The following is a 66,296-nucleotide window of genomic DNA, read 5'->3' as shown; positions in this document are numbered from 1 at the left end:
TAACGTTCTCGCCAAGTAATTTGGCGTCATCGGCTCATTCTTATTTCTGGAACTGTGGTTGAAGAGTTGTCTGTTTTTGATCCGTAAGTATGCTAAAATTCTACGATAAATTTTTAATACCTTGTTTTCCAAATTTACACATTTTGCTTGATTAATTTGAAGTTGTTTGTTTTTAGATGTGCGCAGTGGCAAATTTCAGGTTATTCGTCAAATAACCAAGGTTTCTATTTCTCTGGTAAGTGTTTGCTTTATATCTTATATTTATTATTAAATATTAAAAGTAATTTTTGCATGCGTATATTTTTTCATGCTCATTTTCTGTTTTTTTATGTGCTGGTAGATTTCTGGCCGATTACCGTGTTTTTAGATAAATGCGCCATTTTCATTTAGGTCGTGTAGAGATTACTGTTTCCATTTTTTTTAAGTAACCACGAAAATTCTAACACACGTAAAAGCTTTACTAGTAAACTTCTGATTGAGGATATTTCAAGTAAATGTGCCATTTTTACTGAATTTGTGTAGAAGTTGCTCTTCGTTATGCCTTTTTTGAGCCAATATGTTAATTAGTTGTATTCTTTTAATGTGTTGTTTTGCAGATTAATGCAGTTTATTTGACAAATGTGTAATGCTGTTTGTTGAAAAATGCATTAGAACCAATGATTTTGGCCTAGCAAATTGGTAAAATATAACCTGCTCTTAATTACTGAGTCATATTGTAGGATAAAATCTGCTGTTTATGTATGAAAATTTGTACTTTATCTCTGATTATGTGGTATATGCCCAGAATTTCATTATTAATGATCGATTCATTAAAATTACTATTTTTAATTGTCTACTTTGTTTTGTGTTGCTGCTGCTCATTCTGCATTTTTTTTTTTTTTTTTTTTGAGTAGATATAAAAAATAATTCTTGTTTTTTATTTTTTTCCCTCAATGTCTCTTTTTATTGTGCTGGTAAATTTTTGAGAAAATTTCAAGTAAATGTGCCGTTTTTACTTAGTTTGCGTAAAAATTGTTCTTCTTTATGCCTCTTTTGAATAAATATGTCAATTCTTGTTTGTATTATTTAATATCTTGTTTTGCATATTAACACAGTTTATTTGACAGATTGAGATGCGATTTGTTGAGAATATTCATTAAAACTAATGCGGGTAAGTTCTTGGCCTAACAGATTGGTAAAAGATTTTCTGATCTTAATTACTGAATTTTTTGGTAAAAGATTTTCTGATCTTAATTACTGAATTTTTTATTATATTCTAGGATAAAATTCTGTCTTTTATGTGTGAAAATTTTTATTTTATCTGATTATGTGCCAAATTTAATGATTCAAGAAAAATGCCATTTCTGTGTGTAGCTAGTTCGTTGTTGCTGTTCGTCATGCAGTTCTTTTGAATATGTATCAGTTTGAAAATTTATTCTTACATGTGTATTTTTCTCATCCATTTTTGCTGTGCACTTTTCCTGTGAATATTATTTTTATTTAGTCTATATAGAATGCGCTCTTTCTACCTTTTTTGAATAAGTATGATAATTAGTTCTTGTTTGTGTTATTTTAATGCCCAACAATTCACTTTCGAATGTTTGTTAATTATAGAAGCTAATTTTACTTTTTGCTTGCAGTTTTTAACTCTGTACCTTTTATCCAGACATAAATAACATCTGCCTTTTCATTTCTAAACTTAAAATATCGCAGTCGGGAAAAGGTTTCAATTTGAAAGGTAGTGGCTTTTCTAATTGCAAGAATTTCTCTTCAGAATTATAATTAACATAGGCTGTGCATTCTCTGCTAAGTATTTCATTTCTCGAAAAGTCTGGTAGACCTTTTAAATCGCAATTTTAATCTTTAATTTTTTGGATATAATTAAGAACGAATTCATTTGGAAGCAATTTAAAAAATAAAGGCATTAAAATATTTCTGTATAAATCAGTATGGTACTTTTCTGTTTCGCCGGCGCAAATCTCGCCAAGCGCACTTAATACACACATAATACATATAAAAATTGTCAAAAAATGTTGGTTCTAAGATTTTTTTTATTTTAAAGGCATAAACATTTTAATATCGTTTAAAGTTTTGTAAAAAGACAATAAATAAAGAAAGGTAAAGTTCAATAGGAAAATTTTTTACAAATAACAGCAAGTTTAACGAATTAATCAAATGAAAGAAAATCCAAAATGACTTAAAATTTACACACATGCTCAGACATTCATACCCAGAATTAAAAATTTTTTTTTTTTTGTCAATACTGAAATTCTGAATTTAGTTTCAGTATTGCATGATAATCAAAACCAACACTTAAATGTCACTAACATATTTAATGAACTTTTGTCATTATGCAGAATGATACTACAACACAGCTACAACACACTGATTTTTACTTGAAAGAAATGCTCCAATTTTTTTAGTATGATTAGTCTTCATACTAAAAAAATGCTGGATAAATAGCTCAACCACCATACTCAAATAAAAACTGCTATTTATTGGAAACTTGCCTTTACTAGAAAATCCAAGAGCATAAGCCTTTATACTTTAATATCATAAATTACATGAAATAAATAAAACTATTAAAAACTAAATTCCATATTTATTCAAATTGGTAGGACCATCTGCTACTACTTTTTTTTTATACTAAAAACAAATAATTATTAAATGATACACATGGCTGGAAATTTATGAATACAGCAAATGACGTACTCTTTAATAAATTCATTTCACATTTTGTTCCAATTGATCGATTTACTAGGAAAAAATTTAAATTATGGACATATCCCATATAATTAGCAGGAATCAGTAGTTAAGGTCAAACATTTCACCAATCTGTTTAAGCCTTGAATTTACCAATAATGATACTATAATTAAGGCCTTTTTACGAAAAGTTAACTTCTATGCAATCAAATAAAGCATGTTAATCTGCAAAACAAGGCACAGAAGTCAAACTTGAAATCTGAAAAATAGCAAGACTTTTGGGAGAAAGTAGAGATGCTTCGCCAAAAATGGTACAACAAATGCCAAATGGAATATCTCCACTGGTAACCTTTTACGCTCATCTTCAAAACATATCGCAGCCATTTTTTTTATCAGATTGATTGTTTCTTTCCAGTGGCGTAGCTAGGATTCCAGCGGCCGGGGACAACTGAAGAATTTACGCCCTTTTCTATGTGTCAAGAATGCAAAACATTCATTAAAAAATTTCGTAGCATTAATTTGGCGCCCCCTGGGACAGATGTCCCCTCTTGCCCCACCCTAGCTACGCCACTGTTTCTTTCAATACTGGCATACAATTACATAGAATTTTTACCAGAAAGTTCAATTTTATGCCCTAATGCCATTCGCGGTATTTAAGTCAATTAGGATGCAATCACACAGCTCAGCGAAGGCGAAAATATAGAAAAGATGAAATCAAGGGTTAAATTCATCAATTCTAATGAGAATGCACTAGCGAAGTAAAGTACTGGGTTTTACATAATTCTTAAGTAAGCTTCGTACGAACTGAAATAATACTTGCATTTAAACTTGTATTCCATATTAAAATGTAACTTGAAATTATTGTAGTTAATTACTGAATCATTGAGAGAATTAGATTTTTGTAGCGTAGTTTGAGCAAAGAATTACGTGAAATGAGATCACTTGGGTTCACGTGATACGAACCTGCGAATCAAGATGTTGTACCATGAAAGCATAGTAAATTCTTAATGTTTTTAAAAAAAATTATTGTCTTTTTACTATTTTTTAAATTGCTTCCAAATGAATTCGTTCTTAATTATATCCAAAAAATTAAAGATTAAAATTGCGATTTAAAAGGTCTACCAGACTTTTCGAGAAATGAAATACTTAGCAGAGAATGCACAGCCTATGTTAATTATAATTCTGAAGAGAAATTCTTGCAATTAGAAAAGCCACTACCTTTCAAATTGAAACCTTTTCCCGACTGCGATATTTTAAGTTTAGAAATGAAAAGGCAGATGTTATTTATGTCTGGATAAAAGGTACAGAGTTAAAAACTGCAAGCAAAAAGTAAAATTAGCTTCTATAATTAACAAACATTCGAAAGTGAATTGTTCCATATTCTAATTTTCGTTTTAGTGGCAGAAGTGATAATAGATTTTTAACACCCCCCCCAAAAAAAAAATAAATAAAAATTTCCAAGTGTGGCTATAGAGAGTATACTCAAGTTCATAAAATAACTTAGTTTTTCTTTATCATCACCTTTCTGTTCGAGAAGCTTTTCTGCAGCATACAGTGACCATCCCTTTTCTATTATAAGAATACAGTCAAAAGTCTTTAATCTGGACGTCCATAATCCGAAATGATCTGGACCTCAAAGCTACAAACTTTCTGCGCATTCGCATATGCGTTTACGCATGCGCGTTTAATGTATAACGGACGGTATAAGCTAAGCTAAAATTATCTAATTATCTATTTCAGTTAATGTTGCAGATTGTGTTGTTCCTTAATCTTCTATATGGATCCGGCTTATTATTTTTTGTGGACTGTTAGAGCAATTTTATAAAAGTAAGCTTGAACTTTAGATTATGTCAAAAAGAATTTCTGATTCTGGAGCTGCCGAAGAATCTACAAAGTGAAAGCATGTTTTGATGTCCATCAAACAAAAAGTGGAATTGCTGCAAAAAAATGTAATTAATAAGGCATATCCTTTGTTTCTCTAACCATTCCAAAATCTGTTTATCAATTTTACATCTCTCTGCAGGGGGGGGGGACATCACAGTGCACAATGAACTGGAAGTTGATCTGTCAGCACTATCTTTATATTCAGGGCAGATGTTTTTATTTTATTTGGCTTATAATTCCTTACTAAATGTAGTATTTCATCTCAATGTACTCCGTTTTTGATTATGATTTAATCAAATTTCTCGTCATTATATTACGGATACACATCAAATAGTTTTCTGATTGCAATTTTCTAATTTTGACTATGCGTAATGTATTCTTTACGCATGCGCTTTGAAAGAAATGTTTAATAAAGTAAACAAATAAATAATTTTTTATTGTATATTTTAATACCCTTTAGATCATAATTGCTCTTTATTTCATAAATTAAGTTTTCATATTTTTAATTTTATGTTTTCTTCATGCCATCTTACCAGATTTAAATTGATGATCTGTAATCCGGAATCGCCGAAGTCCCGAAGAGTCCGGATTAAAGAATTTTGAGTGTAGTAATTTTAGAAATTTATCTGAATGTCTCCTGTGGACTTTCATTTAATAGATAACTAAAGCCAGTATGGAAATTAGGACATTTTGATATTGAAGAATAATTCATTGCTGCCTACTCTCCTTTTTTTAATTTTTAGTCTTAACAAAGAAAAATGTTTCTCAGAAATAAATGGAATGTATTTAATTAATTAAACTTAAATTAGGCAAATTCCATTCCCTCAATCTCTAATGATTTTCAGAATTTTTAAATTCTTTTTCTTTTGGTCAGAGTTGTCTTAATCTGTAGTCATTTTTAAATTTTTATATGAAGATTTAAAAAATGGAATTAGCCAAATAATATAAGAATTAAATGTTAATATATTTTACAACAGAATTGAATTTCAAATACTTCAAAAATCTAGTCCATGTAAATTTGAACTGAATTTTAATTTGATTTTTCTATTAATTCATTACATTTATTTAGGTGCCTAGAATGTGAACATGGTAAATAAAATGGCAAGTACCCATTCCTCAGTATATTTTGGTGGAAAAAAACTTCTGAATTTTATGTTCAATTTGTAGTAATATTATTCAGTTAACTTCATATTTATTTAGGAATTTCACAGGGTGGGTGATCTTCTGTGCAAGATACTGAGAAAATTTTTATATTCTTTATGCTAAGAATAATTTCAAGAATTCATAAATTTCAGTTTTTTTATATGATAGACTGATTATTCAAAGTAATATACACCAAGGTCACCTTGGATGATCAAGAGCTTGTATCATACATGCATATTAACTGTTATAGGATAGCTATGGACTGTGGTCCTTCAAGTTGTTTTATTAATATATATATACAGTATTCAAAGAACTACAAAAGGGTGGAATGTAGTAAATAAAACATTTTTGCTTCTGATAGAAGTGTACAACTGACTGAAAAAGTAACAGCCATCATTAAAATTCAACATCATTTGAGAGATCTTTCTTTAGTACATACTTTTAAAAAATGAAACTGTATATATGAATTTTTGAAATAATGTAACATATTAAAAGAAGATAAATTATGTATTGAAGCGAATTATGCATTCAGTATTCCAATAAATTTTCCATTTTATACATTCTTAAATCAATATAAGAATTATCAGTATTTTTAAAATCATTAGTGTATGTGTTTTAGGAAAACTTTGGTTTAAATTCAGGCTTAGATACTAAGAGTTCTGTTTTATGAAGCATAAGTATCTAATATTTGTTTTACAATTAAGTTGAACTCAAATCATTAAATGTGAATGACATAATAGAGAAAAAAATCAGAGTTGTTTTAATGACTGTAATGATGATATGTTATCTCTTATCACAGGAAAATACTTGGTATTTTATTTCAAGAAAAAAAAAAAAAAAAAACCAGCTGGGATGTTCTGTGGAGCAAGGTTTTTAAATTTTTAAATCCCGTTCCTACAGCAGACTTGCTAGTTCTTGGTTATAGGTAAAGTTCAAATCGTATTTTAAGAACCTGAGGTTTAAAAAAAGGAGGGAATAAATAAAGGTTTATTTTTGATAGAAAAATTCATTTATATTTCAGTAGTAGTTATTATATTTTGTGGCTATTCATTGAAAGAAATGTAAGCTTTTAAATATTAAGCTTTTTTTTTTCATAAATTTTGATATGGATTAGATCATAATTGCTCTTTATTCCATAAATTATGGTTTCATATTTTTAATTGTATATTTTCTGCATGCCATCATACCAGATTTAAACTGATGATCTATAATCCGGAATCGCCAAAGTCCCGACGAGTCCGGATTACGGACTTTGTACTGTATAACAGACTTATAAAGGGCCCCATATCTCAAATAGCTTAGGACCTTATTAAGTATAAATATGGTTCTGCATACTGTTAAGCACGAAGTTGGAAGCAAAATGGTTTGTATATTTCTCGCTGCTCCTGGAATAGGAAATTTACCTTTGTAGGGTTTTTTTTTTAATTTTAAACAGCTTTCCTGTATTTTTTTTTTTTTTTTTTTGTTTCCCACCTACAACTCCCTACCAAAATGAATTTTCAAAATCCCGTTTTATATAAGCGAGGTGGAACCAGTATTTAATAAGAATTCTCAGGGAAAAATAATGACCACGTCAATTTTTTTTCTTCTACGGAAGTTACTTCCGTGAAAGAGCTTAGTAATGCATGTCTTCCTTTCTGGCCATGTCATTGCTTTAAGCTAAATCTTACTACGTTCAGCCGTATTGTTATGTGGCTGTTAGTATTTGCCAGTGAGGTTTAATTAAGGGCCAACTCTGTTAGCTATTTCTGTACAGCTTTTTCTAGTTTTTAGTTAGTTAGCATTAGTTTCGTATTTTCTATCTTAAGTTAAAGCCCAAGTGGAGACTTCATGTAAGCCCAGGATTGGCCAACTATATTATAACTCTCAAGTTAAATAAAAGGATATTTAAACCCTACTTTTGACTTGTCGCTTTAGACTTTTAGAAGTCAATGAATAGTCGCTACACAATTCTCAAGTATTCTAGATACCAAAGGCAGCCAATTTTACTAGAATCTTGTATCATTTATAGTGGAAAATTATATAGATCAGTGTATAACTATTATGAAAATTTGAAAGCATCTGCAAGAAAATTGGAATGCAAAATACATTCATGTTTTATCAGGATAATGATTTTAAACATGCAGCCCTAAATGTTCACATGTGGTTTTCATACAACTGTCCGGAAGTTATCACAACTTCTTCCTTCATTTAGTCTTCAGACTTAAATGAAATTGAACATGTATGAATGGAACAACAGTTACTCACAAAATATAGATAAATGCATGTGAAAAGTGTAACTTTAGCTAAAAGATATCTAACCATTATGAGTATTGAATGTCTCGTTATTATATTAATTTATTTTTTTTATTGACTCTTTCTTCAAAGTATTCGAATACTTATATGAGTTCATTTTGAAAACATTTTGAATATCTTTTTTTAACCAAAAACGATTAGACTATTTTTTTTTTCAAAATAATGAACAATAGTACATGTGAAAGAAAAGTCATTCTACTGATTATTATTAACTGATATTTGGAAATAAAATCAAAGAATGCAAGTGTTACAAAATTAATTTCATAGGTTTTATAATTTCATGAGTTAAAACTGATATTTTAAATTTAAAAATACAAAAACATGAATATTTATCTTATTCAAAACATGTTTGTAAGTGCAAGTATATATGTTTAAATGGCTGGCAGTTACATAAGGCATAAGAACTTTTAAAGACATACGATATGTTAGACTTCATATCTTAAAATAATTTACATTAATGTCATAGCAGAAAGACAATTTGACTGCACTATATGTGATTTCTTTATGGTAATTAAAGAAAATTACACCACATGTGCACTTCCACCTTATTTTGCAAATAAATTGAGCAGAACGTAATTTTATTTTTGGCCATATGATACCTTCGGCTCTATCTAGTAATGCTGAAGTGGCACTTGTAGTAGTTCATTCAGGAGAAGGAAAATCTCGTAGAAGATTGAAGGGGGAAAATTGATCGCAATCAGGCATACTGGTGGTCCTGGTACGTACGATGAGACAACAGTTCAGTGATTCTTAACACAAGTTGATTTTTATGTTATAATGTAACCTGCTTGTAAACAAGATTTTTCTGGAGCACAAAATAAATATAACAGCACAGAAGGGCTATTAAATCCCAGAAGTATGTTTTTCATTCAATCTTAGCCATTTGGTTAGGTGAACAGATCAACAGATTATCATGGAGAGAGAGGAGGCCTTTCAGAAGGACCGAGGAATGTTGTTTAAATCATGCTATAGAATTACGTCCATCTAATCTTGTGCTTATTATGCAAAAACTAGAGGAAGAATATTACTCGCTTAGAGATGTTCCCAATCAGTCCGAGGAATAATTAGCTTATCTTAATGATCTCAGAAATCAAATCGCAGCACTAAGCCAGTACGTTATTGAACTCAAACTGAGGATGAACCCACTAATTACTCCCAGCTACTATGGAAACTAATGAATCTACTAATGCTAAAATTTAGCGTAAGAAAAACATAACGGATAAAGATGGTTTTACTACACCTCACATAACACATAAACGCACTCTTTCAAACGCAGAGGTTAATGAGCCAGCACAGAAAAACAAATTCTAGGAATTAAATCTCGAAGACAATATCGATTCTACTAACGAGCAGGGTGATTTTATCCCCCTCCCACTGTCCTAGCCGACTTTGCAGGCGACTGGGACAAATTAAAAGATGCTATTGAAGAAAAGTTACAAATCAAAAAATTCCGCGGAAATTCATCCGGTGGAACTCTTACCATCAGAGTTTACGACTCTGAACATTACAGAATGCTCACTGATTTTTTAGATAAACTTGAACTTCCCTACCATACTTTCAAAATGAACATCGAGAAACTGCCAAAGACTGCTGATATTGAACGTATCAAATCTGAAATAAAAGAAATGGAAATACCCATCCAAAAAAAAAACCGTTAAATCACTCATGTTATTGAGGGGAAAATTATCCATTTACCTGTATACTTAGCTGAATGCACCCGCAATAAAGAAGGTAAAGCTATATATGACATAAAGAAATTAAGAGGACTCGACGTGTTCGTGGAAACCTTACAAATCTCGCCCTGGCCCCATGCAATGCCATAAGTGCCAGCGGTACGGGCATACACGGGATCGCCGCAAATATAAAGCATGCTGTTTAAAATGTGCAAAACCTCACGAGACCTATACTTGCTCCCAAACAAAAAATGATAAAGATAGACCTCCAGTCTGTGCCCTCTGCGGAGCAGATCACATTTCTTCTTTTAAAGGTTGCCCTGAGCACCCATTTAATATACAGAAACAGATTGAAGAAATTAAAGCCAAAATAGAAGCGACAAAGAATCAATTCCATTACGACAAAAACGAATTCCAGGCGCTCAATCCGAAGGAGATCCCTAAACGTAGTCCTGCCTGGCAACAATCATCCAGAGATGAAAACCAACCGAAAGGATCAAAAACTAGCCAATTAGGATTTTATGAGAGGTTTAAGTTACAAATTAAAGATTTCTTCTAAAAATTTAAAAATGCTAAAGGAATATTTGAAAAATTAGAGATCGACATGGCCGTTTTTGATTATCTGTCAAATATTGATTATGAATTTTAAGCCGATTCATAATATTCCTAATCTTATTTTAGCTACCAAAAGCTTTATAAAAATTAATTTCTTCAATGCTAACGGTATCCGTAAGCAACAACCTCAGCTCATCTCTTACCTCCAAAAATAACTTTTACAGGTCCTTAGGGGATGGATAAACATGTAGTGGTAAAGGCCTTTGGGTTGAACACCACTTAACGAATGATGATCTCCGACCTCCAAAAACATGACACTGATGTCATGTTAGTCAATGAAACACATCTTCGAGTTTGTGACAGATTCAGAATTCATGGCTATCAGAGAGGATAGACCCCACAACAGAGGAGGCGAAAATGCTATCATAATTAAAAGCCATAATAAAGCCTCTAAATTATCAAAAAACGTAAAGCCAAGGCTTTGATAATATCTCAAATGAAGGGCTACAGGCACTGCCTAACAGATGTATAGTACTTATCACCAATATTTTCAACGCATGCATTCGTCACTGCTATTTTCCCTCTCAGTGGAAGCATTCAATAATTATTAACATCTTGAAACCTGGAAAAGACCTTAAATATGCCAAAAATTATAGACCCATCAGCCTGGTACCGGCTCTCTGCAAAGTTTTTGAACGTGTCATCAGTACAAGACTTACCAAATTGACATTCATAGGAACCAATTTGGTTTCCGAAAGGGACACTGTACTACTCATCAGATACTCCACCCGGTAGAATTTATCGCCCATGAATTTAGAAAAAAGAATGGTGTAGCAGCATGCTTTCTCGATTTTGAGAAGGCATTTGACCGAGTCTGGCATGCTTGGCTTACTCCACAAATTGTCAAATTTCCTTCTGCCTAATAGCTTCATTAAACTTACCTACTCTTATCTCTACTGTCGCACGTTTTAAGTAAAGATGTGGAGAAATTCTCTCATCAAGAAAGAGATTTTCCGAGGCGTCCCTCAAGGGTCTGTTTTAGGACCGAAATATTTTAATATTTTTATAAATGACATGCCTGTCCCACTACACTCAAGTATTTATAAATATGCGGACAGTACAGTTTTCTTAACCAGCTCTAGAAATCCACAAAATGGTCTTGACAAACTCCAAATGCAAGCTAATCTAATCAACAAATACTGTGAAATTTGGAAAATTAAACTTAACACAGATAAATGTTGGGTTGTTTTATATCGCAGATACAGAAAAAATTTTCCAGTTAATTCCAATATTAAAATAGATAATTCACCTTTTCCAGTAGCAAGCTCATATAAATACCTAGGAGTGTACGTCGACAAAGCTTTAAATTTCAAGGACCATATTCAGTATACCATCAATAAAGCTAATGCAGCATTTATGTCTCTTTACTCCCTGCTTGGAAGGAAATCTAAATTAAATCTGAATATTAAGAGAATACTTTATATCACTCTCATCAGACCAATTCTACTCTATGCAGTTCCTGCATGGGCAACTGCCGGATAAACTGAACGCTAGAAAAAAAAAAGTCTTACCTAATAAGATTCTCCGTAGCATAACAAATGCCCCTTGGTTTGTGCGGAACGCGCAAATCCATAAGAATTTAAATATTCTCCCGATTATGATCAAATACTAACTACAGTACACAACTTCTTTGAAAAACTGAAAAACTCACAATACCTAGCCATTAAAGAACCCACAGATAAAAGACCGCGAACTATACATCATAATGCATTATGGTGGTAGTGTACAGTGTATATTTTTTATTTCTACTTATTTTACGTATCTTATTACTCTTTATTACTCAAGATCAGTTTACGTTATGCACAAAGCTTATGGACTTTGATTGCAACTTATATTTCTTACTTATTATTTTCATTTAATCAAGAATTTATTTAGTACTGTGTAGTGTTTTAAAGCAAAGACTTTGCTTTCAGAGAAAATTTTAGTTTGCGGTCTTATGACTCCTTCACTTGCTATTGGCCACCTCGCATCACGTGGTGTTTACTGTGCAACTTTAAAGAAATTAATTTTCTAACATGATTATTTAATTTTACTGTACCCAAATTGTGTTTCTGAAGAATGACATTATTAAATCTTCAAATTCACCTTTTTTTTTGGAACTCTACAGACTTATTTGGGTTACAATGAACATCTGGTTGAGGCGATACCCCCATTTTAATGGATAATAAAGAGCGAAATAATGATATATTTCATTGGGGACTCGCAGCCATGGCAGCGGTATTATAAATATAACAAACTTGCTAATACTTCACGGACATAATTGATGTTTTCTAAAATCAAAGTTTTTTAGGGTACTTAAAAAGAATCTTTATTTAACACGTGGGTGTGTAATCTTTATTTACCACAGTGCCACAGCAAAATCTGGTAAAATAGTCTGTCGGATCATTTTTTAAATTCTAGTGGTTTTGTGTCTCCTTTATCCTAAAAATCAGTTCAGTACCTAATCTGAATATATTTTTATGAATATTTAATAAATAGATAAACAGATAACAGGTTTTAAACAATAAATTTATTACATTTCAGTTCATTGTAAATTAACACAAGAGTTCTATGTCTCAATAGGAAAAATTGGTAAAATTAGACAAATACTGTATTACAATACAAATAATAAAACATAATACATAACCAAAAATAAATAACTTAGTGAATGTGTAAACATCTTAAAAAATATCGCTAGTCTTGTATTCTTTCAATAAACAACACAATCCCATTTAATTATAACTTCGTTGTTTTACTTCATAAATAATGATTACTTATTGCAGCAAAAGCTATATTAAAATCAGATAATAATCTGTGAAAAAAAGCTTCCAGAAGCCGAAACCAAGAATACGAACAACTTTCTGAATGTAGAAATAATTTTAACCATATAAAATGATCCATTTGTGAAGCACCGATGACTCGCACAGCTTTAAACAATACAAAATTTGAGTCACACTCGATGAGCATGGCTCCGAAAAGTAAGGCCGCTTTGAATCATCGATGATGTACATGGCAGTCAATGTGTTAAAGTGCATGTAAAAACTCAATTACTAAAATAAAATAATTTTTTAGCTAATCGTGCATAGTTTAATATCTGTACAGCTTAAAAAGAACTGTGTAAACTGTTTCATTTGACTTATGAATAATTTAGTGGGCAGTTTTTTTTTATTACGCACATCGGTGCTACATAAACTGCCATAAAAAATCAGCTAGAATAAGCTAATGTTTGGTCTTCATGACAGCTGGACGTGCCAGTCATGAGAAAGGCAAAGGCCAAATGCGATAATTCTTTATATCATGACCTGCATTCTCAAATATAATTTTTTAAAACTGTTTTCAATAATTCAATAATATTATATACCAAGTTCGCAATGCCAAAAATGAAAAAAGTGGCAAGCATATTAAAAAAATGTGTTTAAATTATTTAAAAATCTAGTTAACTGATATGTACGAATTATTTAAAATTTATAAAAAGTATTGTCAGTCTGTTATTGAACAGTTACATTATTTATTATATTTGTGAGACGAAAATGCATAGTTTCTAGAGATTCTTAGATTCAATAACGGTAACTGTTAAAAGTTAGCTTTAAAAATGGTATAAAAGGTGGATATTGTCTTTAAATATGATTTAAAAAATGGCATTTGCATCATATTCAAATATCCCACGAAATAATTTTTAAAAAGTTTCCCTTTATTTAATTAACAGGGCATAACATGAAATCATTCACAAATATTCAAACGTGATGAAATCGTTCATCACCTTATTTGTGACGGAATAAAACAAAATGCAGTAAACTCTCTAGTTGCGTCCATCTCTGAAAAGAACAAAATATGTCTAAGACTAATATCGGTACTGAAAATCACTTTCGCACAAGATCGAAATCATATGGAACCTTGAGAAGTAGAGAGGATCACCTCAAAAACAGGTAAGATCCTGAATAATGTTAATTTTTAAAAAAGTTGAAATAACTTAATTTTTTAGAACTATCCTGAAACTGAAAGCGAAACTAACGATATATTATTTCAGTTAGGTGTTGCGTTGTTTAGAATAAAGACATAAATATAGGAGAACTTCATTAATATTTCTTAAACTTTCTATTTACACAGGAGTTCATCTGTCAAATTTATTGTAAATCACTTAAAATTGCTGAATATGAATTATTTTAAAATTACGCTATGAATATACATTTATAACAGAGAAAGGAATGTGACATTCCAAGTCATTTTATGTCTCATGATTATCAATAAAGCTCTAAATAAACATCGGTAAAATAAATTAACATCTCTCTAAGATCTAATATGAGGTATGGTTTTTTCTACAGCCAGGCAGGTCGTGTATCGTGACGGCATACTAAACAGGACGCAGATGAAGAGCCCCTATGGCAGTTGGTCTCATTCCTAAAACAAGACAGTTTTCAACTCCAGGATGGTTCTTGGAGGGGGGGAAATTGCCCTCTTAAGAGCGTCCCAGACATGCTTTATATGGATATATTATTTCAGTCTTTGATATGATTTAAATCAAGTTCCTAGTCATTATAATTCGCTTCCGATAGTGAAGAAAGTGACTCAGAGGTTATTGATTTGATATTTGAAACGAAAAAATTTCGATTGACAAATTAGTCGGTATTCTCGACACAGCAATTGTAGGACTTGAACAGCGGAACTTTGTAACTAAACAAGAAATTATGTCTGTTTAATAGAATTAAAGAGAAAGTATTATCACATGAAACGAAGCAAATTAAACAACTTACATTGAAAGAAATGTTTAATAAAATAAACAAATAAATATTTAGCTTTTTCTTTTTGTAAATTTTGATACCCTTTAGATCATAATTCCTCTTTATTTCATAAATTACGGTTTCATATTTTTAATTTTATAATTTCTGCATGCCATCTTACCAGATTTAAACTGATGATCTATAATCCAGAAAAATCGATAATCCGGAATTGCTGAAGTCCCGACGAGTCCGGATTAATGATTTTTGACTGTATTATGCAGCAAGGATGATAAATACTTCAATAGAATAACAAAATGTAGCCCAATGAAGATTCAAGAAAAAGATTAAGAAATGCTCATGTTTTTTATTACATTGCTCCTTAAGCTAAAAAAAAATTAGAACTACCGCGAGTGATTTGTTTTCTCATAAGCTCAAGATTTGATTATCTCTGAAAATAATCATCTTGCAGAGGTAAAATGGCAGTATCGAATAAAAATTCTAGTGAATCTAAAGTAAAATTAAATAACATAATATAATTTTATAATATAATAAATAAATATAATAAAATTAAAATATTTAAATATAATAAATAAATAATATAATTTTGTACACACACTGCAGTTAAAAAGAAAGTTGTGGTTGGATAAAAATGCATTTGAGTTACATATGTGGCATTAAACTGACATTTCAAGTTTTATAATTAAACGCAAAAACAAATTTAGATGGAAAAATCAAAATTTTATGCATGCACACACACACACAGGAGGGAGGGTAAAGATGAAACTTATTTGTTTATTTTTATTAACAACAATTTATCCTTGCACTGTAATACATAAGAATTATAACTATCTCTGCCATATTCACTAAATGGAAAAAATGAATAAAAGTTTAGATTAGGATATTTGAATACAGCAAAGAACATGAGGGCTATCTGCCTCCCCTAAGGAAAAATGGCTCACATTTACGTTACACACAGGAAAAACTATACAGCCAGTACTTTCACCTATGATCAAACTTCCAGCATTCAGCAGTCTTAACTACTCAGCTACGTGTGGGACTAAGTCAATAATCAGAATTATTATTTAGATATTCTATGACTTGAACCTAAGTATAATATATAGTGTTCATTAAAATGTTTTAGGTAAATCTAATCTTTAAAAAAAAAAAAAAAAAAAAAAAAACTTAAATGTTTCATTTACTGATATTTTATGTATGAAATATATGTCTTCTAGAAAAATTTTAATTGCTTAGATAAGGAGAAGTCTTTTGAGTAAAAAAAATCAGTATGTTGGGGTTCTCCATCCACACATTAATAGTTCAAAGCACATTGAAATCATTAGAAATGGGCTAGCCGTAAAGGTGGTTTTTCTGGATCTTAAATAGAGTACCAGCCATAAAGGTAATTTTTATCTTTAGATAGATAAGTCATTGTGTACTTTTTCATAATCATTAAATGCTATGTTACAGAAATTTAGGTCAGTTATCTAATTTGTGATTATATTGCTGAAATGTGTAAAGCTTAGTTAAAATTTTGATGTAAGCACAATATCAAAATACCACACTATCTTGAACTTTTAATTATATCAGTCTTTGGAAGTTTTAAGGTATTTAATTTTTAAATGTGTGAGTAGTAAACTAATACATATCCATGTCATAATACATTTTAAGCTAATAATGAAATGCAAGATCATCACAAAGAAATTGGATTATTTTTATAATTTAACTCAGAAACATTAAATCATTATTTAGCATTTTAATGTACATTTTTGAATAAGAAACTTGATTATACACAGATCTAATGCTTTTTTAGAATGAATTATAAATAATTAAGGACATCAGCATCTCCTCAGCTGGAAATGGAACCAAAATTAACGAAACCACAGCACTAACAATTCTGTTATTAAATCAGCTATTAAATAACAAATATAATTACTAATTTTTCAATAATTTAAAGTGATTATAAAAATATTTCACATTATAATATAAATGTTTCTCCCTACAAAATGGTAAAAGCATTAAAATTATTGACTAGCTTTTGAACAATTAAGTACTATGTGACGTCATTAGATTATTTTGAAGCAGGAGGTGTGAAAAATATGCTATGTTCTCACAGGAACCCTGGAACTCTCGACTATGCATCGAGTCTGTTTTCAATTACACCATGAAGACATGTGGAAGGACAGGAGAAAATACTTTATAACTATCTTACAAGTTAATGATCAACAAACATTTTGAAAGGAACAGAATACATCTACAAAGACAAACTATTAGGACAAACTGGTAATATTTGAGTTGATCTTCATTACTAAAATAACCTTAAAATACAAGTTCTAGTAACCCAGTACAAACATTAAATCATCTTAATGTACATTTTTTAAAAAGAAAATTAACTATACAGAGATCTAATGCTTCCTTAGAATGAATTATAAATAGCTAAGGATGTCAGCATTTTCTCGCCTAGCAGAGGAACCCATAAATTCAAGAAATCAGTGTTACCTACTCTGCTATTAAATCAGTTGCATGTTAAAGTTTTAATCTTTAATTTGCACAGATTTAATCAATATATATACTAATTTTTCAATAACTGGAATAAAATCTTTAAATCTGTTTATTTTTATGAAGTCAATCAACAGTTTATTTTTGTATTTCTTATATCAAGTGCCCAGAAAATATCCAGTATGATCATTATGTATTAGTTTCTATACTATATTAACTTATCAGTTGTATTTTGCTGTTTAACTTGAAGCGAAAAATTAAAATCGATGATAATTAACTTTTAGTTGCCTTTCTTTTTTAATAGATCTCAAATCAAACATAGCTCAGTTTGCTTTATAAATGAAGCTAGCTATTCAACAGAAAATTCTTCAGCAAAGCATGTGAGTGCTATTTGTCAAAAGGGAGGAGTACTTTTGTGGAGGACTTTATAGAGGAAACTGGTTTGTATCCAAGTTACACAATGGAAATTTGCAAAAATGCTCATGTAGCCAACCCTTTCGATTGGAATCCAACTCAGGTCAAACTATTAGTATTCAGTAACTTTACTGCTTGGCCACTGATGGGATCCAAATCAAACATATGTTTAGTTATTAAAATGAGCTATTGAACAGAAAATTCTAAGAGAAACGATAATTACTTATCCAAAAAAAAAGTAACATAAATTTATCCAAACCATTTTAATTTGCTAATTAAAGGATATTTAAACAGTTTATTTATAATTTGAAACCATGCAATATGATTTCTTAATTTTTTACAAGGTTTAACCATATACAACATGATACACCATTTACTTATTATTAACTAATTGTATGAGGTGCATAGAAATTTGATGAAAATCTCAATTATAAAGTATAATTTACATATCACAATGACAAGTTTACATAAGTAGTTGAATCAAGGATATTTTGTTGTTGCATATCTGTTACAATATAAAAACAGGATCAAATTAAATTAAGATAAATTAAAATTATTAAACATTTATTATTATACTTGTTTTGTGTTATAAAAACCTGCTGAAATCGGTGTAGAGTAATAGCTATTTTGATTATTCACAATTTACGAATTTTATTTGAGAAAAGATAACGTAAGTTCAAAATTATAAAAGAACAATCTAACTACGAGATGATAGAAAATAAAATTAGGACTAATATTTTGAAACTACATTTGTTCAAAGATTAATAAACCATGCTTCATATCGAAAGACATTTGATGATCCTGATAAAAACTTAATTCAGGAAATACTGAAAAATTATTTCAGTGATACGAATTATTGTTATAGTATTAAGTGATTAAAAAATATTTCAGAGTATACTGTAAATGCTTCTCCTTATAAAATAGCGTTTAATACGTTAAAGCATTAAAATTAGTGATTAGCTTATGGAAAATTTCTGTCTGCATATGAACAACAAAGAACAAAAATTTTCAGTAAAGAACAAAGAAAATGCGCGAAGATCCCAAAATCACGACAAATTGGCGACATTTCAGTTGCTCTTCATTACTATGACAAACATAAAGTTCTTCTTCTAGTAACCCGGAGACAAACCACTTCATCTGAACGTCATGCGTGATTGACATTCATTATAACCAATGAGAGGGTGCCATTTAGTAGGAGGAGCGAGAAGAGGTCCGGTTAATAACGTGTCCCTAGTCCTACGGCGAAGCAATGCCAACTTACAAAATTGAAGGACTAAGATTATGACGTCAGATCATGTGATCATCAGATTGGAGCAGGCCTGTAGATATCTAGTTGGCCTTGGCGGAGCACGGGAGGCGTAATGGCAGACCGCACATTGAGTTGAACAATGTTAAGCAAATTTCGCTTACTGCGCATGCTTGATGGTGTACTTTTGGCGCGGGGAGAAATATTGGCGACTATGCAACCCTACGCTAGCTTATTCGTGATCACCATGGCTGTCGAGTGTGTTCGAATGATGTTTACAACTGCAATGTTGTGGAACTTTGCTTATTAGTTATTTTAACGTCCATACCGATTGCACTTGCTTATTTTTCTAATATATATTTCATTGTAATTTGTCAATAACAGTGCATTTAATATTTGTTAACATATGTTCGTAATAATTCGTTATTTAAATGTAATTTGTTTACATGTTATAATTCAGTAATTGTAAACTGGATTTGTATCTCACTTAGTTTGTTAGCGTATATTCGCGCTTTTATTTTCTCATTTCAAAGAATTTAATAACTAGCATTAAGGAATTGTAAAATTTCTTCATTGTTATTTGCAAGCACTTGTTATATTCCTCAGTGTTTCTTTATGTATGTACGAATGGAACGTATGGTAAATCCTGAATCGTTTTTATTGCTTAAAAGTATAATGAATAAATTTTAAACTAATATATCCTAAATTTCACTCTTTTTCTGAACGAAAATTTGTACAGTTCCAAAGGAATGTGCAGAATTTCATAGGTATTATATTTTACATTTTGAATGCAAACACTGCTTCAAATTACTTCGCAATAATTTCAGCTTTCTAGTTGTTTGAGCAGTACAGCAAAAAATAGTATTTTAACACAGTAATTAATTTACATTTACATTATACTCTACGAAGATTTAAACGCCAGATTTGTTTACAATCAGATGGCGGTAACATCTACCATATATACATAAAATACTTCTTTTCAAATCGCGCCAACATAGTAATTACGCCAAATTGTTTTCTGGGCATGCGCAGTATGCGACATTCGTTTAACACTGTTCAACTCAATGTGCGGTCTGCCATTACGCGCACGGGAGAGTTCTCGGGTGGTCACCCACCTAAGTCCTGTCCCTGCTGCATAACTTTTCGGTGCTAACGCCGCAATAAGGCTTCATGATCCTGGAGAAAAAGAGTTTGTAGGTGAAAGTTTAGTCACTTGCTAATTGAAAAATGTTCATCAGGATTAGAAGTTTCTCAGGGTTGCTAGGGGCTGCTTGAAGATTATGATGGTTTTCTTTGAAAGCTGTAACAAACTTTCTAATGCAGTCGTCATTAAAAATTTCTTGTATCTGTTTGAAAATGTTCATAAGGTCCAGTATAGGTTTAAAATCACTTTCTTTCGCGGGGTAACCGATGTCTTGTATCTGTTGAGGCTGGGTATCATCAGTTTCCTTAGGAGTTCGAGGCACAGGGGGAATTTGTGATTTAGCCGCGTCAGCATAACTCACGCCTGGTCTTGCATGCGAAGGATGAGGATTTTTCGTAAATTTCCGAAAATACTCACAGCCACGATAAGAACTAACGTGGTTTTTTGAGCAGTTGCTGCAGGTTGGTTCGTCAGTCTTTTTACGATCACACTCCGCAGAGATGTGGTTTTTAGCACATTTCACACACTTGGGGGGGGGGAGTTTGCAGCTATCAGATGAATGTCCGCGTTTTTGCGGTTAAATACAGACTTGATCCTTGCTTCCCCCTTGTACGAAATTTCGCCATAGATTGCGCCAAAAGAGTCTCATTTTCCCGTCAGTTTCGTATTACGGTGTGATGAAGCGTGATTGATATGAGAAATTACGTGCAAGTAAACTCTATTTTTGCGTTTGAAAAGCTAGAAATTATAAATCGGCTATGATTCATCTAAATGAAATGAATATGGAATTTGGAAGCAGACTGTCTGGGAAATCTTCCAGTAGTATTTCAAGATTATCTGAAAACGTTTCATTCAAAATGACAGTGCGTTCACGTGTGAACCATAAATAAACTTCCTCATTATTTATAAATAAAGTCTTCATAAATGAACTTCCTCATTGTATTTAAGATTTTAAAAGTGTTAACTGCTGCTTTTTGATAAATTTATGGATTTCCTTTCAATTTCTTTTTATTGATGTTGGTTCGCCCCGTGGTTGATAAAGAATAAGTCTACACCGTTTTTCTTCAGAACGCTTTGTATATATTATCATCTGTAAGACATTTTAATCATTTAAGAAATATTAATAAATTATTCCAAAAGTGAACCTTTGAACTGCTTAGTTTCATATATGCACTTCAATAAATATACTAATAAAATATAAATGTAAATTTTTTCTGAGTTCATAGTACTTTCAGAAAAAAAAACTGAATGTATGAAATGTAAATGAGATACTTTTATTGATTTCTCTATTTACTGCAATAATGTATACATAACTGTTATCACAAAAGCTGAATGTGTAGTATTAATGAATATATATATATATATATATATATATATATGTACTGTACTTTTATCACATAAACTATAGTTCTTAATCTTAATAAATCAACTGCCGCGACTAATAATGTATTTTGATGGCTTCTCGCAGCAACTTCAGTTGAAAAATTTTATTTTGTACACAAAATGCATAACTCTTATCATATAAATACATACATAACTAAATATATACATAAAATACTAACTCTTATTATAAATAAATACTTAAATGTGCATAAGTACATATACTCTTATCATAATAAAAATATATATACAGTATCTTTATCACATAAGACTATACTTTTTAATCGTATTAAATCAACTGCCCAGACTAGTAATTTATTTTGATGGCTTCTCACAGCAGTTTGAGGTGAAAAAGTTTATTTTATTATTTATCATAACTGTGGCTGTTTCCTCAAATAAAAGATGATTGAAAATTCGGTACTTACGTATTAACGCAACCAGGCCAAAATTTGCATAAATCGCCAAATTTGGCGACCGTACTTACGGCAACCTTATGTTAATTTATTAAAGCGAGGTGTGCGTAGTTCGTAGATTCGTTCATTGCCTATGTTGTGCCATTCGTAGATGTTTTTTTTAAGTTAAAACATGTCGCTGTGTACATGGATTCTTGTCTATATTTCGAACTTTAAGCATAAAATGTCTCCCAAAAACGCGGTTTTCGCACATGCAAAAACTACGTTTTGAACACACGATTTAAGCTAAAAATCCGAAACAAAAACAAAAAATTTAGATAGCAAAAACGTAAAGTTTCTAACCAAAAATATTTGACAAGAATCCATGTACACAGCGACATGTTTTAACTTAAAAAAAACATCTACGAATGGCACAATGTAGGCAACGAACGAATCTACTAACTACGCACTCCTCGCTTCAATAAATTAACATAAGGTTGCCGTAAGTAGAGTAAACAAAATAATATAAAAACTATATTAAAAATTATCTGTAATTAAAAAATGTACATTTTCTTTCTATTCATGCTCTTTTACTTAAACTTACAAATCGCGCCAACCTGGTTGCGATAATACGTAAGTACCGAAAATTCCTATTCCAATAAGAAAATGCAGTACCTTAACACAGGTTGAAGCAAGACTGGCACTTTGCATCCAAGTAAGCATATTAAGTATTGCTGGGTCTTGCTAATTGCTGAGCTTCACTGTGAATGGAATTTTGAGGGTCTTTCGTTCACTAACTTCTTAAGGAGATTTATCCTTGCTGTGTGTGTTGAGTGTACCCTTACTACACAATCACTATATGCTTACAATAATCCATGCCTTCTTCAGAATTACTTACTGCAATATCTTATTGACACAAGTACAGGCTGAAACAAAGCTAGCACCTGTGCATACAGTTAGGCAGTTGCTAACTGCTAAGTTTCTGTCCCGGATAGAGTTTGGAGGGACAGTATCCTAGGTAGCGGTCCGAGGGTCTGCAACACCAATCTCTCAGTAAGACTTCAGCTTACCGTGTACTTTGAGTGTGCCTTTGTGTGCAGGTACATTCAAAATGATTATAAACATTCATGTCTTTCCTAGGATTTGAAACTGGAACCTTTGTTACAGCAGTTAGCATCATTAACCATTTTCCCATCGGGGTGGCATTTTATTGACATAGGGAGATAGTCTGTATGCCTTATTGTTACTTACAACTGCTGTAGTTACAGTTTCAGCTAGGAAATATAACAATACATCTGAGCTGAGTTGGAGTACTGCTTGGATATGTATCGTGCAATAAGAGGAATATATGTAGAACATTCAGAATATTATCACTGAAATTTGAAAGACGTGTATTTCACAGAAAACATTTTATGAAATATACCATTTAGAAACCAAATAAATAATTTAAAATAAGGCTGTTTTATGCAAAATAATTTCTATTTTATTTTTTACAGGTATAATTTATTAACAATCTCATAAAAATTGTTCTTGAATTCAGTGTCAGATACAAGTACAGAGGGTACTAACATAATCTTAGGATGATTTTGAGACTATTTCAATAATATTTTAAATCTAAATATATATTATCGAAATGTTCAACCTGAACGCCTTTCTTTGGACTATAAGTATGCATTGTGCTCTCCATAACAGAAAGAATTTATACAAAATCATCAATATTATTGGTTTCTATTTCTCTTTAATTGATTTTCAATCAATTTTAACTCTTTAATATGAATATTTGACTTTGCCTTTAAAATTAGATTTGCATGTGTTATGGAATAACTTTTTTAATGATTTAATATCCCCAGATGTTTTAATTAATTTTCCTAATTTATATATAGCTCTGTACTCAGGTATGCAAACATTTTCTCGAGTAATTGGAATCACCAAGGAAGCTTTGCTTTACAGTATAAAAAAATTCAATATATTTTTTACATTTTATTTGGCTAAAATCGTCTAGAAATTAAATAATATTTTAAAGAAGAACACGAAGCATGACTTCAGTTGTTGTGAAACATATGCTATCCAGACTAGAGGGTATTTTCTCATTTTTATTTGTGTATGTGTACAGTAAGTATGTATCTTCTGCACATTTTATTTTCATTCTTCCTGAAACACCAAAATTATGAAACTCGTTGATATAGGAATCTCATTAGTAAATGCAATGATGTCTTAGTGAATAATTATTAGAATGGCATACACTAATGAAATGAGATGCATTTCATGTGACTTAATTTAAAAAATCTGATTTGGACAGCACATCACTCCCTTGTACACACTATTTAATTTGTCCTATTTAATTATATACACTTTTTGTTGCAACAATAAATTGCTATTAAATATTGTTAGATATTTAGAAAAATAAACTGTTGCTAATTGTTGTTAAACTAACAACATGCATAAACTGTTATGAATTTAGTTAGATTTTGTTATTTGTTGAAAATTAATTTTTTAGTTTAACATTGCTAACACATCAATATTTTTGTCATATACACTTCTGTCATTGGAAGTTTATGACTATGACCAACGACTGAAAATATAGACTGGGGAGGTACTTTTAAGCCAGGTAAGAGGTAGATATATATACTTTCAGTATAGTATATGCTTTCAGAATATATATTATTATTATTATAAGGGCACAGCCCGGATCCTCCTAGCCAGCACAAACCAGCCGTATGATAAAAAAATGGGACTGGCCAGAAAAAAAAATTAAGTCCAAAATATGAGTCTCAGTGCCGAATTACAATTCTATCTTTGTTCGTATTTATAATTTTCATTATTGCTCTGCAAAATCTTTCAATATATATACATATATATATATATACACACCCACCGGTTATGGTGTATTCAGTATATATACCCAAGCTGAGATGCAATTTCAGTTTCACCGACTGCAGTAAAAAAGATGTGCACAAGTAGATGTTATAGCAGTCCTGTATACAGAATTTTAATGTCCTACGGCCAATAATTTTTTAGTTATACCCAGGGGCATAGCTAGAGGGGGGCACCTGTCCCCGGGCGCAGAATCCAAGGGGCGCCAAACTGATGTTACGACATTTTAGAATTAAATGTTTTCCATCCCTGGCAAGCAGTAGGGTGCGCGAAATCTTCGGTTGTCCCTAGGCGCTGAAAACCCTAGCTATGACTCTGGTTATGCCAGACATGTATGTGCATACAGATGTCATGAAACATTCCCTTCTGTTTTGGGGGAGAAAAATCCTTTATTCTGTCCATATGTAAAAAAAATTATCTAAAGTGATATTTCTATTGAAATATAATACCTGACATTTTTTGTGATTACAGTACTTTCTTTACTTCATACAAAGAAGTAAAAATATATGAAATAAAGTAATATCTGACATCATTTGTTAATTGAAGAAATCCTGTAACTGCAACAGTCTCTGCCCATACTAGAACTGAAGGTAAGATTGAAGATTCAAAGAAAATTCAATAACAGAAAAACTGCAGGCTTGTGAATTTAATGCCAGAGGTCATTCAGTAATTATAGGATTAAGAATCGGACATAATTTCAGGAATGAAAAATCAATCCAGAAGGCACAAATTCTAATTCTAGGGATTGCCCAAACTGAATTCAGTTCTTATCTAAGTGTGCCATGCAATATTGATATTGCCTCAGAACATTGACGGATATCCCACAGAAAAAAATGAATTCTTTGGATATAATTAAAAAATATATAAGTATTAATTGTCATATAAACAGTATAGACTGGTTTCATTCTTTGAGGAATACAATATCCAGATTTGTAAATAATTTAATTCATTATACATTCTTCATATTTTATACTGAGATAAGTATAGTAGCTTGGGCAATTATTTAAAATTTTATCTTTAGCAATATTTGCTGATGTAAATTTAAATGGTGGAATGGTTAAAGTTTTGAAATATTGGTAGTTCAGCATTAATTATATTTCTGGCAAATAAATAGGCTGACTCAATTTTGTCCTTTTTACATTGTACTTAGAAAGTCTTCCACAAATACTTTTATTCTCAATAGGAATTTTAAGTGCTTTACCATAATCCAATCCAATATGATCTTACATAAAATAATTACTAAAAGGTTTTTATAAAAATGATTTATGAAGAGATATTATGCAAACCTTTAGCAATTTAAAATTAATTCTAATATTAAAAATGTTTTAAAATAATTTTTATTAGTTAGACTTTACACCAAGTCATTTGGCTTGATAAATTTTTAAAGGGTTTCTATGATAACCAACAACTCGATACCCAAATACGCAGTGACAATTGATCAGCACAATTAAGATTCCACTGACTGTCAAAAAAAGGATTCATAAAAAAAGATAAGTAATTGTACACTGATATAAAACCTTATTATACAAATAAATCAAGTTATATTCAAAACACAGGAGTGCATTAAGTTTGGTAAATCATCAGAGAGAAATATCCCAAAATTATAGACATTACCAAACCAATATTATAGAATATTTCTTCCTCTTACTTACTGGAAAGAAGCTTTAGTTAAGTCAACAACTTACTACGGAAAGCAAGAAACAAGCTTAATATTTCTAAACGAGCTGATTTAAGAATTAAGCAATTTTATGCCAAATATTAAAAAAATTATTTCAATACATCAAGTGCAGCCATTACATTCGTTAAAATCAAATTCTGGGGCAATTATAATCTATGATTTTGGATCTTTTGCAAGTTTATTTTGCATCTTGTTTATATCTCTAAAGTTCAAAATAATAATAAAGCATAGATCTAAAAAATCATTTTTTTTCCAAATCTGTTATGCATATTCTTAATCTACTTCAATAATACTTAAGCTATGTATGCACAATTATTTGTATTGATATGTTGTATGCTATATATTATAGAGAAAAATATAAAAGGCTTAATGGAGAAAAAGCCTGGGAATCCTTAATTTAAACTATAAATTTTTTAAAAAGTACTCTGCTTTACATAGCTTATTCTTGGTACTTTCAGATGTTATGCAATATATAAATATAAAGAATGAAATCTTATGGAAATATGTGTGGCTACTTATATTTATTTGTCTGTAGGGGGGGGGGAATCAGAGTAAATGACAAAATTATCTACAATCAAAAGCTTAATTGTACAGAAAAATACAGTTTTTCATGAACTGAAACTAAACAGAGTGTTTAAAAAATTAGAGTAATGTAAAGCTCAACTGAGGAAAATTAATATTAAATTTGAGTTCTACATTTCCAGTGTTTATAGAAATCAGAGTTGTTCTGTTATCGGGACCACATTCAGAAATGTATATATACAAAATATAGATAATATATTTTGATTTATACATACAAATCATGCATATTGACTTCCTGAATGTAGTTTACGTTTTCTGTTTGGTTTACTGTTACATACATACTGACATAAAATTTTGATTGAAAATAAAGTTTCTCAAGTTTACTACTATAAATACATGAGTAATTTTTTTTCTTTAGGCAAACGATTCTTTTCTAAAAAAATTCACTTTATTGTCATATGAGTTTATTAATTAAAATTAGAAAATTAACAAACTTTTGAAGATGCTTATTATTAATTAATGGTTACTATAAATTAATAATAAGTATCTTCAAAAGTTTGTTAATTTTCTAAACTATTTTTCTTTCCGAAACGAAATTTTATGTCCTATGACATAAACAGCCTGAAATTTTCAAACAATTTTTTGGATTAAAGGCTCTAAAAATGAGAATAAATAACGTAAATTAAAAAAAAAGCTATATAAACTTAATACGGATCATTCATTCTCTCGGCAATGCTTTGCTCATTTTCTTAAATAACTGAAACGTATTTTCTTCGAGATAAAGCGCCAAATATGACACATTTAAAGTAACCCCATATTTCTGCGCAGGCGCAACTGAACTGTTATTATGGGGAAAAGCACGGAATGAGTCTGTATTTAACGTCGCGTAATTTTTTGGAATACATAGGCATTCTTTGGATAAATCGACTAGTTTCGCCTGGATGGTAATTCTTGAGCATGCGTTGAAGGGCGAGAAGTAACATAAACAGAACTCTGGCTTGCGCTTGTAAACAGTCTTAAGTATATTGTCTGAAAGTGTATTCGTTTATGTAATTGCATAATTTTACTGTTTCTGTAATAAGAAAACTTCATTCAGATAAAATTTATTTCAATATTATTATTATCTGGTTATAGGATTATACGAAATGCTGAATATTCTAGGTACTATCGTAATCTTCGCATAACCCTTCGCATTGGATTTTGCCTTATCATTTTAAAATATATTGTATTATAAAGATTAAATGAAAGCAAATTACTTTGTTAGAGATGTGAATGTTCTAACTGAATTTTCTTTTTATCACTCATTATTTATTTCCTCTTTGAAAACACATTCATATTTGACAAATAATTATCTCCACTGAAAATTTTTTGATTGTTTAAAAACCATATTTGTCAATAATGTAATAAAAACTCACTAATCTAGTGCTTCATAGATCAATATGACAACGAATTCAAAATGTTTTAAAAACAGTTCTTTAATCTTTATTTTGTAGTAGATGCAACTAATGTCACAGAGAAAAAATATTTCAATAAAAAAGTTCTCCATGTTAATTCAATAGCAAAATTATTTCTATTTCAGTGAGAAATCCACTTTCAATGCTTATATAACATAAGCAATTTAGAAGTTTTAAATATAAGCTAAAGGTTTACTGTACAATTTTATGTAAGAAACGTAATAATTTACTTTCATTCCTTTTAAATCGGCATATTAGTTTCCAATCAACTAAAATTTTTGGCAAGTTAGAGACTTAACACGCAGTATTCCGTCACTTAAAATATGAATTAATAGTTCTTTTTCATTTAGAGATACATTGGAATTGAAAATACCAAAGGCAAAATGGGTCACAGATCCAACCTAATTCCTTATTTGGAAATTTTTCAAAAACATTTCTGTCAATTTTATCATATGTTGTTTTAAACAAGAAATCTGTATTATTTTCTTTAGTAAATTGTGAAAAAAGCATGTTTCTGTTTTTTTTTTTTTTTTTTTTTTTTTTTTTTTTTTAAATTCTCCTTGCCAAATTATTGGCTTAGTTTTAAAAGCTTACATTAGTACAAACTGCGATGCAATGTGTCTAGGTAAGATTATTTGTTTTAAAATGTCTGTTAATAATTTCAAATATTTTCTCACCAGTTGCTTTTCCTTCCCAAATATTACAACATAAAAAATATTCTACTGCATCGTTTTCAAAAACATATCTCATATAAACGATGAATTAAAACATTTTAGTAATGTCGGTAGTTTCATCAAGTTTTATAGTAAAGACTGGATTTTGTATTCTATAGTGTCTGATATGACAAAAATTTTGTGAGAAACAGTACCTTTTTTTAATGCTATTGTTTTTAAATCGTTACTATATTTTTCTGCATGCATAAATGATGTCATTTTAATTGCTGAAGGAAGAATGAGCGATTCTCCAATTATATGAGGTTTTAAATTTTTTGTAATTAAATATGAAATTTTTAAGGATGCCTGTAAATCCTTCTCAGGAACTGTTGTATATTTTTTCAAAAATACATTTTAATTTTTCATGCTCTCAGCTCATTCCTTAAAAAAATTCTTCAGATTTATTTACTTATTCTTTATGTTTAATTTCTGAGGTACTTTTCAGTTTCACTGGCGCAAATCTTGCTAAGCAGACTTTGTTGACGACAACATACAATATACACGTAAAAAATGTTAACAAATGTTAGTTCTAAGAATTTTTTATTTTGAAGGCACAAACATTTTAATATCTTTTAAAATTTTGTAAAAAGTCAATAAATAAAGATAATAAATTTGTAAAAAGACATTAAGAATTTACTATGTTTTCATGGTTCAACATCCTGATTCGCCGGTTCATATCGTGTAACACCACGTGAACTACGCTAAAAAAATCTAATTCTCTCAGTAATTATCTACATTAATTTCAAGTTAAATCTTAATTTGGAATACAAGTTTAAATGCAAGAATTATTTCAATTCGTACAAATAGCTTACTCAGAAATTATGTAAAACCGCAGTGCTTTACTTCGCTACTGCATTCTCATTAGAATTGATGAATTTAACCCTTGATTTTGCCTTTGGGTGAGTGGTGTTATTGCAGTCTAATTGTCTTAATTACAGCGAATGGTCTCGGGGCATAAATTTTAATTATCTTGTAAAAATTCTATGTAGTTGTATGCCAGTATTGAAAGAAACAATCTGATAAGAAATGGCTGCGACTTGTTTCGAAAATGAGGCGTAAAACGTTGGCAGCGAAGATATTCCATTTGGCATCAGTAGTATCATTGTTGGCAACTTTTTTGTTTGCGGTGGCAAAACTGGAAAAGTACCGTTTCTAAATGTATTTTTAATTTCGCCGGTTTCATGCTTTCCATGTGCCAAGTTTTCACTGCATTTAACACACAATGGTTATTCTCTTTCCATCGATAATGCAACATGTAAAACAGTATAAAATAAACTCTTCTTGATATTTACTCAATTTTTTTTTTTAGAAGTAGAAAGAGAGCCAATGGTTACATTTTTGTTTGCATTTTCATTAATAGTTTTTCTCTAAGTTTATTTGATGTTGGTGCATCCATCCCATTTCTCTTACAAGAGATTTTGGGCCATTTAACCATCATGAACAAAACTGCAACGAAAACAAAATTGTTTTTATTATCCTTTGAGACACTACTGAATTTTCTAATGCTTTGGAAATGTTATGTGCTTACGTGACAACAAATTTGATTAGAAATAAGAAACATAGTTTATAAATGATGCGTATTGCAATTACAAATTGCATGCAAGATACTACTAAGATAGCCGAAAAAACTAAATCTTAGCTGCGCGTATGCAGTTGCTTTGAAATTTGATTCGAGCTGTTTGGAAATCATCAAACATAACACATAAATCAAGTGGAAAGCAATAAAATCAGAATTCAAATATGGAAATGTTTAATTTAAAATTCCTGGCAAATGTTAAAAAAATCCAAAATTCTCTTCAAATTCCGTATATCTTTTATTGTCAAATAAATTTCTTTGAATTTGGTGACCCCCCACAAATTTGTTTATGAATCCCAGTTTAAAATTTTGTAAAAAAAACAAGTTATCAATTGCATTTTGAAAAAAAAAAAAAAAAAAATCAGGCTTGTCTTCAATAGAACATCATGCAATAGAGTATTTTCAAATTTATGGGAAAGTACGACTTATGTGAAAATTGATAAACATTGGCTGTCCAATGTGAATTGCGGTTTAATATGTTATGTTCATAGCTTGTGTATTTTGATTATCTAACTAAATATAGAATAATCCATTCCTTCAAACTTCTGCTGGAATAACTGCTAGAATATCTATCCCATTTCAGATGAACAGAAAGCAAGTGTTGTATTCTTATTCAACAATTACAATACTCTTGCATAATACTTACAAGGAATGAGTTAGGTTATTTAACTAAAGTGCAGTCAATTTTATTTCTTATTTACATGAATGATGTATCACACAATGCTGTGTAGGCTGATGACCTAGTGATGATGACTCAAAATGCATCTTTGCATTCAGGCATAACTCCTTATAAGAATATAACCATGCACTGGAGTCCTAGCTTCAGCAGGTACATTTTGTTATGCTATTCAATCTCTGTGGGTCTTAAATTCTAAAAACTTTTCACTCTTTAATTCCAAAAATTTTGTTACTTTATATTTCTGTAAATTCCAAAATTTGCACACCTGCCATAACTGCACTGGTTGTGGCTTCAGTTATCCAATGTTCCAACAAAATCAAATATTGCAACGTTATTTTAGACCAGACTTTCTTAAACTGTAGATCGCAACCCCCATCTACAGCAGGGGGTCGCAAAAAATTTTAGTAGTTTTGGTATTTCTTAAACTTAATATAATAATTTTACAATTATCCAATATTTTTACACAATGTATCTGAAAATAGATAAAGATAAGACAATACAGACAAAGAGAAAAACAAAAATGTTTCAACGTATTCTGTTTATAATATAGATGTTCATTTTACATTGCACGTGACACTGTTATTTCGTCTGTTAATTAAAATTTTCACATTCTTAAAATAAGAAATTAAAGATAATGACCTAAAACTGCAATACTATCTTACAATACAAGTGAAAAAATTGAGTTTCACTCGCGCGTGTGTCAGATTTTCGCAATGCTTATGGGGTCGCACAAAATTTTCATAAATATTTTGGGGTCGTGGAAAAAATCTATGATAAAAAAGGGTCACGACTGTAAAAAAGTTTAAGAAGCTCTGTTTTAAACCAATCAGTTTCCTGATGCCAACCCATTTTTTTTGCCTGTTTTGTTTCTCAGTCGAATTATGTTTCTGTGGGAATTTTTCTATATTTTTACTGTTTCAGCTGAATGGAAAAACACGCTAAAATGTTTCAAATGACAATTAGGGGAAGAGAATCAAATACCCCACATTATTATGATCTCTATTTATCTCCTGTTTTGATTCTGAGTTATGTTTTTTGATAGAATTTTTCCATATTACATATTTCAGTTCAACAAAAAATCAACTTTTAAAATATTGAGGAAAAGCATGTACTAAAATGTTTCAAAATGAAAATTTGGGATAAATAAATATATAAATTAGTTTTTTCTAGAAGTGTAGGAGTTCTTATATATAGTATGTACAGAAATTTAGAAAACAACTTTTCACAAAGACTAAAAAATTGAAGTTCAAATGATCTTCATAAAATCCTATAAATAATTTAAAATGTAAAAATTAATTTAAAATGTAAAATAATTTAAAATGTAAAAATTAACAAGAATAATTTAAAATGTAAAAATTAACACGTTGACTGGCGCGTGCATTTTACGTGATTTGTGCATGACGCCAACTTGAAATTTTTATTATGCAATATATATTATGTTGAAATATTATCTACAGAACATAATGTTATATAATAACATTATGTTCCTCCAAACATCTGTAGACCATTTTTGTGATTTATAATTTAAATTTTTATGATTTATTACTCTTCAAACCGTAATAGTAACAATGGTACTATTTAAAAATTTATCAGTATCAATATTTATTCTGATTATGTATTTTACTATTGGTCGCGTTGCGAGTGGCACCCACGGCGCTGTTGCCAAGTCGAGTGCAGGTCACCGGTGACCCCCACGGCAGTCAACATATTAAAATAAATCATCACAAGAAAAACCAAAAAAGTAGTATAAAAGAAAAAGGTGAGGATTTCCAACCAACTTTAACATAATATCGTCAAGAGGAGGTATGTTGAATTTAATTACATTTCCCCTTCTAAAACAAAATCCTTGCTTTTCTGTATCCAGAATCAGCTGATGAACCATTTCAATATATTTTTTATCTTAATAGTTCACCAAAAAATTCTAGTCCTCCTCAAAGCGAAGGAAAATCATTGAAAATATCTTTCGATTTAAAAATATTTTTCTAGTTTAAAAAGAATCGAAAAAGAAAGAAAGAAAACATGCCCTTAAAAATGTAGAAAAAATTAAAATCCTGCAGTGGAAAATCTTTGAAAGTTCAAAATAATTTTAACACAAAACTTTACTAGAACCTCTTATTCAAACAGCAGTAGCAAAGGAAAATGGGAGGGGAAAGTAAAATCATTAAAAATATCTTCCAATTTAACTAGTCTAAACAGGATTTTATCAAGTTAATTTGAATTTCAATTTTTATTCTTTCTGAAAAATTGGTTCTTCTTTATATATTTACTGATCAATTTTTAGCAGCATAATGCACAAAAATTTTGGAAGGATTATAAATTTTCCTTTTAAAAAATTATTTGTATATACATAGTCCAAACACATCTGTATACAGTGGAATACCTTTAACGTGGAATATCGGTTAACACAAAATAATGCAACGCTCCCGACAAACTACTATGTATTTTCATGCATGTTGTTTTTCTTAACACGAAAAGATATCCTTTCTGGAAATGAACAAAATACAGAAAACACTGGCATCGCTGGCGAGATTTAAGCGGGGTGTGAAATGAAAGAGAGGCGGTTTCACATGTTTCGTAGTAAAGAGGCTAATTTGGCTTTGAAATACCCTCGGAATAGCCTGTGACACGAGCCAGTTTTGTTTATCTACGGTACTTTCGCCTTCCACGTCTACAAACGCCACACAAACATCTCATCTCTCATCAGTTAGCTTTGGAATTCAGTGATGAGTACATGGCAGTGTGAGTAAAAATTAGTGAGTTTGGCTCATATGTTGCACTGCATAGAATTCAGCGACTCCAAGGATGAATGAAAATTATTTTCATTACACACGATTCTCAAAAGTATCAGATTCTTCGGCGCCAAAAGAAATGGAGAAGTAGGATATTGAAACTGAGCTGACACTTAATGAAGTGTTTGAGAAAGTTTCTGTATTAATGAACTGTCCTACTGTACTATCGGAAGAATTCGTTGCAGTAGTTTATGATAATGTGTGTACAGCCACAATTATGGCAGACAAAGTTATTTTGGAATTTGTTCAAAGCTAAAAAGATATCATTGATACAGATTCTGATGACGAAAATAAAATGAATGCAGTTCTTGTTCTCACGTCATCCGAAATGAGGAATATTATAAAAAGTATGGACAGGCAGAGATTGTTGGATATAAAATTACAGAGATTGTTTGGCAGAGATTGTTGGATATAAAATTACTACTTCAAATTTTCAGATTACTATTGTTCATATTTAAAGTCTCAACTTGCAGTCTTAATCCACATAACAACAATTGTAAAAATCACCCGTTATCATATTCCAAAGATCAGCAGCATACATTTTTTTCAAAATCGTGCATAATATTAAATATTGGCTTTTGATAGTCAAGTTGATACAAATAAGATTTAGACCCACATTCCAATGGTGAAATGAATAACAAAATGTTTGACATTGAACAATTTGATGCTAAAAAAGACAATGCAAAGAAAAGTATCAGATTATTTTCCCAAAACTCAATAAATGTTTTGTTTTTCAAAAACTTGAAAATTTTGTATTAAATTCCATTAAGTTCTTGTGGATATTTTTGTTTCATTGGTTTTTATTAAATACATGCATATATACATATCTATGTAAATAAAATGTACTCTAATAAGCTTAATTTTGTTGAATATATGCTTTTTTCTTTTCAATATTCTTTAACACGAAAAAATATTTCAGTCCCTTCAGTTTTGTGTTAAATGATTTTCACTGTATATCTGTTGCACATAAATCCCTTTCTTACATAAAATATAAATGCATGTATACAATAACTAAATAAATTGTAAAGGAAGTTTAATTAGCAACTATGAAATCTTAAAAAAGTACATACTAGTATGAAATTTATAATGGCAAACATTAAAAATAGATGAAAGTAAATAAAATTTAAATTATAGAATGTACTTTATAAAATTAAAAATAAGTGGTTAAAAATATATTTTTTAATTACTTAAAACAGAAGTTATTTGGCAGAGATTGTTGGATATAAAATTACTACTTCAAATTTTCAGATTACTATTGTTCATATTTAAAGTCTCAACTTGCAGTCTTAATCCACATAACAACAATTGTAAAAATCACCCGTTATCATATTCCAAAGATCAGCAGCATACATTTTTTTCAAAATCGTGCATAATATTAAATATTGGCTTTTGATAGTCAAGTTGATACAAATAAGATGAACTGTTTTTCTGATTTTAGACTAGTAGTTTATTCTTCCATTCACTTATTACAATATTTCATTTTTTATATGCTCGGCTATCCAAAATTTCAAGAGCTTTCCGGATATTTTTTTTGTTGAAATTTTACTATACATACATTTCAGCATTTACATCGTCAAAATTGCACAGACACATACTTGAAGTGAATTTACTTTTACAGCTAAACACAGGAACTGGAAAACAAAAAAGTACTTATTCGGAGATTGTATTTCTTTTTCGTTCATGAAAATCAAACTTCATTACACGAACATGCATTCACACTGCACAAGCATGTATAGAAATTCTTAATACATTTAGTAATCCTGATAATTGATTACGGGGGATGTTTCCATAACCGGCACTTGGCGAAATTGCGGATTTGTTTACATCGGAAGTGAGCGTACGTGCGCCAGAATATGGTAACCCTGATAATTGTTGCAACCCACATAGGGAATTTTCCTGAAGGAGGAAAAGGGAAATTTTCTGTTTACTTTTCGAACATTACGGTAAGAGAAAATAAAGTTTGAAAGTCGCAAATCATTATTATTTCATATTTTCTCAAAACGTTTATGGGGTTTATTTTTCGAACATTACGGTAAAAGAAAATAAAGTTTTTTATATTTTCGCAACGAACATTACGGATTATTACGGTAAAAGAAAATAAAGTTTTTTATATTTTCGCAAAACGTTTATGGGGTTTGGGGAGTTAAAAAATGCAGCAAATTATTATTATTAACATAACAAAATGTTCCTTTTTTAGGTATTATATATGTTATAAATATTGCTATTGCCATGAAGACAAACTGGGCAAAGTTAAAATGATACCAACAACAACAGATTTAATTTATTATAGCTTTTTTCTTACTTTTACTAGAATTCTAATGATAAAATGATTAGTGCATTTAAATACATATTAAATGAAAATATTAAAATAGATATGGAGATGCATTAAATATGATTTGGACTAATTTAATTATGTATTCTTACATATATAGCTATGCACATTTAATTTTTCTCAATAAAAATAATTAAGCTATCCTTATTATTTTTATATGTCTATACATTTTTTAACTCTGCACATAGCTACTTAGAAAGAAAGATATATGGGTAGGATATAAGAAGATAAAAATTATTAATCTTCCCTTCAAAGTCAAATGGATATAGCTGTAGTATACGATTTCAAAAAAAGTAAATCATTAGAATATTAAGCTGAAAATATAAGTCTGAAAGAAAGAGATTTTTCTTAAATTCAAACTGTGCACAAAACATTTCAGATGCATTCAAACTCTGAACTGGAACATGTTAATTTACTGTTGTGGAACTAATATGAAAACAATATTGTTGACAGTATAGTAGTGTACCACCAAAGAATTTATGCTGGGAGAAGAAGCAAAGCTTCGATGACACCACAAAGCCAAATGATAACTGGCTTAATTTTTACTCTTTTTATGCATAAAATGTCATAGTTGTTAGTATCTCATTAAAATGTATTTTCTAATAATATAATGATTTGCAAATGATGGAAATTTACTTGTCATAAAAACATTTTGTTCTAAACATGCTTCAGCTTATCAAAGAAGTTAAAGCTATTCCAACCTATCCCCCATATTAAAGTTTTTTTGATTAAATCAGGTTCATGTCTAATGCATCAAAAATATAAATAAACTTTCTTTAGTATTTGTCAAACATCAGTTCTCATGGCCTTAAATTGGATGCAAGATTTATTTCACAAAGTTATGTTTTCACTTATGGGGCAAAACTTTTAAATTTGTTATTTGAATCTGTTACATTAGTCTTTATTTTAAAGAATATATTGTATGTCATATGGCCATGAAGGCAACCTGGTTAAAGTAGAAATAAAATCAAACTTTCTAATTAATGTGATTTGAAGCCATTGTGTTATACTTCGAGGAATATGTTATATGGTAAATATGTGTGCTCATGTTTTTCCTGGAAAGGGCATAACATTTTTTTACAATTACCTAAATCTATTGTCCTAATTGTTACCAACCTAAATCTATTGTCATGGCAATTGAATTTTTCTGAAAGAGCAGGATTATTTATAAGCCAAGTGCTAAACCTTTGTATTGTTACCCTGATCATGAAATTTTAAATGGTGATTTAATTTCTTTTTTCAGGTTGAACTGCCCTTCAATGAAAGCTTTTGCTCGATGTGTGGCCTGTAATAGCAATAAATGGGACTTTTGTGAACTGAAATCTGTTAGGCTTTCCAAAATCCAGAAAGGTAAAGTTTAACTTTTTATTTAAGCCTAATGTTCTTAAAATATATTAGAATATCCATAGGTGACATTTGATTATTGTTTAATAAAGACACCATAACAAAATAAGCTGATTGAATCACCAAATTTGTAACTTGTAACTTTTAAATATATCCAGACTGTCTGCTTTAATAAGGAAGTAACATACAGTGCATATATAGTAGTGTTTTGATTTTCATTTATCATTTTATTCTGTTTTAAGTATGAGTTCAGCAATGCTCCAACATAAGGTATTCCAATTTATATGAGCTTTAAGTCGTACAGCTCCTTATTTTATTTTGCATATTTATACTTGTTGTTTTGAAATTGTCAATAATTCATAAAATGCTGATGAACAAAACATTACTATGCCTATATATAAGAATTAGCTTTAATGAAATAAGAAGCATCAAAGTATATGCTAATTGCCATAAAACTCCATACCCTTCTTCAAAACAGTACTTCAGTTATAACTGTGTTAACAGACGATGCAGTTGTTCAACATTTTTATACACTGTGCTGTTACTTTCATACTTTGGTTCAGGAAAGTAAATGGGATTTGATATTCTATATTTCTTCTTTTTTCCCCACATTATAATTATGAATCGAGTTATCAGAAAAGAATAATTAATTTTATGAAACCATTAGCATCAGAATAACTCCATTTCTTGCACATGTACTTTTTGTTTCCAATGGTGGGTGCTTGCCTATGCCGGCATTGGCCACTCCTAAAATCAGATATGGTGATCTATTATGGAGGCACCTAATAGGCAGGCCACCTTTGCCTCCTATGAAGGGACAGATAATTTACATCCATGCCTTGTTCGTTATTCGAACCCGGGTCCCTCAGTATTGTACTCAGGCTTCCCTAATCACTATACCATCCGGGCAGCTACGACTTTATTTTAATATGCTATTTTGTATTGATATGTAATATGAAAAATACATTTTTATTATGTATTTTTTAAAACAAGTGCTTTTTAGTCATTGGTTCTATTTAACTAGAATTCACATGTATTGTTTTATATGCAAACGACCCAGACTGATTGGAATCTGACTTCAGAGCTTTCGCTCGTCGCATCTGTCACATAGCTTCAGAGCTATAACTGTGTTATATTTAATTTTTAGTACTTAAATATTAATTTGTTAAAGTTAAAAAGTAATAAAGCTGAAGAATGTCAATGTGATATATTTCTTAACAATAATGTGCAGTAGTCCCTCTTTAAAAATGGTTTTGATTATCTGCAGACAATAAAAATTGAGAAAGTTATGAAAATTAGATTATTTTGTTGAATTCAAATTGGCCAAATGATAAAGATATACAGTCAAAAGTCGTTAATTCGGACACCCATAATCCGGAATGATCTATAATCCGGACCTCAAAGCTACAAACTTTCTGCGCATGCGTTGCGTTCACGCATGCGCACAGGTGTTTAAGAGTGCGCGTAAGACCTTTACGGCTGCGAATATGTTTGTGCACATGCGCGTTTAATGCGTAACGGAGGTATAAGCTAAGCTAAAATTATCTGATTCAGTTAATGTTGCACATTGCGTTGCTCCTTAATCTTTGAATTGGATCCTGCTTATTATTTTTTGCAGACTTTTAGAACAATTTCATAAAAGTAAGCTTGAACTTTCGATTATGTCAAATAGAATTTCCGATATATATTTACTAATATGTAATTTATATCTACAAAGCGAAAGTATGTTCTGAAATTCGAAATCTGTTTATCAGTTTCACGCCGTGTATTGGAAGTTGATCTGTCAGCACTATCCTTATCTTCAGGGCAGATGTTTTTATTTTATTTGGCTTTACTAAGTATAGTATTTCATGTCTATGTACTCCGTCTTTGATATGATTTAAATCAAGTTCCTCGTCATTATAATTCGCTTTCGATAGTGAAGAAAGTGACCCAGAGGTTATTGAAAACGAAAACATTTCCATTGACAAATTAGTCGGTATTCTCAACACAGCAATTATAGGACTTGAACAGCGGAACTTTGTAACTAAACGAGAAATTATGTCTGTTTAATAGAATTAAAGAGAAAGTGTTATCACATGAAACGAAGCAACTTACATTGAAATAAATGTTTAATAAAGTAAACAAATAAATATTAAGCTTTTTCTTTTTGTAAATTTTGATACCCTTTAGATCATAATTGTTCTTTATTTCATAAATTATGGTTTCATATTTTTAATTTTGTAATTTCTGCATGCCATCTTACCAGATTTAAACTGATGATCTATAATCCGGAAAAATCGATAATCCGGAATCGCCGAAGTCCCGACGAGTCCGAATTAACGACTTTTGACTGTACTTGCATATAAATCACTTCTGCATATGATTGAAGCTTTACAATATGTGCTTGTTAACTTCAGTTGTCTATAGTATTATTATTATGACAGTTTAACATTTGATATTTGCAGCACATTACCTCAGATTAGAACTATAGGATAAAATGTAGTTGAAAAACTTTGGGAGGTTATAAATGAAATAAACGCAGAAGAAATTAACTCAAGCCATTACTATTGTGAATGAATAACAGAGCAGTTAGAAAATTTATTATAATTCAGAATTAATGTTTAGTACTGGCAAAGAGAAAGTGAATAGTTTTCACAATAGAAATATTAACTTAAATAAAAAGAACAAAACTATAAATTTTCCCTCATTAATTATTAATATTTTTATTATGTTTCATTATTAAACATGTTTATTACTTGTGTATCCTGCCAAATAGACTGGCTGCATGGAAGTTTTCATAATTTTCTCTATGTGTGACATGAATTTATGCATCCAAAATGCTAACCTTTGTATGCAACACTCACTCATTTCTAATGCTTTAAAGTCCCAATACTCGTTTAATTTAGCATTTGCAGTATCAGCGTTGTTACACTATGAGTATTACTAATATTTTAATTCAGTGCTGCTTTCTAATTACTTTCACATTTATTTTATTCAATAAATAAATTAACTAAAATATAAAATTTATTGTGAATCGATTTTGTAATTATTTATGTTTATAATTTTTATCCCTTCCAGCTGATTAGGTGTGCAGAAGCAGCAGACTTGTAAATGTGAAGGAGCTATTTGCTTAGTTATGCAGTAGAATTCACCACCCTGCGGCAAGCTTCATTAAAGCTGTGAACAGCCAAGCTAACCATCTTCAGGGCAAGTAGCTGCATCAAGCAAACCCAGTGACATTCCAAAGAGGAATGTCAGTCAAAATAAAAACTTAATACCTAAATCTCGGAAAATCAGACAATTAAGCCACAAATCTTGTGACCAATTTTTCAGTTGCTGTGCTTAGTGCGATAAAGTTATATGGCAATAAACTCAAAAGCTATGGCAGGTGTTCTATTTTACCCTTTAATGAAATCAATTTAAAGCAAGCTTATCATATGATAAGCAAAATGATTGTATCATTGGATGGTAATGATTGCATTGCTGGGTATGCAGGCTATGGTTCTACAATGAGCCAAATGTAATATCTCAGTATGCTGTGACTATTAAAATTATAAATTATGTATTATTACTTCATATTGGTCATTATGTTCCAAAATAAATGCTCTTTTTATATAGAACTATATAAATGTAGAAAATCTGAGAAGTTAATTTTATATGGAAAGCCTTCGTGCAAAATTAATAGCATCTTGTTAATTTCATATATGTTTTGTGAAAGTAATTGCTGCTGAATCTAGAATTAATGCATTATCTGAGATTTGAGACAAAATTTGTCAAATTAGAAGATAGTGAAATAGATAAATAGGAAATGAAACATGAAATTTATATATTTAATATTGAAATAAATATCTCAGTAAAGTGGCTGTATGTAAAGTATAATGATGCAATTTTTATAATTTTTTACTAAAATGCTAAAATTATGTGCTATGAAAATTTTATTTTCATTAATATTTATAATTTTTTCCTCGCAAATTTTTATCCAAGGTGTATATGTTTTAGCTATTTTAGATTTTTCTGTTTTAATGTTAAAAATATCTTCTTTATCAGCATTACATTAAAATCCATCTCATAATCATTTGAAAATGAAGGAAATTTCATTCTTTTCAATAGTTTAAGAATATTTTCATAAAACATAATTATAGAAAAAATGAACTGATACATTTTTAGTTATATATATGTAAAGAAAATTTTTTAGAAGGATCCTTTTTTCCATACCAGAAACATTTCATGAGCTGTAATATGTAATATTAATTGGCCTAATATGTAAAAGGAATGTTTAATCAAATTATTTTTATTATGCTTTTATAAATATCACTATAATTTTAAGAGTTATTGAATTCAAAAGTGAAAGAAAAAGCTACAGTTATTTCAAGACTCTTTAATAAAACAATTCTTTATTCTTGTATTCTCGTATGAAAATTTTCTGTATATTTAACATAAAATTGTATGCATGTAAATAAATTTTTTAATTTATTATTATCATTCTGTTAGCTTCAATTTTTATTCTCAATAAATTTGATACATATATTTAATATTCAGCTAAGTTTTATTAACCATGACTGATAAGCATTTTAAATTTCATCCTGTCAAAAAATTTAAAATTCCCTTTTTTTCTTGTAATTTTTTCATACACCTCTCATTTTCTGTTTAATTGTAAATATTGCATACTTATAATTTTATAAAGCATAACTTCCCTTCCCTGAAAAAGCACACAGATTCATTCTTAATTTAAAATTCAATTACAAGTCCAATGTGAAAATGAATTAGCCAATGGAACAAAATAACACATATGTCTTTAATAGAGGACAACATATCAATAATTCCCTTAGTTTCATTTATCCCATTAGCTTCTTTACCTATTAAAAAAAATTCTGATCCCCCCCCTCATGGGGGAATCAGAATTTCAGTGTAAAGTCATAAATACCACTAATGCACACATTTACATATACACATTTGCTTCCCCTTAATGTAGTATAAGTAATGTTACTGTTCATTGATAATGTTTATTTTTATTTTAACTTTGCCTGTATTATTCACTTTTCAAATAAGCACAAATTTCTATTCTGTTTTTTTGGTTATCAGTATTTATTTCAAGATTCACACATCTGCAATTTCCAGCTTCATTTATTAAAATATATTATGCATTTTACTCATTATTTACATTATTTATACATTATTACTGGTATTAATCTTATTATCTTTTATGAATTGTAAACTGACTCTGGATGAAGGAAATTTCCATTATTAAATATTTTCTATTAGCTTAAATAAAACATAAATACACACACGCAGAATGTTTGAAATAGGTTTTATGCTTAGTATATTGACTGATCTAAGGATGGAAAAGTTGTACAAATAGAACATGTAATTTTGTAAAATCATTACATTTGTCAAAGTAAGAAATAGGGCAAATATGCAAAATTCTATCTGCAGTGCAAGACTTAATTATCGATGCTCAGGATGGAAATCTCACTTGGTCACCCTATATCGGAATGATCACCATACAAAATGTCAACACAAATATAAAATTAACATTTATTTAATTAAAATTAAATATTTGAATTGATTTGAAAAGCAAGTCTTAAGATTAAGGGGAAAAATTACATTTAGAAAACAAATTTATATTTAAAAATGCTTATTAATCAGCTATTTTTGATGATTTAAAAAATATTGTTAACTTTTCTAAAAATAAAAAAGCTATAACTGTTTTTAGTGAATTTTGACTTACGAAAGTTTGTTTATAGTTTTGTCAAAAATTCATTAACATGTTTAGCTACCGGATGTTCAATGCAAAAAGACTGACAAGCCATTAAATCTTGGCACCTTGTTGATCGAAGATAGCTTTTAATCCACTTCAACTTCAAAAAGCTTCTCTAGCATGGAGCAACTGAAACATACACCGTCCCAAAGATATCTTTAGTGCCAATTATGAGTTAGGGATTGATTCTCCCAATACAGACCACATTTTAGCTTCATTTTTTTTTAATATATACTTAAAAACTTAAGGTTCTTCGGAGGCCTCTCCTCTTAATCAGTGGCTTGGCTGTTCTGCTCCCCCTGGTACTCTTCTGCCTAGCCAGAATATGAAAAAGGTGCAATACCCTAGCCAAATTTTCCATTGCGGTAATAAAGGAGAAAATTCCTTGCATTCTCCCCCACTTCTAGGGCGACAAGGAAGGTAAGGATCAGTTGCTAAATCCTGATAGTGACATATTATAGGCTACCACATTTTACTTCAGGCGCCAATAGGCAGGGAAAATATACGTTGCCCTCGCCGAGTTTCGAACTCCTAACCTCATGATTTCTAGGCGGGCGGGCTTCCGATTATACCATTAAAGACCGCTTTAAAGAGGAAAAAATACCTATAACTCTTCCTATTAATAATGATTAGTTTTTCTCAGACTTCGTTTGGCTTATTAAATTACGGCAAAGCACTCGAGGGCTATCTGCATTAAGGGAGGGATGCCTTCGTGGAGGACTTTTTAAGGGAAACTGGCTCGTATACACGTCACACATGGGGAAAACCACGAAAACACCCATGCAGCCAGCCCGTTCACGGGATTCGAACCTCGGACCGAACTACCAGTGTTCAGCGACGTTACCGCTCGGCCGCTGGTGGGCCCCTTGTTTTCCAGTTAATTAATTTAATGTGGCTTCATGTTTTATAGTTTTACTAGCTTTTACCCACGGCTTCGCTAGCGTGAATGTCCTTAAATAAGTTTCAACTTCGCGTGAATTTTAAAAATACACTCTGCGTAAAATTTCAGTAAATACTGCCCTTCTTCTATACCTATAGAACGCGGATATTTTGTATTTACGTGGAGAGTATCGCCATGAAATCTAGTAAAACTGCTACGTATATTTTCTTAATGACTGAAAAATTTTTGTGAAAGATGACCCGAAACCCGTAAATCCTGAAGGATTTCAAATAATAAAATTAAACAAGGAAAAATTTATAAATGTTACGCTTTCACGCCTTAATTACTTAACGGATCATCATGAAATTTTCAAGAAATATTTTTGATATATTAGCAGTGGCGTAGCTAGGGTGAGGCTATCTGTCTCTGGGCCCAGCATCCAAGGGGCGCCTTATTGATGCTACGAAATTTTTGAATGAAATGTTTTCCATTTTTGGCACATAGAATGGGGCGCAAATGCTTCAGTTGTCCCCAGGCGCTGGAAACTCTAGCTATGCCCCTGTATATTAGAAAAGGTTATAAATAAAATGTTTATTAAATATTTATTGTCTATAAAATGTTTGCGTGGTTTAAGCCACGCAAACATTTTATAGACAAGCCAAGCACCTGTGCGCGCAGACAAACTTTTATATCGTTTAACATTTAATGTTTATACAACGGCAATCATTTTAACTATAAAACTTATTGTATAGTTTAAGTTTCAACTGATAAGTTACATTATATAGCCTATAACCTTTTCTCATCTTTCTTGAAAATTTCATGGTGATCGGTTAAGTAATTAAAAAGTGAAAGGGTAATAAACAAACGCACAAACAAACTCGCATTCGCATTTATAATATTAGTTAGGATTATATAATATTAAAAACAATTTTTTTTTCGTTATGACATAATTACGAATAACCTTGCTTTGTTAAGTTCCCCCACTTTAAAGATAACCTCTCATATGCATCGCAAAATACAATTCATCTTTCTGTTATATATACAGGCTGACTCATCTTTAATAAAAATCAAACGAAATAAACCGTATTTATATGGAGCAACAAGGCCAGAAATGGAAAAACAGATAAATCTGTATTTAGTACCAGTGCTCCTGGTAGGCACTTGGAGAGCTTTCTGATTCCAACCACAGAGTATATACCGTTTTACGAATTCAGAGTTTGCAGGCATTCACTTCGTGTATCAAACAGCTGACGGCAATGGAGGAGCCACTGTAAGAATGTATGGGAAAAGGTGCCCAACCACATGTGTATCATAATATTAATGTTTGCACATTTGCATCAGAACCTGTTTCAATGAACATGGTCTCTTCAGGGTAAGAATATAGAATGTCAAATGGCAAAGATCAACCGAAACACCTGGTATATAGGAGGATGGGTCGCATGTTATGGAAGCTGTGTATATGCTTATACCAAAATTAAAATGCACAAACATATATGCAATTGTGGCTCCAACAGGAGTATCTAGAATCAATGGATATTATGCAGCTCACCTTGCCTTTCTTTAATTTTATCTGCAATGTGCCCAGTTATTGCGATGATAATCTGCGATGTATGGTATTTTTTTGCGGTGGTTCTTAGAGACACCTTCATAATAGCACCCAGATATAATGGTGAATACACCTTTATAAAGATCGATCGCTGTTCGAAAAAATAAAATTCTTTGTAAGGGTGCCTTGGCATAAAGGCATGTGAACCTTACAAAAAATCAATCTATAATTTTGAAAAATGCAACCTCTGTAAGGATACGGACAATTTAAGGCAGGTCTCTTTATGCGAATGGGGTTTTCATTTGCATTGCAGATTAGTTAATTAATGATGCAGTGGATGGAATTAATTTTCGGCACTTTTGTGAAAAACAAGATCTTTCTACGGAAACGCTCGTCACACATTTCTCAAAGGGTACATTTATACAAAGTCCAGTGAAGTGAATTTGCATAAAGGTGCCGAAGATTTATTTGATCCTTCGCTTAATTAATTAGTCAGAAGAGGCGTAGCTAGGGTTTTCGGCGCCCGGGGACAACCGAAGATTTTGCGCCCTTTTCTCTGTGTCAAGAACGGAAAACATTTCATTCTAAAATTTCCTAACATCAATTTCGCGCCCCCTGAATTCTGCGCCCGGGGATAGATGTCCTCCCTTGCCCCACCCTAGCTACTCCACTGCTAGTCAGTAATGAAAACAAAAATTGAACTTACATAAGTATGCACTTTTATGAAGAGTGCTTTTCTGAAGTTAGAAAATGATACTCATCAGGGACGCTCGTCTTCAAGACAGGCGCATTTCTAACAATTTCTTTAGGTAACAAGGATTATCAAACAACAACGATTTGCACAGGTGTGCAAGTATCTTTATGATGCAGGGCCGTTCCTAGTGAAGGTGAAGAGCGTAAAAGTAAGCGGGCTTCTAAAATCAGGGGCGGCCGGACTTCCGCGATACCTAAATATTTCAAATTCATTGTAAATACTTGTCATATTATGTCAGTACTTGTTATACAATGTGTCATATGTAAGTACTTAGTGAGTATGAAATATAAATTTAATTAATCATTGAGCATTTTGTTTTAAATTTGGGGGCGGCAATCTCGAATGTACTCGGGCATCTAATGGCCTAGGAACGGCCCAGTTATGATGTACTCCTTATCAAACCATCTTGATTCAAGGCAAACTAGATATCTAGTTGGCTTGCTTGATTCTTTTAACAGAGCCCTTGTGATCTAGAATTTAGAAGCTGTATTTATAGATGATAAAGTCCAGTAAAGTGAATTTGCATAAAGGTGCCGAAGATTTATTTGATCCTTTGCTTAATTAATTAGTCAGTAATGAAAACAAAAATTGAACTTACATAAGGATGCACTTATGTAAGTTCAGTTTTCCTCCTTTCTTATAAAGAGGTCTTCTAGATCTCAGCGCAGACTGTGGATTCAGATGAACTCACTGCTACTCAGTCCCATGTTGCGTGACACCGCTTCGCCATTTTTAATATGTAAGTGGATGACTGTTTACTGAGCCTATACCTACTACTACCCAAGATGGGAGAGTAAGATTTTTGTAGGCGAGATTTCACATGATTTCTGAAGATAATCCCATGACTCTGAGCCACTGTTTATGATTCCAACCCGAGTGGCTCCAGCCCATTACGTCATTCATGCATGTGAGTATTAAGTGAAATTTTGTAAAGCAATGGGTTGGGGCATGATGAACCTCTGTCGAAGCTCCCATATTCACATGAATTATTTAGCACGAATTCCTTTCTGAGGAAGACACAAAGCTAGATTTAGACTTGATAAGGCTCTAGGCTGTTTGAAATATAGGGCCCTTTATAAGTCTGTTATACTATATTTTAATTTTAGGGGGGCGAAGAAAGTGGGGGCCCTAAGCTATATATAATAGTAGCTTATATGTGTAGCTTATACGTAAATCCTGCACTGGAAAGACACTTGAGACCAATGTGCATTAAATGGCTGTTGTTTCTGATCTAGGGCTTGCTGGAATAACTGCAAAAGTAGCTACTATTAAGCTACGAAATTGAAGGTGCCTTTGTAAATATTTGGCAATCCATGTGGAGTTAATGACGGGGATGCATTACAGAAATTAGCTGAAATTTCAAACATCGTTTTTAAAACCCTATTATGCGGCTACAAGTTTTGTTAGCTGGTCTTCTTACGTTTATTCAATCGGGCCAAAGCTCTATTTATACTGTTATTAATGTTTGATAAGCCAGTAATAATATTTGATTCACTGTGATAATACAGATAAGTAAACTGGAATCATTCTAGCTAATAAATGAAGCTTTTAAAAAAGTTACATTTTCATTAAAAAAAGTTTTTTTAATCTTGAATTTAATTTTTCTTTCAAAAAATGTAATTTAGAATTGTAAATAGGCAGACAGAAGAGCATCATGGATGATTAATAACTGCTCGGCGCTAAATTCTCAAATGTACATAAATAAGTATATTTAGTATAATTGTTTGCAGCGAAATAACCTATACCATTCTGTTTGAAATAATTTACTGTATTTTATTTTAATCAAATTAGAAAGCAGTATTATTAATTATACATTCTGAACTGTAAAAACAAGACCTTAAATATAATCAAATGTAGATTGTGAATAAACATAAGAGTAGGAATATAAGAAAAATTATACTATATAACAATTTTATATTTGTTTATTGGCAATAAATAGCAGTTCTAATTTCAATAATTCTATTTACAAGAACTTGCAGAACTTCTTAATAAATTTTGCCAAAATTATTAACTTAACGATCCGAGTTCATCGTTCACTGCAACCGTAACTAGTAACCGTAACTTTGGGCGCCAAATCGATCGCGCGCGGAAAGGATGTCTCGTGTACAAAGTAAGTGCTAATTTGTTATTAATGCAATTTAATATTATTATTTATATATATTATGATATAAATTTAATTTAATTTCATATATTGTCAGAGGATGCTAACGAGAATAAAGTAAATTCGTAGTTTAAAACGATTACTTAACTTATCCCTTACTTAGATACTGAGAATTTTTTTTTGCTTTTACTGTATGTTTTAAGCGTTTTTAAGTATTTCTAGATTTATAAAAATAGTTTATGTATTTATAAAAGAGTAGGTTTCTTGATTAATTTTATGATAGATATTTCTTTTAGTTTTAAAGCATGAAACTATTTTGTAAAGCTGATTTCTGCAAATCGTATATTTAAAAACATTAAGTAGTTGTATTTAATGTAATTTAAGCAATTTCGTTTATTATTTCTTAAACTTTTGCCCAGCAAAAAAATATTATATATATATATTTTTTTTATAATCGCATATTTCAAAATATTAAGCAGTTGTATTTAATGTAATTTAAGCAATTTCGTTTATTATTTCTTAAACTTTTGCCCAGCAAAAAAATATCATATATATATATTTTTTATAATTTGCATTTCTGCTAAGCAGTTGTATTTAATGTAATTTAAACAATTTCATTTAATATTTCTTAAACTTGTGCTCAGCAAAAAAATATATTTTGTTTTTCTTATTATTTGCAGGTATCCTGATAGATATCTGAAGGAACAGCGATGAGTAGCCTTCTGGATGGCACCATAAATTCGGTAAGTTCGTTTTTTCTTGTTCTTTCCAGGTTTGGTAGGTCAGAGTTGTTTTCCCTGTCCGATTTCCCTCGGACAGGGAAAACAATTTTGGCCGCCATCTTGGATTTCAAAAACGCGCCTCTTGGCGCGTTTTTGAAATCCAAGATGGCGGCCAAAAATTAGCCAAGGGCCGGTTACGGAAAATTTCCCTGATTACGCATTTAGTAAATAAATCAGAAAATATTTTAATGTATAACAAATGAATAGTAAGTAATTAAGCTTTTAGAAGTAGTTAAGCTTTTATAAAACAGAGCATAATACCACAGTTACGAAGATATTTAATGTTATAAAGTTAGGTAATTTAGTAAATTTCAGTTGTTCACCAAAGGAATGAATTATGAAGTTCCTTGTATATCTTTATAAATGAACTTTATTGATGTTTTAAGCAATTAAACACTTGTTCAAGTTATTTTAATAATTTTGAAATATATACTCTAAAAGAAACAATAAAATGCATTAATCTATTTGTCAACCTTGATTTTGGCACGAAAGTCTGCAGAATGCTTCGTAGTTTTTAAGCACATAGAGGCAATGCAATTCTTTCTTATTCCTTGATCTGAAGTTTTCTGCAATTGGTTTTTTTTTTAAAATTTAAATTGCTGTATTGGCACACATACAATTTTTGTATAGTGGCTTCAGATGTGGATAAGTTTTCGAACACTTTCGTTTGTTTTACTGGCGTCGCTGAATTTTGCGATGAAATGCAGCACATTTATTGCCGAGTATCACCTTCCAGATTTTTCATACTGTTATCAGGTTCAATGTTTCTTCTAACCTTCTTCGGAAACATACAATGACCTGACTAGAACAGAGAGCTTACTAAAGCTATGTTCACTAATTGTAGTAAGTAGACAGGATACAGACGAAGGGTATACAAAACCCTTTATTTTTTTCTTTATATACAATGACTTCCGTACTTCGGAATACAATGACCCTCCACTCGGGGTCTAACTTAAAAGATATCAAAATAAAACTAAACTCTAATTTAACTTTAGAATAAGATTGGCCTTATAATAACAGAAAGCGTATGTAGCACAGAGACTGTGAACACTACAATACGTTTAATTTATCAAGAGGATTAAAACCTCTGGCCTGGAAGGCAAAGTAGCAACTGCGTAACTTCTAAGGTAAGCGGCCTGCTTCGAACTCACGGCTTCCTCTCTTCTGCTTGGCAAAAAGGCCACACTTAAATACTTGGCGTTCGCCAGACAACTTTGCATAAACTCCTTCACGCTTATAATTCTGGCCGGAAGTAGAAAATAAGAAGTGATAGTAAAGATTTAAAATAAAATAAACGTTAGTAAAACTTAAGATCCTTACATACTTCCCGCCAGAGTTAATTAGTTTGAAACTGAGGTCTAAAACGACCTTGTTGAAAACTTTTAGCTCTAGAAACTAACGCGAGGCCAAACTTTTACAATCATAATTTAGCTAGAAACTAGAAAATTTTAAAAGAAAGAAATTTGTTACAATAGCAGCTCCCGGAATATACAACAATCTTTTTTCTTTTTCATCTGCACTGCATCAAAACAGGAGCTTTATTCAATTCTGGTTCCTTCCAGAGATCTGGAAGGAAAACTAGTTTAATGAAATGTTACAGAATGACATTGCAAATAACATATAGAATATACTTTTCTTAACATTCTTATTTCATTCATGACTATTTTAATTATCTCTCCCCGTGCTCTCTGACATGTGTTGTAAAAACACCAAACACGAATGTGTTTCTGTCTATGTGTTCAACACTTCCTCCTACAATCAAAACACTAATGTGTTAAAATTCAACATACGAGACCTCTTAACACACCCTAATTTCAACTCTAGACCCTGAGGTACTATTCTGAAAGTGGCTAACTCTAAAGTGTAGCGTCAGAGAGCCTAACTACATCATTCAACCTTTAACACATATTCACCATGATTTAATCTTTACAGTCACACGAATAACAAATTTTTTAACATTACTTTCACTTTTACCATATCACGTTATTTCTAAACATTCAAAATAACAGTTCACATGTATACAAGAACATATCAAGATGCCGTTAATTTTACACATTTGAAAACATACATTAGTAGTACATTGTTAACTTCTATTCTTTTCAAAGCAAGTGCCAATTCTTTCTACATTGAAATAATACTACATTTCAAAAAGTCTTTCAGACTAAAACTTCTTTCTTGTTAGAATGTTTTAAATAAAATTTATACAATAACTTTTTACAATATTTAAGTCTTTATACAACGCTATTATACATCAACTTTAGTTTTACGCGCGAGTAATTGAAAAACATAATAAGAAAATCGGTCACAACTCATTTCTCGCCCTTTTGGCGATAAAGGTAGACCTCGCATGAGGTAAAACTTCTTGAAATCTGCCACTTGCAGTAAGAATGAAAGATTAACTTAAGTTTGTAAAGTAACATAAAATTTTACTTATCTTTGTAATATTCAGACATCCTTTTCTGGGCCCAGTCTTTAAAGGTGCTGCAGACCGTAGCTTGGTTGATCCTCCTTCTTGTACGGGCTCGCCCTTCAGTGCTTTCCTCTGGAAGCTTCCGTTTTTCACCACTACGGCCACCCTTGAACATCTTCCTTCTGTCCTCTGCTTGTGGTCTTGGCCGTTTGAAGGCAGCTGGTCTTGGTGGAACCGGGAAACTTCTGTCGTGATCCTGCTTGGACCTCGTTGTTGGCCGTTCAAATTTTTCTTGTACTTTTTCCTCCGCCGCTGATGGCCCTTCCGCAGTTCGGCGACTTTTGCTGCGGAGAGTTCTGTCGGATGAGTCAATCTTCCGTTTCACAGCCGGGTTATAGTTGCCGTCCTTTCTCCCGGTCTTTTCCACATACGTCGTCCTTCTCCCTTCTTCATTCTGGGGGTGTTCGTGAACTCTGTTTTTTGGACGGTGGAACGGCTTCTTTTTCTTTGTACCTTCAATTTTTCCGCGGGGCAATTTTCTTTTCACTTGCTTCTGTCTCTCATTGGCTTGCCCTTGTACTTGTCGTTTTCCCACCTCTGGAACTTGTACCTGCGGTGTCTGCCGTACCGGATCCTGCAAAAGATCTGAAAAGATTTGCATTTTATTACGGTCATAGAATGGTTTTATCTGGTCAATGTTTGCGGAACAGGTTTCACCATTTCTTGCCTTTAACACTACAACAGCGTGAGTTATTTTTTCTATAACATATGGTCCTTCAAAGCGTGGAAAAAATTTGGCAGTTTTATCTTCTGGTGCTGAAGAAAGTGAATGCTTAATTTTTAGTACTTCATCCCCTACTTTATAAGTTACTCCCCGTCGTTTCAAGTCATAATACAATTTTTGTTTTCTTTGTGCTACTTCCGTATTCTTTTTTGCTTCTTTTATTAGTTTTTCTATATCACCCATTTTAAATTCTGGGGCTCTTTGTTGCACATAAAATAGTTTATCTAACGGTGTTATAACCTTTCTGCCTAGAAATAACTCAGCAGGAGTTTTGCCCGTTGTATCATGTTTTGCGGTCCTAAGGGCGAAAGCAAATTCATTGACATAGTTATCCCAGCTTTTATGAAAATTTTTAACATAACTACGGATAATTTTCACTATATTTCTGTTGACCCGTTCCGCTATATTTGATTGCGGCCGATACGGGACCATTTTTAAATGACGTATGCCCAGTTTTTGGCACATGTCTTCAAATATATTACTTACAAATTGAGGACCATTATCCGATATAACTTTTAGGGGCGCCCCGTATTTTAAAATATATTTATTTAAAATAGAATCGGTAACTAATTTCGCGGAGGCTCGTTTTAAGGGAACAATTTCGGTCCATTTACTAAAATGATCAACTATAACAAGGAGATAGCGACTTTTGTTTAACTGACTTTTTGGGAAAGGGCCCAATAAATCGATGCCGATTATTTCATTTGGAAATTCGGATTTAATACTATTTAGAAACCCGGCCGGGCGGAAATTAATATAATTAACGGCTTGACATGTTGGGCAGGACTGGACATACGCCCTTGTTAACTTTTGCAGTTCAGGAAAGTAGACTGCCTCGCGTACGCGTTGAGTAGTTTTTCGAATACCAGCATGAGAAGCTAAAGGGCTGTCATGGAGCTCTTGCAGGATATTTAATCTAAGACTAGCTGGGATAACAGGTCGAAATTCGTTGTTGGAATTCGTAGTTTTTGTATAAAATAATAGACCATCTATTAGTTCGTAATGGGCCGCCCTATTTCTTATCGCCACAATATCTTGGTGGCTAAAATTTTCAGGATCCTTCAAATACTCATAAATACTTCCAAACTCAGGATCCTTACCCAGTTCGGTTATTACAGTTTCTCGGGAATTTATTGTACACGCTGTCAGCATTGCAACTTTTACGGTATTACCCTGTTCGTCTAATTTAATTCGTGACAGGGCATCTGCTACGATATTTTCCTTTCCGGGGGTATGCTTGATTACCAGATTATATTCTTGCAGCTTGAGTGCCCATCTTATTAACCTTGGGGATAAATTTTTTCCAGAGTACAATCTAGTTACCGCCGCATGATCAGAATATACTGTTATCGGCGCCTTTCCAAAATAGACTCGGAACTTTTGCACTGCTAACAGAACTGCAAGTGCCTCTCTCTCGGTCGCGGAATAGTTTCTTTGTGTTTGATTTAAAGTTCGGCTAAAAAATGCTACTGGCTGCTGATTTTGCGAAAGTACCGCTCCTACCGCATAATCCGAAGCATCCGCTGAAATTTCTAAATTTTCATCCTTTTCAGGAAATTTCAACACAGGGGCTTGCGTTAATGCTTGTTTTAATTTTTCGAAAGCACTATTGGCTTCGGCCGTCCACGAGAATCTTGCCTTTTTCCTTTTTAATTTTAACAATGGCTCAGCGATAGCCGCAAAATCTTTTATAAAGGACCTATAATATGAACAATGTCATAGAAAAGAAGAGAGCTTCTTTGCCGTGTTTGGAGTCGGATACTTTTGTACAGCGATTATTTTTGATTCATCTGTCTCGATCCCTTTTTGCGATATTTTGTAACCTAAATATTTTAATTCAGGGGCTGCAAATTTGCATTTTTCGACATTAACTTTTAGACCGGCCTCATTTAATAAAGAAAACACCTGTCTTAAATCCTGTACATGTTGGTCTAGATTATCACTAGTAATAATGATATCGTCTAAATAGATAAATGTGGACTTTCCGAGAACAGGTCTTAACACAATGTCCATGCATCGCTGAAATGTTGCTGGGGCGCCTGAAAGGCCAAACGGCATTCGCAAAAATGCATAAGTGCCAGACTTGGTTATAAAAGCAGTCTTAGGCACGTCCTCAGGCCTGATCCCTATTTGAAAATAACAATTCGTTAAGTCTAAAGTTGTCATAAATTTGGTTGATTTTATGTTCCTTAAAATTTCTTCTATAATCGGTAACGGATATACCGGATATTTCGTTATGGAATTTAATTTACGGTAATCAATAGCGAATCTCCACCTTTTTGGATGCTCCAAAGGATAATCATTATTTTTCTTACATAAAACCACCGGACTAGCATAACTACTTGAGATAGGCGTTACGATCTTTTTACGTAGCATATCGGTAATATGCCATTCTATAATTTTTTCCTTATTCTTATCATACCGGTATGGTTTTTGACGAACCGGCAATGCATCTCCTGTGTCAATACTATGGTTAGTAACCTGGGTAAATCCTGGAATATCACTAAATAAGGAAGCAAATTCACTTACCACTTGTCGGATTCTATCTTGCTCGTCATTAGGCAGGTGGTCGAGATTTACCCTTGGCGGTTCAACCTTTTCTACACGCACTGGTTTCATCGTCAGCTTAAGAGACGCTTCATTAAAATCCAGTGTAGCTTGTGCGTCTGAAAGAAAGTCTATTCCTAGTATTAAGTGTGCTTGCAAATTCTTTACTATAAAAAACATCACCTTTACTTGTTCGTCCTTGATACGGATGTACAAAGGTACTTTACCTACGCACTTACATTGTTCTCCTTGCGCCGCTAATACTGTTGTATTATCCGCATTATATATGCGGTATTTGCGAAAATACTTTCTAAAAAAGACTTCTGCCACACAGGAACACTGCGCGCCGGTATCCAGGAGTGCGGTGGCCGGGATATTATTTACCAAGACTTCAATCTTCGGAAGAGTTAAATTTTTCACCATTACTGTATTTAACTTGTAGGAAGAGGGGTTTTCGTGGCCTTCGGATTTCCGCACCCTCTCGTCAGCAGAAATCCGTTTTAGTTTAAATTATTTTTCCTTTCGGTGCTTTCCTTCTTTCTCCACTGGCCTTGAGACTTTTTTCCTGGGTTGCTATTGAACTGTCGACGTTCGCCGGCTGTTTTTGAATGCTCGGGTTTCCTTGCCCACTGATTCGCTTTTTCTCCGTAGCCATGTGCTTGAGTTTGCTGTAGTCTTGGCGTACCAAATTGGTTTCGCTGTTGATATTGGCGTCTTCTTTCGACGTCCGCCGTTCTTCTACTTTCAAAGTGGATTGCTAGCTCAAATAATTTTTCCAGTGTAGTCGGATTTCTCAATTCAATAAAGTCTTGCACTTGGGGTAGTAACCTCGGCAAAATCACTTGAATTATTTCAGGATCCGGACGGTTTCCATACAAGAGCTTGAAAACGTGAATTTTTCTTAAAATAAAACTCGAGATGTTTTCCATTCTTTGTTGATATATACTGAAAAGTTCTGTTTCTAATTTCGCACGATCCCTTACAACAGGGAAGGCTTTTAGTAGGGCAGTCTTGAAATTTTCGTAGGTATAGGTGGGACTTCCTGCTTGACCCAAGAGACTTCTGCCGATACATTTGAACCAGTTAAGCGCTTGGCCCCTCAAAGCGCTGGTAGCTAAGGTAACCTTTTGAAACTCGTGCACGGGGTAGAGCATGAAGTGGTCATCCAATTTTTCCAAAAAACTGGTTACCTGTGAGTTTCCATTAAACGTTGCTTCTGGTTTCATCGAAGCGCGCATGGTCTGGACAATATACCCAAATCCTTCCAGGGCGGCAGCTGGCATTTCTGGATTCTGAGCTGTTTCTGCAGGCAGCACAGGTTCTTCTTGAAACTCGGCCATGGTTATTCTTCGTCGGGCGCCACTATCAGGTTCTTTGTTTCTTCTAACCTTTTTCGGAAACATACAATGACCTGACTAGAACAGAGAGCTTACTAAAGCTATGTTCACTAATTGTAGTAAGTAGACAGGATACAGACGAAGGGTATACAAAACCCTTTATTTTTTTCTTTATATACAATGACTTCCGTACTTCGGAATACAATGACCCTCCACTCGGGGTCTAACTCAAAAGATATCAAAATAAAACTAAACTCTAATTTAACTTTAGAATAAGATTGGCCTTATAATAACAGAAAGCGTATGTAGCACAGAGACTGTGAACACTACAATACGTTTAATTTATCAAGAGGATTAAAACCTCTGGCCTGGAAGGCAAAGTAGCAACTGCGTAACTTCTAAGGTAAGCGGCCTGCTTCGAACTCACGGCTTCCTCTCTTTTGCTTGGCAAAAAGGCCACACTTAAATACTTGGCGTTCGCCAGACAACTTTGCATAAACTCCTTCACGCTTATAATTCTGGCCGGAAGTAGAAAATAAGAAGTGATAGTAAGGATTTAAAATAAAATAAACGTTAGTAAAACTTAAGATCCTTACACTCTTACAGATGATGAGTTGGGCTCAGTTTATTTAGTTATGGCAAAGCATTCGAGGGTTACCTGTCTAAGGGAAGGGATGCCTTCGTGAAAGACTTTCTAAGGGAAATTGGACTGTATATAAGCTACACATATGGAAACCACGAAAACGCTTAGTTAGCAGCCAGTCTGCTCGCCGGGATTCGAACCCCGGCCATATTTCATTGGCTTCACCGCTCGGCCACTGGAGAGCTATTTTTAGATGATGGGAGATCTGTGCTAATGACCCCCATCATCTGGTGGTGGTGACAGTGGGTGAAATCCTAAGATGCATGCACTCTATTATTGGACATCCAATATGGCTAAAGACTTGGCTAGAGTTTACAGCGCCTAAAGACAATCTGCAGATTTCGTACACCCTTCTGTTTTCTAAGTATGGAAACTGTTTCATTCTAAAACTTCGTCAGTTTGGTATTTTCTTGATATTACGCCCTGGGATTGATGTCCACCCTTGACCGTCTCTAGCTATACCATATCTGAGTAGCTCCAGTGGAGTAGCGAGCATAACTGGCGCCCGGGGCAAAATATTTTTTGGCGCCCCGTTTCCCCGAAAAGAACACAGTGATATGATGAAAATCTTGTTTGGAGACCATTTGGGGGCGCTCGGGGCATCATACAACCCCTAGCCCCCCTCGCTACGCCACTGAGTAGCTCAGCAATGGAGTTGAGTTTTAATGATGATAGCAGCAGTCGCTGGCAAGACTAAACAGGGGCTGGAGGTGTCATCGAGTTTCTAGTACAATAGAGCAGCCGCTGCAATATTATATCAGGGATTATCATCCAGGTTCCAGAATAAGATAACAGTTTTAATCTTACAATTAGCTTTAATCTTCCGATATTTAGATTATCTAGCCATTCTGGACGTCTGAATATCTAGATGAAGCAGAGATTACGCAGTCGTCCCTCTAACACCATCGAAAGGAAACAGTTTGCAAGTGCTCAAATTTTCGTTTGTGGAAGTGAAATGCTTGGTCGCTATATGAAGCTCCATACATCTGAAGAAGATTAATTCATACTGACTGCGGTTGTGCTAATGTTCTCCTCACGTGCATCTTTTCCAAGATTCTTCGCGAACAATAGTGCTACACCTCATGATACACAAACTGTTGCTAACTTGTTAAGGAGTGAAGATATAGCACCTGTTCTAGCGTAGGCATTCTGAAGGCTGTCGAATGCTCCAGCTTAATATATGGTGTATGGTCTAGGGACTTTTGACAGCCCGTCGCCAGTGCCTTTCAATACTTTCATAGCTGTAATGAGACGGGATAGATTTACAGTTCCGCCGACTAAAGAGAAAACTATCATCGATTTCAACAAACCGCTGTACTTTCATCTCCTACCCCAAAGAACGAGACGAGTGGACTCGCCGTTGAACAGTTCCAATGAGAAACAGAACGTGACTGATTTGAATAGCCAATTTCAACACATGAATATTTCATAAGAATTTTTTTGTTTTTTTCCCTAAAGCGTAGGGAAAGCGGATCAGTATTTTTTCCCTTTCCATCGTCGGAAAAGATTGGGAAGAAAAATCTTTCTGAGCTCTCTCAGAAAAATTCTCTAAACTTAAAAAAAAAAAAAAAAAAAAAAAAAAAAAAAAAAAAAAACTGAAATGTTTCAGATTTTAAATTACGTCCAAAGGGGCGTTTTTTAACATTTTGTGTTACCTTTCTATCATGTTCCTCGCACTTAAACCATAAGATCCAGTGCAACAGCAATATTGCAAAATAGTTTTAAAACGAGCATATCTTTAGAATTTCCGATACAGAGACTCACGCGCTGGAGATAAAAATGTTTTTTCTGCACAACGTTGCCATTGCTCGCTTTGAAATCCTTGAGTTTGTTAATCAAAAATTCGTCAAAGTTTTAAAAAATAGGAAATCGATCATAAAACAAATTTCAAATTTCAAATTTGGTCTTCCACATGCTCATATTCGTTGGAGGATTACGTTATTCAAAATTCGATGACTCTATGTACCGTTGTTTTATCACAATACGAGAAATATACATACATTTATGCAGATTTTTCATTATTTAATTTCTTCAAATATAATGCAGGACTCTAACATTTTGTGGCAACAGTTTGAAAAGTGAACCGACATTTATGAGTCCGACGCAAAATGCCAAAACGAAACTAATAGTCCTTCGGGATTCAAATCCCTTTGGACTAGAAAAAAAAAAAAAAAAAAAAAAAAAAAAAAAAAAACTTTTTGTTAATTTTTATCATGTCTTTAGACATGATAAAAATTAACTCTACCCCCTTTTGTCTGGGAATGTTGTCTCACAGTTTCTAAAAATACACCATCACTCATGCTTTCCTAAAGAATAGAATTCCAAGAATGGGATCTGGTCTATTTTTAGAAACGGTGAGACCCCATTCCATTTTTATCATGTCTAAAGACATGATGAAAATTAACAAAAAGTTTTTTTTTTTCTTTTGAGCCAGAGAAATTTTTTTCAGAGCTCTCAGAAATTTTTTCCAGCCGACTCGATCAAAATGACGTCACCATTTTTTAATAATTGAACTCTCCCTGATCTCTTTAAGTATTCCAAGTTTCGCTTCCGTTCAGTCTGTGCTAAAAATACAAACTACTACGGTATCGTGGTGTATGCAAACAGACACTTGTCCATCGATCCCTCCCCATTTTGTTAAGAGTGGATTTTCACATATTTCCCTATAGATCCTTCTCCCTGTTTCATCAAGCCCTCTCTATCGCTCTGCATGAAAGATATGTAGCCATTAGCTTCCCATGACCACCTGCCCTAGCCAAGATTGGATTCAAGAGGTTATGGAAAAAAACTGGGTTGAGTAAAGCAAAAAGTACATTGGATAAATACCCGTTTGTTTCTTCCTTTCCAATGTACTATTTCCTTCACTCAACGCGGTTTTTTTCGCCTCCTCCCTGACAGACGGGAAAAAAACAAAGAGGAGGAGGTCCCGTAAAAAGATCGTCCAAAAAAAATACCGTCTCTTTTATATAGACCGCGTGATGCCACCTCATCTCATCATGATTTCTTTTTTTTAGGAGGACTCGATGATGAAACTTTAATAATACAGATGAGAGTCCGAGATCGGCTTAAAAAGCCATTGCATTGAGCATGCATAAATCTGCTCGAAAGAATCTCGAATAATAAGAAGAATATAGAAAAAGGGAGAAGGGGGAAACGAGTCCTTTTCTATATAATATTTCTCTCGTTTTGGAAGGGTTCCAAGCCGACCCGTTCTCTTTTTTGAAAAAAAGAAACTCCAACCAGATGAGTTTTTTTTCGCCCCAAGGTGACCTTTACAGGATAACTCTTTCAGGGTGCATTCATCCTCTTATGTGAAACGGTGACCTTGACGAGATCGAGATAAATAAGTCCTGTGAGTTGCTTTGACGCGATCCTGTGAGTTGCTTTGTCCTGTGAGTTGATCTTGACGCGATCCAAGAAAGACTTTTTATTTTTTGCAAGAAAGAGGTTGGAATGACCCTGACATTTGGATGGGGTCGCGATCCCGACAGATGTCGCGCGAGTATAAAAGTGTGTGTCCTCCGCGAGATTTCTTCAGAGAACAGAAGAAGACGTGAACTGAGCTGGTAAGTCCCTTTGGTCCTATGAATATGGTTATCTATAAACTCGATTTGATTCTTTGTTTTTTTTTAATAATCATAATAATCATAACTTCATTTAAAAAGAACTCTCTTCTTAACCCTTTGAAAAGAAAAATGTCTCTTTCAAGACGATGACTCTAAAACGTTTTATTGTTTTTTTTTCTTTCTAGATCTTCCCTGTTATATATGTACCTTTCCGATTCTTTTTTCCTGTTTGTGGAAGACATCACCGTATTCAACGCGATGGCGTGTTCAGAAAACTTTATCGTGCTCGATCTAGAGGGTTTCCAGTCCTACAACCACAAGAAGGGTGAATTTACCTACGTTTTAAAAGAATTGGGCTATGCGACAAAAGATTTTTTGACCGTGGGATTGTTGACGTTTTCTCCTCCTCAACCCTTCCACCAACTGAGTGACAAAACCAAAAGACGAATGCCTGGCTGACGAGAAACCAGCACGGGCTTCGTTGGAACGAGGGCCATATTCCCTACAACCATTTAGGACACATTCTGCAATCGCTCACTCACAGCTTCTCCACAATTTATGTGGCGGGATGCCAGAAAGCTAAATTCTTTGCTAAAGCCTTGGACTATCAGAAACCCGTGACGGAAATTTATGTGCCAGATGGAATCATTTGGAAGTATCGGGGAAAATGTGCCCGACATCATCAAAGGAGGAAATATTTCCATTGTGCCGAAAACAAAGTGCGCAACTATCGGTGGCCCATTACGGAAGGCGATTTTCATATCAATCACGTCTACCCAGACGGAAGGGAGAAGCAGGAGAGGATCCAGGAGGAAGCAGACAATCCTCTGCAAGCTTTTTATAAGGCCTACGATCAGTTAGAGAAGGATCCGTCTCCGAAAGCGTATGATGAGCTCCTCCAGAAATGGGATAATTTGTCCTGTTTCCAAGTGATGGAACATCCGGATGAGCATACGCCTTTCCACTTGATGGGCTCTCCTTCTTCGTCGACTTCCTCCAATAGCTCGAAGAAGACGGAGGGTTGGGGAGACGTACCTGAAAATATTCCCCATTACGATCCAGCAGCCTGTTGGGACGAACCTCCGAAAGAATCTCCTGAGACCCCCAAAATATCTTCAGAGGATTCAAAGACAAAATCCACTGAGACTATGTCAGAGTGTTGGGACGATGAACTGACGACCCATGCTCCAAAATCCACTGAGACTATGTCAGAGTGTTGGGACGATGAACTGACGACCCATGCTCCAAAATGTACTGAGACTAAGTTAGAGTGTTGGGACGATGAAACCGGAAAGACGACAGAGAATTGGGATGACCGTTCTCAAAAGTATTTGAATTGATATATACATAAACTCAGGAGAAAAAAAAAAGATTTTTAGAAATATGTAGGGAACGGTTCTCCGCTTTCCCTATATTTATGGAAATGGACTAAGAAGAGAGAGAGACGAATCAGGAGACCAAAAAAATGGGTCTTGGAAGGAATGAGTGCAAATGCATTCGATTCCTTCCGCAACCCATTTTTTTTGGGGTCCCTCTCTCATCCAATCTTGGAAAAGAACTTTGTCCTATTTTTCTAGGTCCATTCAAAAAGAAATGAATCTATCCATAAATTTTCTTAAAAGAAAAAAACAAAAAGATCCATTACCTCTTGACGGTCCAAAGTCGAGAATCTTGGAAAAAGTCATCCACTCTCCATCCAGTCAAGCTTCTCTGTAGAAAATCTAGTAGGTGCATCTGCATTCTTAAACACCCGTCAGTTATTGTTGGACGCGAAATGTTGAATGCTGAAATAGTGAGCTCATTCTTAAAAAACGGCGATGTTTTATTCATCAAGTCGAGTGGGAAAGAATTTCTGAGAGCCGGAAAAAAATTTCTCTGGCTGAAAGTTAGATATAAAAAAAAAAAAAACTTTTTCTTAATTTTTATCATGTCTTTTAGACATGATAAAAATTAATGACACCCCTTTTTTCTGGGAATGATGTCTCACCCTTTCGAAAAACAAACCATGATTCATTCTTGAAATAATAGCAAGTAGAAAGAAATCGATTAAGGAAATTCCGTTCTTAAAAACTGTCTTCTCTTGTGGATTGACTGTAGGAAAAAAAAATACCCCTCTTTTCGCCTGAAAATGATGTCTCAAATTTTTTGAAAAATTGAAGACATCAATTTCAGACGAAAAGTGGGTATTTATTTTTTTTCACGGTGTGTCGACATTTTTCATCTTCCAATATCGTCAATATTCTAGATGTAACTTGTAAGCGACCCGTTTAATTACAGGATGGAACTAGAGAATGACTGTAAAATTTTCCGAATATCCTTTTCCGTTTCATCTATACTTCTGTGTGCATCAACAAGGTAAACATTTTTTTCTTTAAGTTAGTTTTTTTATATTGATTTTCTAATTTGTTGAGATATTCTAATGCAATATTATGTTCCTCGGATTTATTTCTCAACTTTATTCGTTTGTATGCCTCCAAGCTATCGATTTCTAAATAAATATAATAATCCACATCGTACGTCAGGGATTTATATAACTCATCGTAAATGTCCATGGTCGGTTTATCAATATCAATTCGCTAAAGACGTGTCTCGATGTCCAGGGACAACGTTCAACAATGATAAGACCAGGTATATCTTTAAACTTTTCTTTCTGATCAAACTGAGATAATAAAACTTGAAATTGAAAAGCCTCCTGGTATTTTTGAGGTTCATCATAGAAATGAGATAAAAGCGTAAATTTTTCAATGGGTTCTTTAAAACAGGGATAGTTGCTTTTTAAACGTTTCATGATACTGGATTTACCAGCTCCAATTAAACCATCTATACACACAATCATCTGCTTCATATTTTTTTTTTGGGGGGGAGGGGTACGATTAAATCGTCTAAAAAGCGAGAGTACTCTTCTTGCTAGTAAATGTAAAAGTTTGGCTCACCTATTCCAATAGTAGAGGGTTTAAATAGGCAGGGGAGAGTCCATTCCAGAAAGAATTAAATCCTATCTTGTCCATCGAGTTGGCTGGGAAAAAACTCTGAGGGCCGGTAGAAAATTTTCGTGAACAATTTAAAAAAAAAAAAAAACAGCTTTTTGTCTGAAATTGATGTCTTCAATTTTTCGAAATTGTGAGACATCATTTTCGGACGAAAAGAGGGGGTAATTTATTTTTCTAATTGCATCCAATGTAAGATAGAGTCACGGTCTGTTTTTTCAAAAAATTTGAGACATCATTTTCAGACGGAAAGCGGTGTATTTTTTTTTCAGTCTATGCACAAGAGAAGACTCAGTTTTTAGAAGGGAATTTCCTTGATCGATTTCTTTCTACTTTCTACTATTTCAAGAATGACTCACGGTTTGTTTTTTCGAAAGAGTGAGACATCATTCCCAGACAAAAAGGGGGGTCATTAATTTTTATCATGCCTAAAAGGCATGATAAAAATTAACAAAAAGTTTTTTTTTCATATCTAACTTTGAGCCGCAGAAATTTTTTCCGGCTCTCAGAAATGTTTCCCAGCCGACTCGATGTGAATAAAACTTCACCGTTTTTTAAGAATGTTATTTCCTGGATCAATTTCAACCTATCGAGTTTCGCTTGAGTTCCGGCCGTGCTGTGGGCCCACCTGGATACAAGTTTTGCCCTTTTGGAATAGAATTTCCGTCAAGGCAGGCTCCTTTTCCTCTTTTTGCATTTTCATGTCATTTCATTTGTATTGCAATATACTGAAAACGGGCGTTCGAACTGATTTCTAGGCTATTTCTACACAAATGGAGCTCGATCCAAGAAAAAAAAAATGATGTCTTTTTTTTATTTTGTTGACTGCCCTATTTGTAGTGGTATATACTGAAAATGGGCGTTCGAGTCGGTTTTCAGTATATTTAAGTACAAATGGAGCTCGATCCAAGAAAAAAATTATGTTTTTTTTATTTTGTGGACAACCAATTTTGTATTGGAATATACTGAAAACGGGCGTTCGAGTCGTTTTTAGTATATTCTAATACAAATGGAGCTCAATCCAAGAAAAAAATGATGTCTTTTTTTTTATTTTGTGGACTGCCCTATTTGTATTGGAATGTACTGAAAACGGGCGTTCGAGTCGGTTTTCAGTATATTCTAATACAAATGGAGCTCAATCCAAGAAAAAAATGATGTCTTTTTTTTATTTTGTGGACAGCCAATTTGTATTGGAATATACTGAAAACGGGCGTTCGAGTCGGTTTTCAGACTATTTCTATACACATTCCACCGTATCAAAATGACGTCATTGTTGAGTCCAAACAGAGTCGTCCCCGGACAATCTTATACCGAATTTGTATAGAAATATACTGAAAATGGGCTTGAGGGCCGCTTTCTAGTATATTCCTATATAAATTCGGTTGCATTCAGAAACAAAAAGAATGTCTTTTTGAATGGACAGGATGACTATGGAAACCGGATCTCTCTCTCCCATGAATGGATGAGAGAGCGGCCCCTATTTGTATTGCTATATACTGAAAACGGGCTTTCGAGTCAGTTTCTAGACTATTTCTATAGAAATGGAGCTCTATTTACGAAAAAAAAATATGTCTTTTTTATTTTGTGGACAGCCCTATTTGTTCTGCAATATACTGAAAACAGGCGTTCGAGTCTTTTTCTAGACTCTTCCTATACAAATTCCACCGTCTATATAGAAATGATGTCATCGTTGAGTCCAAACAGAGTCGTCCCCAGACCATCTTTATGGCCGAATGTGTATAGTCTGAAAATGGGCTTGAGTGTCGGTTTCTAGACAATTCGTATACAAATTCGGCCGCATCCAGAAAAACAAAAAAACATAATTTCTTATTGGGTCGACAGGAGAGGATAAAGTTCTTTTCTCTCTCTCTCCCAAGATGGGAGGAGAGAGTGGCGCAAAAAAATGGGTCTCAGAAGGAATCGAATGCATCTTGAAATGCACTCATTCCTTCCAAGACCCATTTTTTTTGTCTCCTGATTCAACTCTCCAGCCTATGGAATAGGGAAAGCGGAGAACGTTTCCCCTTCCTTAAGCGACTGGAGACCACAGCACATCATCATCATCCTCTTTCTCATACTTTTCAACTAAGGCTTGTTGCCTCTGGATGATTTTGGGGATGTGATGGATCCCGAATTGAGTGAGGAAAAAGAGGGGACTCTTTTTCCTTTCTTGTTCGTCTTGCACGGTCTCTCGGAG

At 32.5% G+C, this 66,296-nt stretch overlaps 1 long non-coding RNA gene across 3 annotated transcripts; it reads left to right on the top strand.

The window, feature by feature from the left end:
• Positions 1-28,097: 28,097 nt before the first annotated feature.
• Positions 28,098-42,279, top strand: LOC146997579 (uncharacterized). Of its 3 annotated transcripts, none has more exons than XR_015040693.1 (3): positions 28,098-28,141; positions 37,922-38,028; positions 41,083-42,279. It is a non-coding gene; the product is annotated as an uncharacterized LOC146997579 (long non-coding RNA). The 3 variants fall into 3 exon arrangements; XR_015040691.1 differs by lacking the exon at positions 28,098-28,141 and adding an exon at positions 36,245-36,289; XR_015040692.1 differs by lacking the exon at positions 28,098-28,141 and adding an exon at positions 36,984-37,251.
• Positions 42,280-66,296: the final 24,017 nt, after the last annotated feature.

This window comes from Stegodyphus dumicola, chromosome 4 (assembly GCF_044657685.1).
Source record: "Stegodyphus dumicola isolate Sdum_Otavi_A_Nest chromosome 4, ASM4465768v1".
Lineage (NCBI taxonomy): Eukaryota > Metazoa > Arthropoda > Arachnida > Araneae > Eresidae > Stegodyphus > Stegodyphus dumicola.
The sequence above is the reverse complement of the archived record's forward strand: the minus strand, read 5'-3'. Positions and strand labels throughout refer to the sequence as shown.